Source organism: Gossypium hirsutum, chromosome D01 (assembly GCF_007990345.1).
Source record: "Gossypium hirsutum isolate 1008001.06 chromosome D01, Gossypium_hirsutum_v2.1, whole genome shotgun sequence".
Taxonomy (NCBI): Eukaryota; Viridiplantae; Streptophyta; class Magnoliopsida; order Malvales; family Malvaceae; genus Gossypium; species Gossypium hirsutum.
The window spans coordinates 49,058,855-49,130,943 of NC_053437.1; the positions used below are offsets into that span (position 1 = coordinate 49,058,855).

The 72,089-nt window shown below is 34.4% G+C and overlaps 2 protein-coding genes, 2 long non-coding RNA genes and 1 other non-coding gene across 9 annotated transcripts; 2 read left to right on the forward strand and 3 right to left on the reverse strand.

Annotated features, from left to right (window-relative positions):
- The first annotated feature begins 2,891 nt into the window (after positions 1-2,891).
- LOC107921431 (uncharacterized) lies at positions 2,892-4,871 on the forward strand. 3 transcript variants are annotated; one of them, XM_041087318.1, is made up of 3 exons: positions 2,892-3,551; positions 3,756-3,818; positions 4,028-4,131. In XM_041087318.1, the coding sequence occupies exons 1-2, from the start codon at positions 3,152-3,154 to the stop codon at positions 3,773-3,775; spliced, it is 420 nt and encodes a 139-aa protein (XP_040943252.1). In that variant the 5' UTR covers positions 2,892-3,151; the 3' UTR covers positions 3,776-3,818; positions 4,028-4,131. The 3 variants fall into 3 exon arrangements, 2 of the variants coding, with proteins under 2 accessions (XP_040943252.1, XP_016706769.1); XM_016851280.2 differs by having other exon boundaries at positions 3,745-3,818; positions 4,028-4,123; XR_005909487.1 differs by lacking the exons at positions 2,892-3,551; positions 4,028-4,131 and adding exons at positions 4,272-4,323; positions 4,407-4,871 and having other exon boundaries at positions 3,800-3,818.
- A 19,199-nt stretch (positions 4,872-24,070) lies between these two features.
- LOC107922543 (nuclear transport factor 2B) lies at positions 24,071-26,392 on the reverse strand. Of its 3 annotated transcripts, none has more exons than XM_041087319.1 (3): positions 25,931-26,329; positions 24,580-24,682; positions 24,071-24,317 (listed from the first exon to the last, which is right to left on the reverse strand). In XM_041087319.1, exons 1-2 carry the CDS (start codon positions 26,312-26,314, stop codon positions 24,608-24,610), a joined length of 459 nt encoding a protein of 152 aa, XP_040943253.1. In that variant the 5' UTR covers positions 26,315-26,329; the 3' UTR covers positions 24,071-24,317; positions 24,580-24,607. The 3 variants fall into 3 exon arrangements, with proteins under 3 accessions (XP_040943253.1, XP_016708116.1, XP_016708115.2); XM_016852627.2 differs by lacking the exon at positions 24,071-24,317 and adding an exon at positions 24,379-24,459; XM_016852626.2 differs by lacking the exon at positions 24,071-24,317 and having other exon boundaries at positions 24,379-24,682; positions 25,931-26,392.
- Positions 26,393-51,790: 25,398 nt separating this feature from the next.
- Positions 51,791-53,827, forward strand: LOC107921969 (uncharacterized). Its single transcript, XR_001691164.2, has 3 exons — positions 51,791-51,826; positions 52,265-52,339; positions 53,588-53,827. It is a non-coding gene; the product is annotated as an uncharacterized lncRNA (long non-coding RNA).
- A 3,923-nt stretch (positions 53,828-57,750) lies between these two features.
- On the reverse strand, positions 57,751-61,487 carry LOC107920916 (uncharacterized). Its single transcript, XR_001690820.2, has 3 exons — positions 60,950-61,487; positions 60,406-60,634; positions 57,751-59,622 (listed from the first exon to the last, which is right to left on the reverse strand). It is a non-coding gene; the product is annotated as an uncharacterized lncRNA (long non-coding RNA).
- A 3,209-nt stretch (positions 61,488-64,696) lies between these two features.
- Positions 64,697-64,778, reverse strand: TRNAS-UGA (transfer RNA serine (anticodon UGA)). Its single transcript has one exon. It is a non-coding gene; the product is annotated as a tRNA-Ser (tRNA).
- Positions 64,779-72,089: the final 7,311 nt, after the last annotated feature.

The following is a 72,089-nucleotide window of genomic DNA, read 5'->3' on the forward strand; positions in this document are numbered from 1 at the left end:
TCCCGGTCAAATTAATATCTGATAATGTCTTTTTTACTTATGAAATTTTACATGCATTTAAGAAAAAAAGAAAAGGCAATAAAGGGAGCTTGGGATTAAAATTGGATATGAGCAAGGTATTGAGACTCACCAACCATAATGGAGCTAGAAGAAGACATCATCTTTTATGGTTTGAATAGATGGAAGTTGAGCTACCTCAAGGATCTTCTCTTGGTTGTTAGACCGTCTTTTAGAGACTAGCTCTAATACTAATTGTTAGCTCGATAAATCAAATCGAAATTGCCAATAGGGGGTGAATTGACCTTTAAAAATTTTGGTGGAAGTAAGGAAAGAAAATGAAACAATGAACACAAATATTTAGAGTGGTTCGGCCCCAATTGCCTACTCCACTACATTAGCTTTCCACTACCTTAGCTTTCCACAACTAAGGATTTTCCCAAATTCACTAATTTGTTTAACCTTTGAGGACAAGGTTTAACCTTACAACCCTTTTAAAATTTCTACCCTAAATCTTAAGATAAACTCTCTCAAAGAATTACAAAGAAGCAAACAAAAAGATAATCCTAAGAAGATCAGAATGTTTGCTAGTTAAGTACAAATAAACAAGAATACACTTGAGCAAAAGAAAGACAATAAGAGCTCACAAGTGTGTACAAGAGAATTATGGAAGTATTGAGTACAAAGGTTATTTGATTGATGATTTTTGCTTGAATATGCTTTCTTGTTGTTGTAGGATCTTTAGAAGCTGTTATTTATACTCCCTAATTGATTTCCAATCGTTAAGGTTGTTGTGGTAGTTAATAGAGCCGTTGGGGATGTGAAAACCAAAGCATTTAATACACCTGTAACAATGAGTATTGATACCAAACAAAAAGGTATCGATATGTTTTTTTTATAATAAATGCTAAATTCAGTGACAGTTGGAGTTTAACTATCGATGCCAAAACAATTTTTATCGATACTTTATAAAATGGTATCGATACCAGATCGATACATAATTGGTTTTATGAGAAACAGAATGCCAATTCGGTCTTGTTTCTTTCAAGGGGTATCGATATTTTTAAATTATTGATACTTGGCCAAAAAGGTCAATTCTGACTTGTTTGAAAGATATTTTGACTTGATAAAATGGTAGAAGACCTTTTTACTTAGTCAAAATCATTTTAACTTGATTTTAAAGTTGTTTAAAAATTTTTCTAAGAGTTCAAAATAGATTTTTACAATTTTATCTCTTAGACTTCAATATGAAAAATTATTTTATAATTTTTTATTCAAATTTAACTTTATTAAAAAACATTTTCATTTTTTTATATCAAAATATATTTTCAAATAAAGACATTTTATTTCTAAAGGGAATAATAAAAGAACTTTCAAAAATAAATACAATTCCATTTTTTAGGTTGAAAGAACCATATGAATTGGGCGAAACTAAAAAAAGATTCGATAATCAGTAATAAGATGATTCACAAATCATCCCTTCAAATTCAATCTATGGCGTGGATAAATTATTCATTAACAGAAAAAAAAAAGATTTGACTAAGAGAACAAACACAATAAAAAAAATTCTAATTATAAAAGACAAGAAAAACGAACTTCTAATTCAAGAAATAAATAGTAATTCTAACAAAATAAGTTATCATGATAAAATATTAGAATCAACAAAAATTTTTTTGGCAAATGGTAAAAAGAAAAAATATTTGGTTAAATCGAAAATTCTATTTTTTTATTATAAAATTTTCATTGAAAAGATATACGTAGATATTCTTCTATATATCATTAATATTCCAAGAACCAATACCCAACTTTTTTTTTAAATCAACAAAATAAAAAATGATTGAGAACTTCATTCATAGTAATGAAGCAAATCAAGAAAGAATCAATAAAACAACTAAAAATAAAACTCATTTTTTTCAACTATAAAAACCTCACTTTCTCTGCTTTCTAATATTAGTATTAAAAATAAAAATGAAAAAGCTTTTTGTGACTTATCCTCCCTCTCACAAGCATATGTATTTTACAAATGATCACAAACCCAAATTATTAGTTTTTATAAATTCAAACATATCCTTAAATATCATGGAACATCTCTTTTTCTTAAAAATGAAATAAAAGATTATTTTGAAGAACGGGGAGTATCTCATTCTAGATTAAGACATCATTATGGGTTAAGATAGAAAATGATTTGACATTCTGAAATGAATGAATGAAAAAACTGGTTAAGGAGTTGTTATCAATACGATTTATTTCAGAATAAATGGCTTAAATTAGTACCACGACAATGGCGAAATAGAGCCAATCAACACTATCTCAATTAAAATGTCACCCTATCTCAATTAGAAACATTATTAGTATAGATGCAATTGATGAAAGTAATGAAGTGTACATAATAAAATTAAAATGTATAAAAATATTTTTAATAAATATTTAATTAAGTGGTAAATTAAAGGTTTTTATTAATGCAAGTTGTTCGAGTTCAAATCTCACCATATACATATTTTTGATGAGTTTTTTAAATAAAAATATTAAAATACTGTTGAATAATATAAATTAATTTAATTATGGAAGGATATTTTTGTTATTTTTTAAATGGATAGTAAATTAAGAGATTCTAAATTATTTTTTAACAAATAAATCTTTTAAAGTTTTATTTTGCCTTTGAATGTGCAAACGAAAATTACAGTAATAATAAATCATCAGAGCAATTTGAGAACAATAAAAATGGAAAATGGGACATCTAAAAAGATTTAGAAATTGTAATAGTAAAAATTCGAAATTTTAAAAAAGAACTGTGTTATCTGTTAAGTTTGTTATGATTATCCACTTGGCAATGCCACTATGCTCCACGTCATCCCCCAAACTCATTAAAAGGAAAACAAAGTTGCAAATTCCAATTCGAACTTGGAAATTTCTCTTTACGGGGGGGTTTCTACGAGTTCCATTAATTGGAAATAACAGCAGCACCGTGTCTCCTCCCCCACAAGCTGAACCTTTGCCTTCCAGTTGTTTTTCTTGTCCAGTCAAACAACGGGCTACATCATTCTCCCTCATTTGTTTTACCCTAAATTATTTTTTTTAATAGAACTCTTTTGATTACAGGGTCTAGGAATTTTTCATATTCCAATTTCCAGTTCGATCTTGGCTGAGAAAAAAAATGATGAGAAGCCGATTGGAAAATCAGCGGCATGAGGATCAGTATTCGAGGGCTTTCCACGAGCTGTGGGGACTGGTTATGAGCCTTCTACGATCGCCGCTAGCTCCGGTTCCTTCCGCCAGCCAATCACCAGCGTTGTCCACAAGCCCTCATTCCCCACCAGTACCGACAATGAAGAAGATATCACCGTCCGAATTCGCTTTGCTGATGTTAGGGACATCGGTTTCGTTGATGCTGTGTGGATCAGTTACTTTCTTTATAGGATTCATGTTGATGCCTTGGCTTCTTTGTTTGGTCATGGTTCTTTACATTGCTGGAATTGTTTCTGCGGTTTCCATGTTATGTCGTTCTACTATTTGTTATGCCATGGCCCCTCTGCTGCGGCGGAAGGAAATTCCTGGTAGTTATTATTATTATTTTATTTTAGATGATACTGCATGCACGGGTTGATGTAATGTTGTTGTCTTTGGCATTCAATATTACGTCTTCTTTACGTTTTGATTTCATGATTTGGATATTTCATTTTTTACAAACATTCGTTGTGTTTTGTTATCTGATTCTAGGTTTTGTGATGCTTTAATTCTACTAAATAGGTCTTTTACAGAGCAGGAATTAAATCCCTAGAATTTGCAGAATAGAGCTTCGTAATGAACGACTGGCTTTCAAGGTGAATTTTGATTCTCCTGCGTTTTATATCTGGAATACTCAGAATGCTTTAAATTATTAAACTTTATGCGTTGATCTTCAATGCGTGCTTTTAATGCCATCAATGGTGAAAACTTTTGTTGAGACTGAAAATATGTCTAAGAATTACTTAAACATAATAAATGCATTTGTTTTGGGCACTCACTGAGATTATGGGTATGGCAAGTTCAGCATATGACAAAAATTGCTGGTGTGGAAGTAGACAATAGCTAGTAGTGGATTGTTTATACAGTTGTTGGCTGATCAAACTAGCTGAATTTGATGAATAATATGGCAGCAAACTAGTTGAGTTTACTTTGTTGTACCTGACATCTCTGCTTTTCAGCATTCATTTGTTATGAAGAGACTGAATATTTGTTTGCATGAAACTACCTTTGCCTTTATTTTGCTTAATATTTTGTGATAGGCATTGCAGAGTGGAAGCTGATGCGGGTGATTGGTGCTGCATATACAAGAGAGTTTAGCAGGTTTCTTCAAGTATTAATGCTGATTATATTCTTGGTCTAGTTGAAGCATTTAACTCATCAATGAGTGTTCTTATTTGCCACAGGAAATGGGATGCTTCCCTTCTCAGGTGTTATCCAACATGGTGGCAGTGGCAGATAAAAATGGAAATGAATATGAGAAAGATTCAAGAAATTGAGCTTTCTTAATAAGCCTTTTGATTTTAAAAGATACATGGCTTGTATAATATTAGAGATTATGAAACTCATCCTAAACTTGTCTCCAATCTGAGTTCCAGTTGAAGGGTATTTCTAGGGACATGTTGCTTCAGCGATAAGGTGATGGGATTGGGATGGGAGGACTGAATAAGATATCCAATTTCACTGGAAATTATAGGGGTTATTTGCAACATCAACTTTTCTGCATCCCTTCTATTTTATAATTATTTTTAATTCATAAATATTAGTTCTTATATATTTATGAAAAAAAAGTCATACTTTTTGAATTTAACATAAATATTATTGTAATAAACATATTACTTCAATTAATTAATTTGCAAAATTTATTTTTATATTTAAATGTTTGACTAATAATTATTAAAAAAATATTTCTTATTAAACATTAAACATTAAATAATATATATAAATGTTACATTTAATTTCAAATATCACAGGTAAATTAAATTAAAATTTAAGTATCACAGGTAAATTAAATTAAAATTTAAGTAATTCATCTTTAATTTTAAATAAATTAATTAGATAGTTTCCTAATTCAATAAACCTAATTAGAATAAATAAAAAATGTTAATATTATTTTAAAATTACTCTATCAAATATAATATTTATTATAGTATATGTTAATTCTCATTGAAAAATTTTATTATCAAAATTTATTAATTTTAAATTAAAACTATACTTCTATATAACATTTTTAAATAATTATTTAAAACATTTAGCTTTAATTCTATTTGTAAAACGTTCTAAATCTTGAGTAATTAAATTTGAGACTTACCATATACAACCATATATAATTGCTATATACCATTAATTTATAGAAGCCCAATAATTTATCAATCAATTGTCCAATTAAGACGAAGTCACGTATAAAGTAATTGATAAATCAACCCACAAAGATAAAAATAAAAATAAATAAAAATATTTTTATTTTTATTTTTATTTTTTAAAAATTATATAATTAATAAATTGATCTCATAAAAAATCTGAAATTCTCCTATAACAAAAATTCGAAAATAATCCACCAAATTTTTTTAATAAAATTATTTTATATAAAAATAAATGAATCTTTCTCCACTACTAAAATTCAAAAATTCTTAATCTTTTTATTTTCCTTCAACCCTCCTTACTTTTCTACTCAAATTTCTTTTATTCGCCTTCACACATTCTAGAATTTTACAAGATATGTAATCAACCTTTCAATAGTTTTAAGTGGGTCTCCCTGATTTGGTAGTAACTTTCTTTTCTTTTCAAGCTTTATTGATTAATCTCTAAAAAATTATGATTGTTGCTAACTTCTAGAAATTTAAGATTTTAATTTTTCTTGTAATCAATTAGAATTTTTTTATGGTAGTTTTAGTTTTTTTTTATTAAATGAGTTTGTGATGATTTTATATGAGATTCTAACATCTTGACTAAGTAATAATTTTAGAGGTTAATTAATACAAATCATTGAAGAAATTATGATTAATTGTATTTATGGTCTTGAATTTCTTGAATATTGACTAGAAATTTAATATTTTTATTCAAAAATAATTGTTGCTAGTGTGATTATTGTAAACCTTCGTGAAAACTTTTGTGCTTAAAATTTAAATTCATTTATTCTAAATGTTTAATAGGAATGGAAAATATTTTAATAGAAAACTAATAGTAAAGTAGAGTATTTTCCAAAAGAAAGGCTTAAATTTATTCATTTTAAATGTTTAATAAGAATAAAAAAATATTTTAATAGAAAACTAATAGTAACATAGAGTATTTTCTAAAGGAAAGGCTTAAATTTATTTGTTTTAAATGACGGCTTGTGTTGATTTTGTTAGTTTCTATAGCAAGTGTGGAAATACTATTTTTGCAATGACATTTTTGAAAAAACATTTGAGGAATCGAATTAGAAATTAATGGATGAATTATTGTTTGACTACATATGTTGAGAAAGATATTTTTAACAACATTGATAAGGAGAAAATAATTCAACGGTTTTAACATACCAAAAAGTGTCATTTTACAATTATAAAAATGGTACATATTATTCAAATTTATTTGATGTACATTTTCTTTTAGTTTCCATTTTAATAGTTTTGTAATGGTTTTACATTTAACCAACTACATTGGTTTATCCATGATTAATATTATGCATTAGTTTATATGACTAGGGATGGCAATTGAATGGGGCGGGGGCAGATAATGCTAAATCTACTACTACTCCATAATTGACACACTCTACTCCACTACTTACTGCGCACCACTACGGATATATAATCTTGAAAATCACTCCCAACTTCATGGATGTTGGATGCATATATCACGACCCACTGCATCCCAAACAATTTAATTTTTGCTAGTTATCTTTAATTTTTTTTCAATCCTTTTAAAATCAAGTAAATATTTAAACATATTCCTCCAAAAATATTTTCAAAAATATTTAAGCATAAAATATATTGTTTTTCTATATTACATTATTACCTTTTTAATAGTTTATATATACAAGAATAAAATGATAAATTTATAGCGCGAAGTGGGTCAGAGCAGGACAAGCAATTATCAAAATCATTCCATACTTACTATCCGAAAGAAAAAATTTACGTGCTTCCCTTCGTATCCACTTTTCAAACAAAAAAATTCGTTCCATCTAGAGCAGGTTGGATCGAAATTCATAGGGCAGTTCGAATTTTACTATATCTATATATCGCTTTTATATATATTTTTTAAAAATGACCTTACAATCCAATTTTTTTGCTTTTTTTTTCTTCAGAACCTAATTAGGTTTTTATAGAAATCAAAGTTAACAACTAATTAAGCATAGCAAAAGAAACGACACGAGACTCGGATGAGCAAAAATAATCCAGAAGCTCTACTCTCATATTGTTTTGTTTTGCATTAAAATATACTATAAGTACCAATAAGTGTTATGTGCAATAGTGGTAAGATACATTATATTTTTAAGGAGAGACACAAGTTTGAATTTTGGAGACAACTTTGTTGGGAGGACAAACCCCAAACCCTAAATATAGACTCTAAAATAGACATAAATAATACCAAAATATATAGACCATAGGTATTTCTACTCGTCAAGATTTTGAAATTTAATCTTTTTACTTTTATCTCTATTTTCCTTTATTTTTCAAATTTCAAAATTCATATCCAATTGTTAACACTATTTTCTTTTTGTTAAATTTGTTGTTGTGACATAAGTAACAATCAAGGGCGAATGTAAAGGGGCAAGCAGGATCCTGAACCCCCCCCAAAAAAAGAATAATTACAATTTTTCTCTCATATAAATTACTAATTATAAATTTATATACAGCGAAATTGCACTTTGGCTTCACAAAAATGAAAAACATTTTGTTTAGTCCTTTTCAAAAATGATGTAATCATAAACTAATATATGATAAAATTATATTTTGACTTCTCAAAAATTTATAATTCAATTTCGACCCCTCCTAATTCACCCTGGTAAAAATCTAACTAAAAAAATGACACAGTGAACCTAAATTTAATAAAATAATTTTAATAGTGTTAGCAGTTGTACCTTAAATTTGAAATCTGAAAAGTGAAAGGATTAAATTCCTAAAAATAAAAGTATAAAGATTAAAATTTAAATTTATGAAGAATATAGGAACTTATGGTATATTTTAACATTTTGTTTGTATTTTAACTTTGGTTGGGTCATTGGGTTGAGTTAGATAGAATTGGGATAAAAATAAATAAAACTATTAGGACATCCATTAGCTGGGCTAAGCAATTTGATTTAGCTTATAACAAAGATTCACCAACACAACTTGTTACTACTTCTAACCTTCCTCTATCAGGTAATTGGATTATATTACATATTGATGGTGTTGTTAAGACTATTGCAGGTTTTGCTGCTGCTGGGGGTGTAGCACGAAATCAGAATGGAGATTAGATCTTAGGGTTCAATCATTATTTAGGGGATTGTTCAGTTTTTTATGCAGAGTTTTGGGATGTTCTCGATGGACTGATTCTTCTTAAAAGATTCGTTTAATAAGGTTTTGATTCATATAGATAATCTAAAGGTGGCTAACACTTTCCAAAATAGACAATTGGCAGATCCAACCTCAGCTTTGATGAGAAGGATTTATCAGATATTAGAGACTATGGATCAATGGAACATCAGACACATCCCAAGAGAGAGAAATCAAGTGATAGATTGCATTGTTAAGATGGATTCTGATATGATAACTAAAGTGCAAGTATTTAAAGACGTATCTGAGCATATTGGAGCAAGTTTATGTGTCGGCAGAGTTAATGGTTTTTTTTTAGCATATGATGGTTTAATTTAGTTTTCTTTTGCATTGTTTTTCTTACAAAAAAAAAACTATTGGGTTGAATGTAAAAAAATTAAAACAATAGCTCAAGGAATTACTAAAACTCAGTTTAACCGGTTCAAATGGTTTTTATTTTCGAATTAATGAAAGTTTTAAATGGCTCAATCCAAAAGTGGTTCAACATCAATGCTCAGGCCGATAACCCAACTAGTTTTCAATTCAATTGATCTAATCGAACAATTCGATCTAATTTCAATAATACTACAAATAGTAATTAATTTAAATTTAATTTGAATATTAATTTTTTTATTATTAACTTATATAACTCATAATACCAACGATAAAAAAATTTCTATTATATTATTTTGGAAAATTTTTCTTAGCCTTCCAATTTAAAAAAAATTAGCCATTCATTTAATTTTTTGTAATACCCAATATTGGCGAGTCCTAATTTTGGGCGAGTAGCTCGAAAGAATCTAAGTGGCACGGTCTTATCCACCTAATTAGCACTTCTGGCGTATACGTAGGGCGCATAGCTAATGTTAGAATATGAGGTAAGGATTGCTCTCATAATTATGTGAATATGTACAAAAGAAGGGATTGGTAAGTGTATCAAGGATTCTTAGGTAATGAGGGTATCGCTAAAGGTAACACGCCAAGTTGGTCTAGTTTGTAACATCCCACCTGGTAAATCCCTAGTGCTCGAGTGTTGTTTTAGGAGTAATACACCAATTTGGACACAATTATGTTAGTTTTAAGTTATATTAGTAAGGGTAAATTGGTAATTAGTTAAATAAAAACAAAACAAATGAAAAAATGCTATCATCTTCTTCATATTTTTGTGTTTCAACTAAATTCTCCATGGAAGGGGAAGCTTGAATTTCGGGTATGATTTTGTGATCTGTTTTTAATGATTTTTATGTTTTTAAGATCGTTGCAACTAGGTCCAGCTAGCCCGTACCTTCGTTTTTGGATCTGTTAAAACTTTTGGAAGTTACCATTGATGAATATTGGTTGTTTATGATGATAATTATATATTTGAAGCTTTGATTATGATATTTGGTTATTTTGTAAAGTAATTTTTGTTAGATTTTGATTTAAAGATTAAATTGTCAAAATGTCAAAATTTCAAGGTTTGATGGTGAATTTGATGTGTTATAGGGACCGTTAAAGGGCCTAGAATAATCGACTATAATTTGATTATGAGAAAATTGTCAATTTGATGATTTTTGGGTTAGAGGATTAAATTGCAAAAGTTGTAAAAGTTTAAGGAAAATGTGTAATTAATGAAAAGTTAAGGGTCATATACATTGAATGGAATTTGAAATATGTATGAGATTAATATATTTTATTTAATTATTATATAGATCAAAACTTGGGTCAGAAAGACTAATCGAGGAAAAGGTAAAATAGTAGATTAGTCCTTGTGTGTTGATCGACATTAAATAGTAGGTAAGTTCATGGTATTTCAATACATAAATGAATTGCTACTTGTGTTCTTATATTATGATTCTTTAATTAATATGTTTATAGAAAATTATTGTATGATTGTACATACGTGCCCCTGTTTGTACCTTGGTACCCATGATTGCACATACGTGCCCCTGTTTGCACTTCGGTACACCTGATTGCACATACGTGCCCCTGTTTATACTTTGGTACATTGAATGTACTTTAGTGCCCCTGTTTATACTCCGATAACTCTAAAACAAATATTATATGAACTATATTTATTTTTATTTAGATTACATGTTACACTATGCCCTTACTAAGCTTTGTAAGCTTATCGGTTCTTATGGATTGTTTTGTAGATAAATGTTGCTGATAGTTTGGAAGGATCATTCAACCGACTCACACTATCCATCTATGTTGTTAGTTTTTGTATCTCCTAGGGTAGTGGCATGTATATATAGATAAATATGTTAGTTTGGTACACTTTGATACTTTACCAAATTATGTCACTTGGTTATTTTAATATTCTTATAAATAAGGTTCTTTTTGGTGTAATTAGAGTGGTTTGAAGATGATTATTTGTGGTATGTTTTGGTACATATTTGAACTAGGTTATCAGGTATGAAATGAGGCAATATTGATATGTTTTGATAGTTGATGTGTTGACATAATTGTGGTGTCTTTGAATGGTACGTTGGTTAGTTGATTTAGGGTGTCCAAAAATGGCATGTTTATGTGGTTGAAAATGATGTTTAAGTCCTTTGGATGTATGCTTAAATGGTTATATTTGTTAGGTGTGAATTGATTGTGAAATGGCTTGATTTTAAGTAAATTTTAGGTTCACACGGCCTAGGACACGAGTTGTCACATGACCGTATGAGGCACACAGCCGTGTGTTGTCTGAGAATTTATTAGGGTTCAAGTCAGTAAGTTACACGGGCGTGTGACATGGCCGTGTAACCCTACTCAGTGAGTTACACAGGTGAGGACACGGGCTGGTACACAGTCGTGTGTCCCTTGTTTGAAAGTTACACGGCCTGGGGTGATGTCACATGGCCTAGCCACATGACCATGTGACATTTATTTCCAATTTTTACAATTTTTTCATAATTTTTCGTTTTGTTTCAAATTAGTCCTGAATTGCTTCTAAGTTATTTCTAGGGCCTCGAGGGCTCGATTTAGGGACGAAATGTATGAGAAAGAATGGTTTATAATATATTTAGATTATTAAATGTTATGATGTTTAAATGTTTCCAATTGTACGGTAATGCTCTATAACCCTAATTTGACAATGGAGATGGGTTAGGGGTGCTACATAAAGTGTTGATTATGTTTTAGTAAGATGGTTAGGAATGAATGATAGACTTGACCTGAAAATATTTATTTATACATATAACTGTGGATTATTGTACACGTTTTCTTACAGCTATTAACCACCCATATGAAAAATAAAATAGGATTTTGACGTGTGTCAAGTTCTTATAGGGATAAAAGTTGCATATTAGATAATTAGAAATGGGAAAGAATGAGAGTTTTTCCTCCTTCATCAATAAGAATTTCTTTGGTCTAGATCTGAAGCAATCTGGAGTGCTTCCTTCTTTCACGAAGGTTGAGGTGTTGATTTGGATCTCCACCTATGAGAGCTTCATGCCAATAAGTGGTTGAAGCTGACCATTTGAAGGAAGTATGGATCTGGAGTTTGGAGCTGAAAATGGGGTAAAAACCAAGTGAGTCCCTAAACTGAATCTTACATGCATATTATGCCTTCTAGAAACCTCCATGCTAATTGACCAAATTGTGAAATTTAAACTAGTAAAAATGATGTGATGACTCTGGTGGGGAAAGGAAGATTTATAATCTTGCATGTATGAATTGTATGAAGTTTGATGGTCTAAGTACAAGGCATGAGTCTGAATGATATGGTGTGCATATGAGTCAAAAAACATGAATATTTATGTCACAAGCAAGTCATTGTATTATGAGTTTATGCATGGTAAGTTTGTGTTTGTTTCTAGAGCTGTCAAAAGGGTCCGTTAGGACTAAAAACACAAATATCTAAAAGGACAAGTCCATGGTCATGGCGTTGAAGACCATACCATGTAAGATTGTAATTGGTGGGTTATGGTATCATATGGGAAAATTTAAGGAATGTTATTTCCTAATGTGGTTTTCTATGTCCTAGTGTTACGGGCCGCAGTTCAAAGCTCGTGACCATCGCACCAAATGCATCCAATGGAGGTCTATTACTCAGATGGAGATCATTTGGCCCATAAGAACTGTCCCGATTCAAAGAGCTATTAGAGAAGCCTGTCAAATTGAAGCTTGGTTGGCCGGATAATGAAGACATGGAAACTTAGGCTGATATGGTAACTAATCTTAGAAGATAGAGGGAATCATATCTTGTAAAGATTAGATTAGATTAGATTTGATATAACATATCTTGTAAATCCCTAAAATAAAAGGATATGGCTAATCTCGTTCGTCGATGTAAATGTATCTTGACCGTCGATTTTGGGGGAGCTCAACTATAAATAGAGAGCCTCCCCCTCAGTTGTACTCACTCTTGTTATTGTTTCATTATTCTTTATGAATAAGAGAATTGAGAGCATTTACTCAAACACTTTGCGTGCGCTCTTTTTGTTGTTCTTTCTTGTTCTTCTTTTGGCATAAATCGCTTCCACTCTTCAATTTGGTGCCTTGGAAGAGTTCTTTAAGAATCCTCACTTGAGTAAAGGCTGACTTAGGTGAGTTTGGATGAATGGATCGCCCAAGGCCGCACGGATTGCAAGACGAAAGGTCTAGCCCCGTGACACTAGGACAATGAGGGGCAAACCTCAGTAAGTGTGAGTCTAGGCAAATCCCTATCGCCTAAATCACCAGGAGAAGAAAAGCCTTTATGGTGAACCTATTAAAGGACAGCCTTTGTGGAAAAACTCTAGAAAGGTAAGCCTATATGGTGAACATGTTAAACGACAGCCTTTGCGGTAAAACTCTGGAAAGGTGAGCCTTTGTGGTGAACCTCTTAAATGATGCTTTTGTGGCGAGACTCTGGAAGGAAAGCCTTTGTGGCGAGTACTTAATGAAAAGGATGCCTTTGTGGCAATCTCTGGATAAATAAGCCTTTGAGGCTCTCTCTGAAAATAAATGCCTTCGTGGCGCCATATAATGAATGACCCTTGTGGCAATCATTTGAAAGAAATGCCTCTATGGCAGAATCTGAACGAAAAGAAAGGAACTCATGGAGAACTCTAATAAAGAGAAATATGAAGTCTTCTAAAGGAACGACAAGTATGAAGAACTCTGAAAGAAAAGCCCTGTAAAAAGTGTTATTGCTAACCCTTTATAATAACATGATAAGAACAACGAGTCTAGAATGCGCCAGAGTATATAGTGAACCTAGAACATTTTGTCTGAAAGGCCCTCTACAATGGGAAAGTTTAAAGAATCACGAAAGAATAAGATAAGGAACGCAAGAGTGGTATAGAGGATATGAAAGGCAAGATAGGACTTCAGTGCGAAACATGACTCCTATGGTACAATGAATAGAACCTAAGGGAGGTATCCGCTAGAGTTAAGTTGAAGAATAAAAGATAAGGAGTTAGATAAAACAGTTCTCAAATTAGACTCAGGTAAATGAGGGTTTACTCACTAAGTTTTATTGAATTTACTTCTGTGTTCTTACGTCATAGACAATTTGATCGAGGTTAAGCTAGAAGGGACGACACTAGGGCTACGCCCAAGGAGGGGCGCATTGGGCTGTTATGCATGTAGAGCGAGTGAAGCGGCGTGTTTGAGTATGATAAGAACACAGTAATTAGGCTAAGCAAACTATTAATAAAACTAGCAATGTAGATAAAATATGTTGGCCAAATAAGTGATGCCAGTGATATTGTTTAAGGGCAAGATAAATGTCATATATATATTTGTACTTGTAAGTTCTCATTGGGTGAAAAGTTTTGTTAAATGGTTGTAAGTATACATTTTACACTAAGATGATTTGTTGGTTGGGCAACATTAATTAGTAAGATGTATAATTTTGAAAATTTTGTATGAACAAGTTTAATTAACGACGGTAAGACAGCAAAACACTCAAGATCCAGATCTGACGAATTGGATTGGGTCAAGCGTTACATAGTTACTGTGCAAGTGACATTCTAACAAGATGGTTAGGAATGAACGAAAGGATAAATCAAGGATACGTAAAGATTTTGGATTCTCGTATACGTTTCTCTATAACTGTAAGCCATTAATAAGGGCAGTTTTGAGAGTTAGTGATATGTGTCAAGTTCCACTATGAGAGTATGTGTTTTATTTATATTATGATGTAAGCTTTAAAAGAAAAAAAAAGTTATCTTCTTCCTTCTATTTGAAAACACCATTATTGGATTGCTTTGGAGTTGATCAGAGATCTTTATTATTGAGTTAAAACTAAGGATCGAAGTTCATGTAGAAAGTTGTTTCATATTTTGGGTAAGTATTATGGTCTTACATGTTGACTTCTAAAAGAGTAAGACTGTTTTTATGTGTGTGAACAGTAAGATAAGGAACTAAGGCTTTGCATGGTGGTTATTTGGGTACCGGATATTGATATAAGTCATATGAATGGGTTTTAAGGGTATCCCTATGTCTTATAAGTAGTGATTGTTAGGTTTTCGTGTTGAATGTTTGGGATCTGGAGATTAAGCTGTTGTTCGTGAGTGATAGGTAAGTCCCTAAGTCGACTCTTGTATGTTGCTCATTCTAGACACTTCTGCGAAAGATCATATAAACTGAAATCTGAAACTAAAAAGGGATGGTATGATGAATATGCTGATATATATATGTTGGATAATATTTGCATGTATAGTTTGTATGAATCTGACAAGTAAAAAGTATATGATGAGAAATCTAGAGTTGAAAATATGACTATAAGAGCATGTCTGATATGTCCGTTAAGTTTGATGCAAATGCATGAAAGGTCTGTTATGTGAGTCTATGTCTGTTTACCGCGGTGGAGTCTAATAGGGGTCCATGGGGACTTCAATCACGATCTCTAAAAGGAAAGCCCGTGGCCATGACACCATATCGTGTAAGACCATAATTGGTGGGTTATGACATCGTATAGAAAAAACTAAAGGAAATTTATTACCTAATGGGGTTCTCTATGTGACTCAGGGCGATGAGGGGCAAGCCTCACGAAATGTAAGTCTAGGCGAATCCCTATCGTGAACATGTAAGAAAATGGAAGCCTTTATGGAAATCCATGAAATGGAAGCCTTTGTGGCAATCTATTAAATGGAAGCCTTGTGGCAATCTAAGGAAAGAAAAATCCTTGTGGCAAATGATGAAAGAAATGCCTTCATGGCGCACACAAAAGAACAAACCTTGTGGCAATCTATGAAATGGAAGCCTTGTGGCGATCTAAGGAAAGAAAAATCCTTGTGGCAAATGATGAAAGGAATGTCTTCGTGGAGCACACAAAAGAACAACCCTTGTGGCAACCATTTGAAGGAAACGCCTTTATGGCAGACCCTGAAAGAAAGAAATGGTATTCTTGACGAACTCTGAAGGGATAGTATGTGTGGCGAACACTAAAGGGATAGTATGCATGGCAAACTTTGAATGAATGGTAGGTATAACAAACTCTGAAGGAAAAACCCTTGTGGCGTATAATGTTACACTTTCGATAAGATAATCTAATGAGTTTTTTTTATGGTGAGCTCCATATAAGCTGTTGGGGTAGATCCTACATGGTCTTAAGACAATAACAGAGAAACTGGATTATGCTAAAACATGTGGCGAATTCGAAGTATGGGATAATTAGAATTGAAGAGCAAATCTGAGTAAGGGCCATGTCTAATAAATTGAAGAAGGTTATTTGTCTGTAATTATTAGAAGAAAAATAGTATTCTCTAGAAGAATCAAATCGTATAATTAAATAATGTATTTTCTACCTATGTACTCGATCATTCATAGATTCAAAGAAACGATGGCTTAGAGTATGTATGTAGGAATGATAGTATTTTGTCTATATAGGCCTATGGAATGTGAGTAATGTATCAAGATGCGAAAAGTAAGGCATGATTTCAGAAGTCAAGGGTGACATCTAGGGTATGAAGACTAACACTCTGAGAAGGTATTCGCTAGACACAAGTTGAAGAATAAAGAACAATGATGGTGAATTGAATTACCAGATGCGAAATACAAAAAAATATTCAGGTAAATGGGGGTTTATCTCACTAAGTTCTCATGAGCTTACCTTTGTGTTTAATAATGATACTAATGTTCAAAAATAAATATATATTAATTATTACATATAATCTACGAAGATGCTTCTATTTCAAATCTGCCCAATTCTCAACAAAATTATCTCTTCGCCCAAAGTAGTTCCCTCTCTGAGCGTCACCCTTCTGATAATGCGGTGATTACTCAAGAAATTCTTCATTCCTACATCGCTATAAAGGGAAGAAAGGGTTAATGATAATTAAATTAGATTTAGAAAAAGCCTATGACAAGATGGAGTAGAGCTTTATTCGTAAAGTACTCACCTTCTTTGGTTTGCCATCTCATTGGATTAAACTAATTATGAGTTGTGTTCCAACAATTACAACTTCAGTTTTATTAACCGGATTCAAACTTCTGGCTTTCACTGTGTCTCAAGGAATCAAACAGGGGAATCCCCTCTCCCCATATTTATTCATTCTTTGTATGTAATATCATAGTTTAATGATTTCAAAAGAGGTGGAATAACAAAATTGGTCTCCTATTCAAGTGTCAAGAAGTGGTCATTTGATTTCATATTTGTTTTTTGCGAAAGATGTTTTATTATTTGTAAAAACCAATGCCAAATCGATGGACACTATCAATCGAATCATTATTTGTTTATGAAGAAGTTGAGTCAAACCATCAATTTTTAAAAATCTCGAGTAGTATTCTCCCCGAAGTGCTCTGAAGCCCAAAAGACTTCTATTTCTCTTGGAATTAAGGATAAGGGAAACTTAGGATTTTGGTAAATACCTTGGGTTTCCTATGCATTATAAGAGAGTCTTTGCACGTGACTACGAGTTTATAGTTAAGAAGGTCCGAAACAAGCTCAGTTCCTTGAAAGCCAAACTCATATCTCATGCTGTTAAACTAGTGCTTATTCATCCATTCCAATCTAAAATCCACTCTCAACTGGATTACATTAACAGGAACTTTCTTTTTTTTTTGGAAGGGTGGTGACGAGTCTTCTAATTATGGTCACCCTATTAGATGGAAGTTAGTGTCACAATCTAAAGCCCCTGGCAGCTTGAGTATTCCACGAACCAAGATTAAAAACCAAGCTTTACTAGTTAAACTTAAGTGGCATCTAATCCAAGAGAGAGATGCATTATGAGATAGATATCTTTGAAATATCTTATTGATCCTTGCAACCCTCACTTTCTCAGAATGTATCCCCAATTTCGTCCTCTTTGAAAAACATTAACTAGTTTATCGAGACTGAAATTAGATAGATTGTCAGAGATGAAAATTAGGTCAATTTCTGGAATGATAATTTGATGGGATAGGACCTATTCGTAACCTAATTCATGGACCCTTATCATCCCTTGAGGAATCTTGGTCTATTGCTCAAATTCGTAATAGTTTGATGAATAATAAGTCTTAGCTACTTTCGATTCAACTTTTGCAAGGTACAATTAATGCCCTTCTAAGTATTCTGTTACGAGCTGCATTGTTAGCAGGAAGAATTAATTAAAATAGCTTAAGTAAAACGTAGAGTTTTGGGGATTAGTGGAACGGTGCATTTTGGTGATAACTGAAATGTGCCGTTTCATTGTTTTGTTATTTTCCTTAATATTTGCATGTACTGCATGGGAAGTAGAGGTGCTCATGGGCCGGGCCGGGCTGGTTTCGGGCCAGGCCCATAAAAAAATTTCGGCCTAGGTCCTAGGCCCGGGCCCGGCCCATTTTTTAATAAATACTAAAAATTTATTTTAAAAATTAAAAAAGTATTTTAAAAGTATTTTAAAAATATTTTAAAATTAAAAAATAATAAAAAAGTATTTTAAAAATATTTTAAAATTAAAAAATTTTAAAAAATAAATATATTTATTATATCGGGCCAGGCCGGGCTTGGGCCAAAAAAGTGTTGCCCGAGGCCCGGCCCGTTTTCTAAACGGGCCTCATTTTTTTACCCAAGCCCATATTTTGGGCCTATATTTTTACCCAAACCCTCCCATATTTCGGGCGGGCCATCGGGCCGGGCCGGGCCACCCGGCCCATGAGCACCTCTAATGGGAAGATAGTTATCGAAATTTGAAGAAAAACTTTTAGTATCTTCTCTTCTTCTCCGAAAATATTATTCTTCTTATCCATTTTTTTCTTGTTTAATTTCTATCGTTTACCAAAGGTATCAGAGCTATGTCGATCCCTTTAATGGCGGGCGACGGTGTATCTACCCGTTTACAGAAAGAGGTCGGTGGTATGCAACAAGAAATTTCCAAAATCCAAAAGGAAATTACTCACCTAGAGACTAAGATGGAAAATCAGCTACTGGAGTTTAAAGAGGAGTTTCGAAGAGATTTGTAAACTTTATTGAGTCAGTACTTTGGACCACCCCCGAAGAGTCCACCGGTGATGGGTACAACAAGTAAAGGGAAAGGGGTCTTGGGAGCTCCTCCTAGGTTTTTACCTAAAGATTCTGATCCACCCCATGTTCAGACGGAGTCGTCATTTGCAGAAGGGGGCAGTGTGCACTTGAGAGAACAACCCCATTCAACCACTTGCATCGGGAGCCTCGGGAAAAGGTAACAGGTTAGAATGCCCCAAGTTTGATGGTACTGATTTCAGGGGATGGTGGACCAAACTAGAACAATTCTTTGAGGCTGAAGGTACTCTAGATGCTAACAAGGTCCGTCTTGTAATGTTGAACCTGGAAGGGCGTGCACTTGAATGGCATCATTTTTATTCTCAGAGAAATGAGGGATTGCATATGCTGTCGTGGCTGGCGTATTTGAAGAGCTTGCAAGATCGTTTCGGTTTTGGGCAGTTTGAGAATCCGATGGGGGAGTTGGTCCACCTGAAGCAACAAGGTACGTTGAACAGTATCATGGTCTATTTGTAGGGTTACTGAATCAGTTGCATCTTCCTAAAACCTATGCTCTTAGTATTTTTATTAGCAATTTGAAGCCTGAGATAGGTCATTACTTGGACTTGTTTGAACCTTCTACATTGCTGGAAGAGTTTCAGTTGGCCAGAAAAATAGAAGTGCTTATTTCTCATTCTGGGAAGGGACCAACAGCGATGGGAGTTAGTTCACCCAGAACTCTACCAGCCACATCGATCATTTCGAGAGATTCTTCTTCTCCTACCAGGACTATTTTTGGTGTGCAATCTGTCAATAATATGTCATCCAACAGATCAGGGTCCAAAACTATATCACCAGCGTTGATGGCTAAGAGAAAATAAAAGGGGCTCTGTTTTTTGTGTGCAGCTAAATACCATGCAGGGCATAAGTGTATGAAATCTTAGCTGTACCAATTTTTATTGGAGCCTTTTTCTGATTGTGAAGCTGAGGAATTTTAAGAGTGTTTTGAAAAGTTAGAAGAGAATGTTAATGAAGAAGATGGTTTCAAATCTCCTGTTATTTCATTGCATGCGTTAACAGGACTGCAATGACACAATACTATGAGAGTGGCTGCCCAATTGGGGTCATGCTGGGCTATTATTGTAGTTGATTCTGGAAGCACTCATAACTTTATTGACACGAAATTGGTCAATAGACTATCCATACCAGTGATAAGCCAGGAGCAATTAAAAGTATCGGTAGCCAATGGTAGTTGCTCATTCACTAGAGGACTATGTAAAGGAGTTAGATGGGAGGTGTAGGATGACACGTTCGAAACTGACTTCATGGTTTTGTCATTGAAAGGGTGTGACATGGTACTGGAGGTGCAGTGGCTACTGGTACTAGGGGATATCATATGGAATTTTAATTCCTTAACCATGTAGTTCCATTTAAATGGGCGATCTTGTATTATTCAAAGGATTATTCCTGGGTCACTAGTAGTGGGTAACAATGATCCAAAATGTTTTGCTATGATGGGGCAATCGTTGTGACCCTATACAGTAGTTTTAAGCTCACCCGAGCAAATAAAACTCTTGTTTCAAGGGGTTGAAGATCATGAGGTCCAACTTCAAAGGCTATTGGTGGAATTCGATGACATTTTCCAGGTTCCAAAGAGGTTACCCCCTAGAAGGGTGCATGACCATAAAATCCCCTTAAAGGATGAAGGGGGCGTGATTAAGATTCGACCTTATCGTTATCCAGCTTTTCAAAATACCGAAATGGAAAAGTTAGTTAAGGAGATGCTTCAAACTGGAGTAATTCATGACAGTACAAGCTCTTTTGCTTCTCCGATTGTCATGGTTAAGAAGAAGGATGGGAGTTGGAGGTTATGCGTGGATTATAGGCAACTAAATCAGTATACAATTAAGGACAAGTTCCCTATTCCTATCATTGAGGAGCTATTAGATGAGTTGGCGGAAGCTAAAGTTTTTTCTAAGCTGGATTTGAGGTCGGGATATCACCAAATTCGCATGTGGGAATCTGATGTGCTTAAAACCATATTTCGGACACATGAGGGGCATTATGAGTTTCTCGTGATGCCCTTTGGCCTCACGAATGCCCCTTCTAGTTTCCAAGCTCTCATGAATTTCATTTTTAAGCCATGGTTGAGGAGATTCGTGTTAGTTAGTTTTTTTTGACGACATTCTGGTGTATTCAACTTCCTGGCAGAAGCATTTGCAACACTTGAGGACAGTTCTTCTCATCCTCGAGGAACAACAGTTATATGCTAGGAAGACAAAGTGTTGTTTTAGGTTACCTCAATTTCACTATTTGGGGCATATATTACATGCGGGCACTGTTTCTATGGACCCTACTAAGACCGAATGTGTATCTTCTTGGCCTGTTCCTAAATCATTTAAGGAGTTGCGTAGCTTTCTCGATCTCACGGGCTATTATAGGAGGTTCATTCGGGGTTATGGTGTGCTTGCTCGACCCTTAACCAAATTGTTGAAGAAGAATGGTTGGGGTTGGTCAGAATAGGCCACAGAAGCTTTTCAAGCATTTAAACGAGCCTTAAGTTTTGCACTAATGTTGATGCTTCCAAATTTTCAGTTGGAATTTACAATGGATACGGATGCTAGTGGGTTTGGGGTTGGAGCGGTATTACAGCAGCAAGGTAGACCTCTAGCCTTCTTTAGTAAGGCTCTTGGGGCTCGTCATCAGGCCTTGTCAATCGTTGCAATCGTTGCCAGTTCCGAATCGTGCTCGGTCGGTGATTAGTATGGACTTCATCGAAGGACTTCCCTCTTCAAAAAGAAAGAATTCCATTTTAGTGGTGGTTGATCACCTCACTAAATATGGCCATTTTATAGCATTGTCTCATCCTTACACGGCCAAAGATGTAGCTGGTGAGTATCTTACTCATATATATAAACTCCATGGCATGCCTGAGTCCATTATATCAGACAGAGATAAAATTTTTGTTAGTGGTTTTTGGCAAGAGCTTTTTCGACAATCGGGAACTAGGCTTCTCATGTCAACAGTCTACCACCCCCAAACAGATGGCCAGACGGAGGTACTAAATCGGTGTCTTGAAAATTATCTACGTTGTATGACGGGGGAAACACCGGCTCAATGGTTCTTCTGGCTACCACTCGCTGAATGGTAGTATAACTCGTCGTTCCATTCTTCGATCCAGCTCACCCGTACGAGGCTTCGTATGGCTAACCTCCGCTGACACACATGTCTTATCTAGTAGGTGCCTCTTCTGTAGCTGCGGTGGATCGCAGCCTACAAGCTCGAGAGGCCGCAAGGAAGTTACTTCATTCATGCCTTAAAAAGGCTCAGGCTCGTATGAAACATTTTGCTGACAAGCACCGTTTGGAAAGAAGCTTTCAAATTGGTGACTTAGTCTACTTAAGATTGCAACCTTACAAATAGCAGTCTCTTCGAAGGGTCATTAACCAGAAACTATCTCCCAAGTACTATGGACCTTTTCCTGTTATCGGGAAGGTAGGAACAGTGGCTTATACTCTTCAACTGCCGTAAAATTCACGGATTCACCCTACGTTTCATGTTTCCCAACTGAAGAAACACATTGGTTTGGCCCCTACTCAAGCTCAATTACCCCTGGTAGATGATCAAGGTGCTTTGCCAAAGGAACCAGTCCGCATTTTAGACAGAATGATAGTCAAAAGAGGAAACCATGCAATAACTGAAGTGTTAGTCGAGTGGGTTAATTCTTTTCTAGAGGATGCGACATGGGAGCCACTTACTGCGATTCAGTCCAAATTTCCTCGAATTTTTCCTTGAGGACAAGGATGTGTTTGTGGGAGGGAAATACTGTTACGAGCTGAAATGTTAGCAGGAAGAATTAATTAAAATAGCTTAAGTAAAACGGTGAGTTTTGAGGATTAGTGGAACGGTGCGTTTTGGTGATAACTAAAATGTGCCGCGTCATTGTTTTGTTATTTTCCTTAATATTTGCATGTACTGCATGGGAAGGCAGTTATCGAAATTTGAAAAAAAACTTTCAGTATCTTCTCTTCTTCTCCGAAAATATTCTTCTTCTTCTCCATTTTTTTCTTGCTTAATTTCTGTTGTTTGCCAAATTCTTGTTTCACCTAATGTCTCGACATGGATTTTATCTGTCGGGAACCTTCAAAAATTGGAGTTTTTTCTTTGGCAAGCGTTTATCATTTCATTCTCTCTTGTAGTGACCCTAATCTCGTCTTTTCTCATGGAGTTGTCTCTAGTTTTTGGACGTCATTGTAGAAAGTTCGTCTCCCACCAAAATTGAAAATTTTCCCATGGAAATGTGGGTGGAAAGCTCTCCCCACTAGATCGCTCATTTCTTTTCGGGGTATGAATTATGTTGATCTTTGCCCATTCTATTCTAATAATCAAGAATCTGTTGTCCACCTTTTACGAGATTGTCACATTACCCAAAATTTATGGAGGGAGGTCTATCAATGTAGCCGATTTAATCCCCCTTTGTTTAATAGTTGGGAAGAGTGGTTGCTGAGTAATATTACCTCCAAAAATTGGATCCAACACCCATTGATTCCTTGGTACATTATTTTTACTCTCACTTTGAGAAATTTGACACTGCCACAAGGCTTTAGTTTTCTCCAACAATAGGCCATTACGAGGTTTTGTATAGCGTATTCTGACCAGTGCAGGAGAATTTGTTGCCCTATTTGTACTAGTGAAAAAAATATAACATTCCAAATATCATTCCAGTTGCATGGAAACCTCCTCCATTGAATACTGACAGTTCATATATTGGGAACCGAGAAAGTCTAGTGCCGATGTTATTATCCGTGTTCATCAGGCAGTTGAGTGATTGGCTCTTTTTGTCACATCCCTAGAGCTACTGGCGTTGAGGCTGAGCTGTGAACCTTGAGAGACGATCTAATCTTAGCTCAACAACTCAACTTAAATAATCTTTAAATAAAAGTCGATGCTATGGTCCCGTTTTATGAATTCTAACCCTTTGCAACATGCCTTTCATGAAGGGAACAAGTGTGCCAATGATTGGAACTCACATGGGAAGTAGTTTACATCTTTTCTCTTAATGATTTAATTTGTGTTTGTTGACCCTCCTATTTGATTAGGTCATTTGCTTTTCGACAATGCCCATGGGCAAATTATGTATCCAACCCCAAATAATACTTGTTCCTTTTTTTTCAAAACAAAATCCATGTATCATACAAGATAAAAAAAAACCAATGAAATGCTATAATATAAGAACAAAATTTTATAAACATGATGAACCTAAATAAATTTAATTTTTTGTTTACTAAACAGCTTCTACCGTGCCTGCTTCCGAAATATAAGTTCCGCCACCAATTTCAGTAATTAAATTTAGTGGCTATAAAAGAAAAGAAACTGCTAAGATGGAAATAGAAAAGCAATTCGATACCAACAGCAATATCCAACCTCAATACTGGAAACAAAAGTACCAAACCAAGCCAAGACTCGAGAGCTCTGCCAACCTCTCAAATGGAAACAAAAATCTGTGATTTATTGATGGAAAATCTGTTTCAAAGAGCCATAAGCTTTAACTAAAAACAAGTCTTTAATCAAACATCCAACATTCATCCAATTCAGAAGACTGCGTCCTCAGCCAATCACAACAACGTCTCTGAAATATGGAGACTGGAATGGAAACCATCATACCCACCCACATAATTAAACCAAAAAATATTTCCATTTTTCATTTAAAATGTCTAAAAGATAACCAGATTTATAAATCCTTGAGATTTGTATTCCCATCACCTGATTAATCGTAGTGATTTCTGTCTCTTCACGCGTAGTTTAACCTGAATATGTCATTCAACACATAAAAGCTTCCTTGTGGTGTTGGCATCAAATGAAACATCTGAGACCAAAATCAAACCCAAAATCACTCAGTTAATAAAGCTTGATGTCAAAATATCACAACCAGTTCGTTGCAAATAAGCTCCTATACTTTTGTTACACCTAAATTAGCTTTAACTTTCCAACTTTTAGGTAAAAATCAATCTCTCATTTGAATATAGGCAAAAATCAAGGGTAAGAACTAGCATGGGTATAAATACAAGTATTCAGGGCCTTCTTAAAAAAGTACTTTTTTCATAGTTTAGCCATTAGATAAAAACAGGCCCTTATTGCACAAAATTATACAGAACGTTGAGCCATAAATACGTATCAAACTATATAAGTTTGCTCTACGAGAAAGCAAGGCATATAAGTCATAAGGAAAATCATCAATGTCTACAGTTGAGGAGAGATATCACTGGTTTTTCTTTTATGTCATGCTCACGATAGAGTTGCCAAGAAACAACACTGAGAAGATGTTTGATAATCTTTCACAGTATGCACTGTGAGCACCCACCATCTATTTCTTATGCGAAAAATGTAATAGGCAAGCATAAAAGATTAAAATACACAACCGAAGGCTTGCCTATGATAAAAAAAAACTTCAGGAACGAAAGAACTCTTGATTGCTACAATTATTTATAACACGTAAACATACAGACAGGAATCATAGACAATCTTACAACACTAATTTTAAAATTTTAATTAGATCCTTATTTTATCCAGATAAATAAATAAGAATATGGGGTAACGGTGATGTTTGTAATCTCAAAAAATCATCACAGACGACCATCTAAGTCAACTCCATATGCAGAGCCACATAGGGCACAACAAATAAGAAATAGCAGGTGTTCCATCGGCAAGATGGTGGATCCAAAATATCTATATCTTTGAAAATTCATGAAATCGACATTGTTAATTATATCGAGTATATCATACATGTTTCCCTTACTAATTCAATTATCAAAAGGAATGGAAAACAAGCGATCACTGAAATATAATTATAAACAGCAGAGTTTTATATGCATTAAACAGCCAATTCAATTCTTAGAATCCTGAAGAATAAATAAAAAAAATTCAAGAGGGAGTTACAGCAGATCAAAAACTCACTTAAAAGATCCATCACTAACAAATCGAATCGCGAAATTAATATCATCAATAACACCGATGAGATCAACAGTGTCACACAGATTAGCCTTAGATCGATCGCTCAAGTACATATAAAAAACCCTAAAAAACAAAACAAAATAAAAGATGCGAAGAGAGCTACCTGGCTAAACTTGAGAGCATGTTGTTCGCCGGCGAGTTGTAGTGTTCCAGAGACGAAGACGAGGACGCCGCCGGCGCCAGATGGCTGGCAATCAACGGTGGAAATATTGTGCTTGCACTGCTGGAAAGGAAGGCTGGTTAGCTTAGCGACAATGCTCTGAGATCCTTGGATCTTTTGACCTTCAAAGGTCAACATGGAACCTTCCTGGTAGAGATTGGCTAAACCGGCCCGGTTCGCATCGAATGTCGAGTAGTAGTGATCGACAAAAGCCTTGGCTACAGCGTCTGGATCCATCGATTTTTCCTTTTGTTTATCAGAGTTTGAGCCGTCAAAGAGAAGGGCAGTGACACAGTAATTAAGAGAAGCGAGACCAGCCGAGCCCATCCAAAATTGTGTATTTATAGGAGGATTCATCTAGCGGCTGAATTTGAATCATAAAAATCTAAAGGACAAGGGGATGCCAGCGTGTTCTTTCTTTCTTTTGGATCGTTTATACATCCGCTTTACTGTCTATCAGTTAGCGGATCGTTCTTTGCGTCAATCTAACGTAGCCCAATCGTTTTTCTTTTACCTAATTTTATTTGAAGGAAATTTTGAAATTACCTTTTTATTGGGGCAAATTACATATAAAAGTCTATTTTTTTAAAAATTATCGAAATGGGCCCGGTAAATAATTATTTATCGGAATGACCCTATTTCCTCGAAAGCGCATCCACATCATCGCGTCCACGTCAGCGCGATGTTAGGGGACGTGGCAGGGAAACGCGTCCCTGAGGAAACGTTTTGCCTACGTGAACAGAAATCGCTCCTTCAATGGCGCACTTTATGTCCATGTAGGCAAAACGCTTCCTTAGGGACGCGTTTTGCCCGTGTCTCCTACGATTAGGGTTTTGGGTTATTGGTTTAGGGGTAAGATTAGGGTTTTGGTGTTTTTAAGTTTAGGGTTTTAGAGAAAAATTAAATAAATAAGGGATTAGGGTTTAGGGTTTGTCAATTAAGTTAATTATAATTTTTTTCAAAATTGGATTGGGTTTCGTATTTATTGTTTTTTAAGAAAAAATCAATTAAATTAAGGTTTAGGGTTACTTGAGTAATTTAATTAAATTTTTTTAAAAAATTAGATTAGGGTTTAGAGTTAAGGGTTTTTAAGGAAAAATCAAATAAATTAGGGTTCAGGATTACTTGAGTAAATTAATTATAAATTTTTATAAAATTAGATTAGGGTTTAGTGTTTAGGGTTTTTAAGTAAAAACTTAAATAAATTAGGGTTTGGAGTTTAAGGTTACTTAATTAAATTATTTGTTAATTTAAAGAAGCTCCCACGTGGACGGACTTTTGCTACAGTAGCTCCTGAAAAAATAATTTCGAGTAGACGTTTCTGAGCAAATAGTGTCAAAAACGTTTTAAGCAGGATGCTTTGTCAGCAGAAGTACTGAAAGAAGCTCTCACATGGACGCGCTTTTGCTACAGTAGCTCCTGAAAAAGTAATTTCGAGTAGACGTTTTTGAGCAAGTAGTGTCAAAAACGCTTTAAGCAGGATGCTTTATCAGTAGAAGTACTGAAAGAAGCTCCCACGTGGATGCACTTTTGCTATAGTAGCTCTTGAAAAAATAATTTTGAGTAGATGTTTCTGAGCAAATAGTGTCAAAAACGCTTTAAGCAGGATGCTTTGTCAGCTGAAGTACTGAAAGAAGCTCCCACGTGAACGCGCTTTTGCTACAGTAGCACATGTTTGGCCTAAGGCTATAAATGATGCAAAATTTTTTCTCAGATTGCATAAGTTACAACAAAAAAAATGAGAGAGGCTAAGAAGGATAGAAATTGAAGATGAGTGAACGTATTACTGCTGTTATTTACTATGATGGTGAGGTTTGCCACACCGAGAACGGTGTTGTTTTTTTATCGGAGAATACAGTGCGACTAGTTTTTAACCAGAACATAGATTTGACAGAACTTCGTAAAAGAATTAGGCATAAAATAGTCGAAATGACGCCAATGAAAGTTCTGTCTATTACGTATCGATTTTGTTCTTCTGTTGATCCGGTGATATATGACTCGTTCGACATAAAATGTGCTTGTAGCTTAGAGGCAATGGTGCAGGCTCATCTCGCTAGTGGAGCACCCTATATTGAATTATATGTACAATTTATATCGCCAAATGATGCACTTGCGACTGGTGTTCGAGAGGTATACGCGACCCCTGCCTGACACTCGGTTAGTGGGTTACAAAACACGGAATAGCTCATGTTTGGTAGTGGTGTGGAATACACAACCCCTACACGACACTCTATCGCTGGATGGGACATGCAGCTCGGTGGGTCGATGTTTGATGCTGGAAATACGTACTAGGGAACGGCATCAACTTCTAGTGGTTGGCAATCTACATCCAATTGGGGATGTTATGAAACACCCAAAAGAAGGGATGATGTACTCCCTACGACGTCTACCGGTGAGGGGACCTCGTACGTTGCAGATGATGGTAGGTTAGAAGATGACTCCGATACAGATCCACCTCGAGAGCCTGGGCCCGATGGTGCAGAAATTGCATTATTCTCTGAACCGGAGCCTATTCCAACCGAACCTGAAGATGTTGTAAGGGGTTCAGATGAAGAAGAAGATCCACGATTCAGGGCATACTCACCTTCAGCTCATATGTATAATGTCGATCTGTCTGCAGATGATGCGTTAGAGTTTCCAAATCTACCACACTGGTTGCGTGATCGTACAAGTTTGGTATTGGATTTGGGTGAATTTGAAGTTGGTAATCAGTTTTCCAACAAGGATAGTTTTATTGGTGCTTTGAAACAACATAGCATCAATAACGGCGTTAACTACCACGTCGTTAAGTCCAAAATTGATAGTTTGAGGTGAAGTGTGCAGTGTAAGACGGTACATGTTCATGGAAAATTTACGCCTCGTTGAGGAAAAGGATAGGGTTATGGGAGATTAAAAAGTACAAAGGTCCACATACATGTGCTGTAGGTACATTATGTAGGGTTTCTGAATAATATTGTTATTATGTAATGTTGCATGGTTTAATGTACTCCGTTTATATGTATTTCACAAGATCAACCTAAATTGGATTCAGCTATGTTAGCTAGCTTGATACTACCCATGGTGAAGGTAGATCCAGGACTTCAGTGCCGGTCTTAATTGCCAATATTCGTAGCCAAATGAGGTACACGCCCTCTTACCGCATGGCTTGGATAGCTAAGAAGAAAGCGTTGGAGAAGATGCATAGTAGGTGGGACGCTTAATATAATGAAATATAGCAGTGGTGTCAAGTGCTAAAGAGATACGTCCCAGGTTGCATAACAGACCTTCAAATGGAACATGCGTACTACAACGACCGACTGTGAGATGTTTAACGCACTTCGTTATCCATGCGCTCATGTAATTGCAGCTTGTCAGAATCTCCGTCTGGATCCGATGAGCTATGTCGACGAAGTGTACAAATTAGAAAACATGTACAACGTCTGGAGACATGTATTCCCACCGGTCCCAGATGAACGTAAGTGGCCATTTGTATCGCTTGCTCCATTTAAGCTGTTACCGGATAGAGAATTGCGTCTCAAACCAAAGGGTCGACCTTGCTCAACTAGAATACGTAACAATATGGATATCCGAGAAACAGCCAGTCAACAGAAGTTGTGCGGATGGTGTAGGAACCCAGAACATACAAGCCGATCATGCCCAAATCACAATAGTTGAACGTTATTGTAAAAAACTTTGTATTATTTATATTTTTTTAAATCAAAAATTGGTACAAATATTCAGAATATTGACTTATTTAAAAGAAAATCTATTTTATTAAAAATATTAAAGTAAATTACAATTACTTTATTCAAAACAACGTTTTATTTTATTAAAAGAAATAATATAGAAATATTCAACATTGCCTTATTTAAAAGAATTTCTATTATATTAGAAATGTATAAGTAAATTTCTATTTTAGTACATGAAATAATATAGAAGAATTTCTATTTTATTACGTCAAATAATATCAAAATATTCAAAATGTTTGTACAAATAAAAATCAATCTCCGTGCCCGCCGGATTCAGTGCCACATGACGGTCGTCGACGGTTACGCATTGGATTCCTCCTTTGTCCAGCTTTCGGCGGGGGTTGTGGTTGCTCCAGCGGGGATTTTGGTTCCTCCGGTAAGGGATCTAGTTGTCGGTGTTGGGACGATGAGCCACCTTGATAGAATAGTGACTGTGGAGGTGTTTGCATCACCAATGGCGAAGCTGTTTGAAACCCATACGGTGATGGGGTTTGGTAAAAAGAAGAGCTCTCTAACGGCCCCTCTTACGATCCCTCATGCAACGCTGGCCTATACATCGGCGGTCCACTCGGCGTAATCGAAAATGGAAATGAACCAAGCCATTGACTCCAACCTACCATAGGACTAGAAAAAGGAAACATATAAAGGTTAGGATACATAAAAGGGCTAGGATACGCACCTAGCATCATCTGAAAAGGCTGTACCGTGGGTATCGTCGGTTGAACTGCTGGGTCGGGTGACTGTGTTGGTGCTGTTGCTGGGCCTGGTGATTGTATCGGCGATGATGATAGGCCGGGTGAATGTTTGGGACTCGTTGTTGGGCTTGCGTCGTTGTCCCTTCTTCTTGGATTTAAAGGGCGACGCCATTCCCTTTGGACACACAATTGCCGCTGCCTCTCCTTTGACGATAGTAAATACGGTTTGCCATAGATCCTAAACCATGGCATGTATTCCAGCACGCATGCTAACTCTAGAACGATGATCGATTCCCGAGTTGGTATATAATCATACCGATCTCTCACATTTGGATGTAGTGTGACCAGAATCTCGACCAATCCGTATGCAATTACCGTAGGTCGATTTTGTGATGATCATCCAATACCTCAGGTGCCACGGGAATCGATTGTCGAAATCCAAATTACCGTAATACTCTATTCGACTGGTGCATCTCTACAGTCGTAAAGTTGACCAACGAGACTTTCACATGCCAAGCGTTTGGATTTTGGAAGTACTCATCCGGAATTACTGCCCGAATTACCGGATCCTCGTATGGTATCTATTGAAACTATATGACCATGATGGAAATATTAGTTATATACTAAATACTAAATACCAATCGACTATCTCATGATGGAAATATCTATTTTATTTAATACTTACTTGTGCTTTCGACTGTTGGTCTAATAGAAGCCGTATATCTTCAAGAGAGGTAGGTAATCGAGCATAACTTACCGGATGGTTCCACCTAATTAAATAAATTTTTAGCATTCTATTATATTTTAAATCTACGTAATAATTGTAAAATCTAATATAAAATTTACCTCGTTATGAGTGGGAATGTATACGGGTGGTCCACTTGAGGACGTAAAAATAGAAAGTGAAACCGTGCCCATGGCTGCAGTAGTGACAGGCAACCTCCGATTTTTACTTTATTCGGTTGCGTTGTCCTGCACATCTCCCGGTACAATGTTGCCAACACGGCAGACCCCCAACTAAATTCACCAGCTACTCGAAAATCAACGAGTTTCAGAAGCCATCTTAGATGTACGAGGTTTCGTGACAAGTCCGGCATCAGATAACCTCTAATTATCTGAAGAATGTATGCCCGAGCATATTGGATTCTTTCTAGTTTGGTTGAATCATCATCCGAATCTGGGAATGTGTCTCGTAACCAGCCCATCTCGATCCAACCTCCGTTAATATTCTCCGGAATAGTGCCTAAAAGCTCGTAGCATACCGCTTCCCAATCACCAGATTGAACAGACCCGATGACTGCGTACCCGTCCACCGGCAATCTCAATTGCAAATTGACATCTTCCAAAGTGATAGTGCACTCTCCACATGGAAGATGGAATGTATGCGTTTCGGGTCTCCACCTCTCAATCAACGCACTGATAAGTTTCGGGTCCAACTTGCATCCTCGGTCTACCATCGCCACGTGCCAAAAACCCGCCTACCGCAGGTAATTCTCTACCAACGGTGATGAAGGACCATGCATATTACGGATATAACATTGCAATATCCGATCTACAGACTTTTATAACAAATAATAAAATAATAATTATTGAAAATTGCATAAATAAAAAAAAATCTTAAATAATATTTAAAAATTAAATTTAACACTTACCATTTTCATTTGTTCGACGGATATGTGCTTGTCATCAAGACGAATCAATTCTCCGGCCATTGCTAAATTGGTACAAATTTTTACGATTTAAAAAAAATTCAAAAAAATAAAATTTAAATCTTTTTTAAAAATAATTAAAAAATTAAAGCTCTTTTAAATAGAAATTTGAGAGGAATTTGAGAGAATATTAGAGAGAAATTGAGAGAAATGATTTAGTTGTGAAAAAAATGAAAGGGGGTTTATATTTTCTTTTACTGTTGGGGGGGTCACCAACGGTCAAAAAAGTAGCCGTTGCTACTGTTCACACGCGGACAAAACGCGTCCCCAAGGGAGTGCTTACGTGGCAGGAAAACACGTCTTTGAGGGAGCGATTTCTGTCCACGTAGGCAAAACGCTTCCTCAGGGACGCGTTTTCCTGCCACGTCCCTTGACATCGCGCTGATGTGGACACGCTTTTGGGGAATTGGGCCATTGTGGTAAATAATTATTTACCGGACCCATTTTGATAAATTTAAAAAAAAGGGCTTTTATATGTAATTTGCCCTTTTTATTGAAAGAAGTATTATTTTTGGAGTAAGAAAAATATATGTTTTTATCTCTAAAATTTTTGAAGTACCTACTAGATTTTGGAGTATTACTTTCGGCTCTCCTAAAATACGGTGTTGGGAACTTTTAAATATAATAAGAGAAACAAAATTACCTTTCAAATAATATTTATTACTCATTAAAAATTATTGGTTTTTAGCAAATTCATTACTAAGTTGATGATTAAATTGAGAGTGACACTAGTTCAGTAAAACACTTAAATATAATAATAGATATTATTGTTTAAACCCTAACTGAGTTAATGTCAAGAGTCAACCAGTCACTATCTTGATAATGAAAATTACAAAAATATCCTTCTATGTATAAATCAAGTAGAGTAAATTGCACCATATTTTCCCAAACTTAATTCTTACATTAAATTTGTCTCAAAACTTTAAATTACAACATCAAACTTTTGAGATTATATCAATTGTATGATTCAATTATTAAAATCATTAATATTATTATTAAATGTGACGCATTAAATTTATCTTGACATAATTTAAAATTAACAAAAAAACCATAAAATGAAAAAAAAGTTAAAAAGTAAAAAAGAAACGCAAAACCAGACAACTTTTGCCCCATAAATGTATAAATTAAAACTTAAAAAATAAAAAAGTTAAAGATAAAGATAAAAAAGATATATAAGAGAGTTTCTTTTAAGCTTCTACAAAAGCTTTAAATCTCTAAATCAATTGCAGTGCCAAATCGTGGTAAATTTAAAATGATGCAAAATCGTTTTTGTGGTGTACATGTTACACTCTACACTTGATTTGGTTGTTAAATTTGAATGTCAGACATCATATTCATTATTAGAGTAATTCAAACTAATTTTATACTAAGAAATAATTAAAACATCATTTAAAACAAATCATTTTCAAATAATTAAAATTTATATTTAAAACTTTTAAAACAATTTAGAAAAAAATTAAAATGGTTCCTAGGTTTTTAGAGGTGTTCAAGATTAAATACGCGTCTCTTCGGGGGTCGAAAAACCTCAAATAAAAGAGGGACCTTCTTCTGACCTTGTTGTATCGATACAACCATGGACTTGTACCGATACAAGTCCCTGGTACTATTCACTTTTGCTTACTAAATTACTTGTATCGATACAACTAACCACTTGTACCGAAACAACTTTGCTTGAACCCAAAAATAACCTCAAAGCACCCCTATTTTGACCCAAAGTAATACCTTAATTAAACCAAAACTTGTATTACTCAAAAATGATGTTTAAAACACCATTCCCACTCACATTAACATATTCAAACACTATAGACACAGTCATGATCAAGAAGAATCAAACTTAGCCAACAAGCAAGATTATTTGGCAAGCAAGAAACTAGTTATTCATATACATACCTTCATATTTCTAGTTCTGATTTTAACCATGACTAGATTATTCTATAACATATTCAATATGATTAACATAACACACAATTAAGCTTAGAATACAAAATCTTTCATGTTATTCATTTGAAATCGGCAAAATGGACTCCAACAACTACTTATACTCTAGGTACATGCCAAGACACTTCTAGTGTTTACTATGAGCAAATCAATTTTAATGGAGCTGAGTTATAACCTTCGGATGCCTTTGAACTATACGAACATGATCCAACATTGTTGACACCTACGTACAGAACAAACATGTCTGCATGCTGAGCATTAGATGTAAAATGGTGCTAGTATAATTTGAATTCAATACATTATATATAAAATATATAAACTTGTTATTAGTATACTATATAATATCATCTAATCAAGTCCACAGTGGAAAATTAATATCTCATAAAATTATTTGCTTAAACTTTCTCAAGAATATCATAATTTCAAGCCATTTATCATTTGTTAGCAATGCACCTTCAGATCTTTGCATCTCATTTTCATACAGCAAATAAAATTAGTTTATTTATACAATAGAACATGGCCCCTAAGGCTTTTAACTAGTAGTAAATATGGTCTTTCACATGTTTTTCATATGTTTTTATTCTTGTTTTCAATCATATTAATACACCTATAGGGTTGACATTCTAATTTCATGTATCAAATATTTCGGTTCTTTTTATAACATCATTTATATCTCAACTCTCATTAATTAATTATCAATTAATGAGTTCAACCAGGAGTCATTTATATATTTCAATTACAAATCATTTTTGTATTTTCAACCATATTATAACAACCTAATTTTTAGTGGTATCGAAAAATGCAATTTCGGGACCCCATTTTCATTAACCAAGTTCATAAATATAAAATAGGAATATTTATAGAGTTAATATAAGAATGTAATAAAGAATGGTCAAGAAATTTAGCTAGTAAAATAGTTCATTAAAGTTTAGGGATTAAATTATAAAAGTCCAATTGCTATTGAGTTTTAATTAAGAAAATGCTTGAAGACCTAGATTGCAATTATCCCAAAGACTGAAATGGTAATTAAACCATTGTTTTCTTAAAGTTAGTGGATGATGATAAAATTCCCATTAAGCTTAGTTGATAGCTAGTTTATGATGATTAAAACATGATTAAGTTAATTAAACTAGATTAATTAATGAAAAATTAAAGTATAAATAAGTAAGTTAGTGGGATTTTCATCATCTTCTCTATTCTTGAAACCGTCCATACTTAGGAAACTTAGAGAAGAAAGCTTTGAACCCCTCCGACATTCAGCCTTCAATTAGGTAAGAAACCAAGCCTTTTTCTTGTAAATTTTATAGATTGATTATAGGTTCCCTAATGAAAGAATGTGAAATTGTATTCTGACCCGAAGCTAGGAATCGAAAAACATGTTATCCCGAGTTTAGGGACTAAACTGAATAAAATGTAAAATATGTGTGTAATAAAAAAATAAATTAATTAGGATCATGCATCTTACAACATTGTTGTTGTGAACCAATTAATGGCTATTATGTGTTAATATATGATATTCATTTGGTATGTATATATAGATTTGTATAAAACAATAGTTGGATAAAAGTGGAGCTAGTAGAGGAAAGGTAAAAATTGTAGAATAGTCCCTGAGGAATCTACTTGTTTTGTGTCTTAAAAGGTAAGTTCGTTCCTTGTTTAATAAGTATGCTTCCTTGTGGAATAGTTCCTTCTTGCTTACATTAAGATTTTGGTGGAAATTGACATATTTGGCTAGAAAATATAATTGAACTAATATGAATTTAGATAAGTGTTTTACGCTATATCTGTTGATTGTAATTAGAAGAATGACAAAAGATATTAAATGCATCATTAAATGTATGTGTGATTCATTTTCAGATTCAACTGAAGGAATTCAGAAATTGATATGTGATAGTCACTATTTATGTGTATAAAAATATGAATTATTGATGCTCATGTGAACTTAGTAAAATGCTAGGATACAATTGGTATTCTAATAGAGTCATATGTGTGATTGTTTAAGGGTTAGTTGATGATGTAGAGTTTATGATATGTTATTTCGAGATCCAACATTTGCTGCGAATTAACGAGTATTCATTGTCTCTACGGAGACTTGGGTATAGTGGAGGGATGTATTTGAATATGCATATACATTTGATGCCTATAGACTTTGCACTTTGGTGCCTTGGTGTGGTGTAGTTTATGCTCAGATGAGCTATCTTGGTGTGGTGCAGTTCACCTATCGCAGTTGAAACTGTTAAATTAAAGTTTGGTCTTGATTAAAGATAAGACATTAATTAAAAATATTATTTTGAATTAAATTCCACGGTAAGCAAGGGTATCAAGTTAAGAAGTTTTAAGTTCATAAGGGCTTTACTATGAATTATTGAATCTTGTGAATTGATTGGTAGACAAGTTGAATTTCAATTATAGTCCCATTACATTAGAACTAGATGGTATAATTGGGGAACAACATGATTATAGCTTAAATAATTTTATATTGAATGTTAGAATTGGTGAACAAAGGTGAGAGGAGTATAAGTAGGAGAACTGAAGATTTTATTCTTCATTATCTTGTTATGGTATTCGTCTTCTTCATTTTTTCTTTTCTTTTTCTAGAATAGTAAGGAAGTAAGGAGTAGTTTGCATGAAGGAAAAATACATGGGTTAGCTTGAGAAATTAAGAATTTGGCGAGCTGGTAACCTTTCTAACCTTTCTATACCTTTTGGCTGAAGGGAAGAGATAAGAAACTTGTAAGTTGCGGTAGAGTTCATGGCATTGAACATAAGATCTTAGATAGCTTACAAAAATATTCTGCATGTTAATGAATTTCGATTGTCTCACTTATGAATGCTATTATTTTGATTGAGAAATGATTATTTTGTTTAGCTAACTAAGGAGGAGGTTAGAGTGACAAAGGAAAGGCAAAGCAAGTGTAGGGTTCTAGGATCCGAGTGTTTTGTGAGTGAGTTTTTGAACTCCAATTTTTATGTACATTTCGTATGCTGCAAGGTTATGTTTTGTTGGAAAATTCTATTGCATAATCTGGAGATGATAAACTTAGTAGCAACTATGTGAAAGTGTTGTCAATGATGTTCTGTTTGATTGTGAATATGTGGTCTAAATTTAAGACTACTTACGTATATAATTGTTGTTTGCATAAGCTGTTGAAGTATTAATTGGTAGTGAACTATTGTTTGTTTGTAAGTCTATGGTTATTGAACGAATGTGGTTAAATGGTATATGAATTGCTCTTTTGTTGGTAAGCTGTAAAACTCAAAGTTGAAGGCATGTTAATGTAGAAATGCGTATGCCTTCTTGATATTAATTGAATGAAGTATCAATTTTGTGGCGGGATGTTAATTGAAAGAACTATCGGTGTTGTGGTGGTACATTAAATTAAAAGAAGTATCGGTGTTGTTGCAGGATGTTAAATGAATGAAGTATCAATGTTGTGGCGAGATGCTCATTGGAAGAAGTATCGGTGTTGTGGTGGGATGTTACATGAATGAAGTATCGATGTTGTAGCGGGATGTTAATTGAAAGAAGTATCGGTGTTGTGGCGACCTGTTAATTGAAAGAGAAGTTTTGGTGCTGTGGCTAGATGTTATTTGAAAATGATCGGCGTTGTGGCAAGATTTTTGTCCAAGTCGCAAGTTATGGCAGTTTTTTGGGACTTGTCCTTATGTATACAGGCTTGTGGTAGTCTGCAAGGCTTGTCTTCAAGCGTACAAGCATGTGTCAGCACCAGAACAAATCTATATGATAATCAACCAAGCATGATCCACTGGGATCATCCGTGAAACATGAATCTGCGTGTAAAAATTCACTAAGTATGTATTCGCAAGTGGGTTTCTCTAAATGAGAATTCGGGGTTGTGAGTTCGCCAAAACCACCACTGAAACAAGAGTTCGCATGGATTACCATCCGGGTATGAGTTCGCTGGATCGACATTAAGTATGAGTCTGTAAAGACTATATTACAAGCTAAGACAGTCTGTAGGATTTGTTCTCAAGATCCTAGGATAAGTCAGTCCTCTAGGACTCCGCTATATGGAAATTAATAGAAATAAGTCTGCCAAGCAAGTTTACACAAACAATTTCACATAGTGTGAGTCTGCGAGAATTATCTTTAAGAATAGATTTGTATATATGAGGACATGTATGAATCTGCAAACCTGAGTCTGCAAGTATGTGTCTACAAATAGGAATCCACAGGCATTTGTCTGGTGTGTATTAGCCAAGTATGATTTCGCCAAGATTTTTCACCTGTATAAGTTGCATTGGGTAAATACACCTATACTTACTATAACATATATGTTCGCGGAGAGTGAAGGCGAATTGTCTATTTGAGCAAAGTGTATTGTATGCTTGTTGCTTATATTCTTACGTGATCTGTTTAACGTATTAGTTGTCTTTATGCATGACTTATATTCCACATAAGCTGTATTTGTGGATGGGTAAACATCATGCAATCTCACTAAGTTCATCTTGAACTTAAAATGTTCATTGATTTATTTCTTTCATGTATCAAAAGTCATTTTGAACTACGGGAAAGGGACTAAGCTAAAACCTTCTGTTTTAGTTGTAAGCCTCTTAATTGTATATTTGTAACATGTACATATCAGGGCAATCCACAGGCTAGTAAACTAAGAATATGGTTTTACTATATTTAGCCAAAATTCTTTTAAAAACAAGAAAATATGTATGGTTGGATTAAATATACATTTTGTAAACTTCTAAGCATGTGTCAAAAATAAAATAATTTCCCAACTTATGTTATTGCACATTCTAGTAAGTTGAGTATTTCAAAATCGTTTAAGTATTCAGTAATAACATCTTGTTCGGGTCTGGTGATAGGACCGAGCAAGGGGTGTTACATCACCCGCATGTTCGAGTTTGTTATTTAAATTGTAATGGTATGAATTAGTAGTTTGATGATAGTATATGAAATTTTGATAAACTTATATGAATTGGTACAAATTGATGATGTTTTTGGAACAGGTTATAATGTCTAATACATATGGATACCTATGTTTCTTATGCTCACCTGTTGCGACATTATGTGTCATGTTCTAGCTAGATGTATGCCTAATCTTTTCGTAGTGACATGCTCACCTATGTGCAAGGTAAGTATTGTAAATTCCAGTATAACTTACTAAGCATTAAATGCTTACCTGTTGTTGTTTTCTTTAAATGTAGATCCTTAATATGTGGAACTCACAAAGTTGAATTAGTGTGAATATCACGCTATCATCAAAACGATAGAAATATGTTCATTTTGGTACCTACTATTTAGGTGACATGCGAATCTTTCCTCTGTTTATTTTTGTAAGCTCGTATGTTTTACATTCTATGTATGATTTAATTTTGCTACTATGTTATAACTTAGCACATTATATGTGGTATATACGTGTGTGTTGGAGGTTAGGTTAGGAGTTAATGAAGAGTCACTCCAGTGGCTAATGCAGCTCGCCAGGTTCGGGTTGAACCAATTCGGCCGGGTTTGGGTTGTTACATTAGTTGGTATTAAAGCTAGCTAGGTTCGCCAGGCTGATTATCCGATATGTAAGTTCAATGAAATGGTGAGACAAGTTTGCCTGACTTGGCGTAGTAAGGTCGCTAGTGCTGATAAAGTAAGTCTATCGTATTACGAGTAAGTTTGAAGTACTATGTATGTGTGACTTTTTGATTGGGGTAGGACTGGGAACAACATCGCCTTGGTCCGATTGTATTTTTTGTAGGATTACGCCTCAAATTATCCCTCCGCTGTTCGCCATTTCAGTAATTAGTAGTTTTGGCGAACTGTGTTCACAAGTATGTCTATAAGTATGGATACCCAATTACATGTGTTTGATGCCTTACCTAAGCTAGTGTCTCGTGTACGTTTAGAGTAAGCAAGAAAGCCTCCCTGTAGAGTGAATGCGAACCATGTGAATGAAGCTGCCAATCCCTTTAAAGGTGACAGGACTTCGGCTACGCATGAGCGAACTTACAGGGCAAATGTTCTGGAAAATGGCATGGAGCCATTAGTGCAAGCTATGAATGGGGCTTTTCAGCGAGTTGCTAGTGCCAAAACTGCACCCACGAACCGTGGATTGCCACTGGAATGTCCACGAGCTTAGTGGTGTACAGATTCTAATCTTACAAAGGTAGAATATTGTCTTGAGGGTGTTGTGAAAATCCTTGAACATATAACGTGTTTTGATGAAGAGAAGTTGGGATGCACTGTGTCCTTACTCACCGGTGAAACCCATCGTTGGTGTAACACTATAAAGCAAGGAACTGCTACGAACAGATTAACATAGGAGTTATTTTTGGGAACTTTTAAGAAGGTGAGCTGTATGTAACTGAGTACGAGGCAGAATTTGAATGACTAAGCCAGTACGTAGCCGAGATGGTCTCACAGAAGAAGGATCGTTGTCATAGATTTTTCTTTAGGCTGCATCGTGATATTCAGCTTTACTTAGTGTCTCATGATACCACGAACTTCGATGAACTTGTTGACAAAGCTGAAGCCATCGAGAAGTTAAAGGCTTCACTAACTGAGGTTGGACCAACAAAACAAGTGTCTGGGCGAGTGTCCAAAAAGGATCATAACTCAGAAAATTCCAGCAGAAATGTTAAGAGAAGTTCTAGATCGGACCATTCACGACAATGGAACATACCCATGATGGAAAGAAGGGTTCACACAAGTCTGCAAGTATGCTGCTTTGCCAGCATTGTGAGTGAAGACATCCCGGTGAATGTCGTAAAGTGATTGAGGGATGTTTTAAGTGTGGATCCAAGGATACTTAATAAAGGATTTTCTAGAACAATAAGAGAGACCACAAGCTTAGATTGTGACCTCGACTCAAGTGCGAGCTGGTGCTCGTGGACGAGGAAAAGGCAGGGGTACTGAAACAAGACAAGCTGGGCAACGAACTTTGGCTCACATTGTTGTAACCCAAGATGAGACATGAGGCCTCACACGAGTCTATGATGTGAGGGAACCACATGAGCAAGGTGCCACCGATGTTATTACAGGTACCTTTTCTCTACAAACTATTCCATTATTTTCCTTGATTGACTCTAGTTCCACGCACTCGTATGCTTTAAGAGAGCTAGCTTGTGAGTTGGGAATCCCTTTAGAAACCATAGATAATGGTGTGACTATCACTAGTTCGTTTGGGGACAATGTGTTGGTCAATAGAGTGTATCGTAGGTGTCCACTAATGATTCAAGGACAAGTATTCTATGCAATCTTAGTGAAGTTTCCATTCTATGGGTTTGACGTAATCTTGGAATGGACTGGTTAATTGAACATGAAGCCAAGATTAACTTTGAACTGAAGAGAGTCACCTTGCGAAGCAATAAAGGCAGGGAAATTGTTGTAGTTGGTGAGGGAGCTCAATTTATGTTTAAAATGGTCTCGGGGTTGAAGGAAAAAAAGATGCTAAGAATGGGTTGCGAAACCTATCTCGCTTTTATGATGGGTTTGCAGGACATGGAGAAAAGGGTTCGCGAGATACGAACTGTGAAAGACTTTCCTGATGTGTTTCTTAATGAGTTACCTAGGTTACTTGATGAATCGAGTGTTCCATGAATACCTGGATCATTATGTGGTGGTATTCATAAATGGCATTCTGGTGTATTCATGAACTGGGGAAGAGCATGATATTTATCTATGAGCTGTGTTACAAGTTTTGTTAGAGAATCGATTATTCACAAAGTTAGCAAGTGCGAGTTTTGGCTTAAGGAAGTCACATTTTTGGGGCACGTAGTTTTAGCTGAAGGGGTTTGTGTGGACCAAATGAAAATTAAAGCCATTGTGGAGTGGAGATTACCAATAAGTGTTATTGAAGTACGAAGCTTCTTAGGGCTCACAAGGTTCTATCGCGAGTTTGTTGAAGGGTTCACCACTATAGCGGTGACCTTAACAAAGTTGCTTCAGAAGAAAAAAGAGTTCGTATGGATAGAAGAAAGGCAGCAGAGCTTCAACAAACTTAAGACGATACTGACCAAAACACTTATGTTGATTCAACTAGAACTAGGGAATGAATTTTTGGTCTATAGTGATGCGTCACACACAAGGCTAGGATGCGTGCTGATGCAAGAAGGGAATGTGGTAGCTTATGCTTTTAGGCAACTAAAGGTCCATGATCATAACTACCTAAGCCACGATTTGGAGTTAGCAGCGGTGGTGTTTGCACTAAATATTTGGCGATACTACTTGTATGGCTAGAAGTGTACCATCTATATAGACCACAAGAGTCTCAAGTATTTGCTCATGTAGAAGGAATTAAACATATGACAAAGAAGGTGGGTTAAGTTGTTGAAGGACTACGAGTTTAAGATAGAGTATTACCCTGGCAAGGCAAACATGGTAGCTGATCTACTAAGCAGGAAGTCAATTTACGAGCTGCGAGCTCTATTCGCTCAGTTAAGTGTGACAAGTGATGGGGGATTGCTCATGGAATTGCAAGTGAAACTAACTTTTTTATAGCAAATTAGGAAGAAACAAGCCTCTGATGAAGGGTTGGCGAAGAGGGTTCGCCAAGTGGAACAAGGAGTACGAGAAGACTTTGCACTAAATGAAGAAGGGGTACTCTATTTTCGTGGAAGATTTTTTGTGCCCAATAAAGAGGAGCTCCAACGTGTTATTCTTAATGAGGCACAAATAGTCTTTATGCAATACACCTAGGAAGTAACAAGATATACCATGACATTCGCGAACTCTATTGGTGGCTTGGTTTGAAGTGAGTTGTTACAAACTTTGTGGTGAAGTGCCTAACTTGCCATAAGGTTAAAGCAGAGCATTAGTATCCTTCAGGACTGCTCTAGCCACTTAAGATTCTAAAGTGGAAGTAGGAAAGGATCACTATGCATTTTGTGTCAGGTTTTCCACTAACTAAGGCTTCATTTGGATTCATTTACACCACAGTACATTGGAATTTTTTTCCTTGATTTTCAATCTTACTGCACCACAGTGAATTCAAGGGCTTTTTGGATTAAATGAAGTCCAGCACAGCGAGAGGTTTCTGCTGCACTAGATGGCCTTATCCTCACTGGTGCTAAAAGCTCTAGTCAGCTCTAGCTAGGGCAATTGATATTTTTAGTAGACAAAAATACCCATATTTTAATTTATTATTTTACTATCTTAGCCTTAGATGTTAAACTAATTTCTTTCCCAAGCTTAATTATCATTTTATCTAATAAATAATTTAAATTAATTATATAATTCATTAAAATATTGGAAGATACATTTTAATATTTTATTAAATGAATTTATAAATTCACATATTTTAATAATTTTAAAAAAGTAAAATAATTTAAAAAACTTTTATTATATATCAATTCTAATCTAGTGTCCTTAATAGTCATTTTTTATTCTCACCTCACCGACAGCTACGTTTGAATCCAAACACACACTCCACCATTGTTTCTAATCTCATTGCTACAGTATCCAATCTCACTGCTACAGTAACTAATCTCACCACCACCATTGTTTTTAACCTCACCGGAGGTAAACACACCGCCCATCCAAACTAAGCCTAAGACTAAGAAGGAAGTTATTTGGGTAATTTTAGATTGCCTCATAAAGAGTTCACATTTCTTAGTTGTTTGCACAAGTTTTACACTACAGAAGCTCGCGAAAATTTACATTGTTGAGATAGTGAGACTTTACTGCGTGCAAACTTCCATTACTTTCGATCGAAATCCTCGATTCACTTCGAAATTTTAGAAAAGGTTACAAGAAGCTTTGGGTTTGAAGCTTAAGTTTAGTATGACGTATCATCCTCAAACAGATGGCCAGTCTGAAAGAGTGATACATGTGCCAGAAGATATGTTGCGAAGCTGTGTATTAGAGTTCGCAGGAAGCTGGGAACATTATTTACCTTTGGTAGAGTTAGCATATAACAATAGTTACCAAGTAAGTATTCAAATGGCACCCTTTGAAGCTTTGTATGGAAGGAGGTGTCGAACACCTCTATGTTCGGCTGAGTTAGATGAGAAGTGAATAGTTAGACCTAAGTTGGTTTGCAAGACTAAGGGTAAGGTGAAGATGATATGCAAGAGGCTAAAGATTGCTTCAGACAGACAAAATTCTTATACTGACTTGAAACGGTGAGATGTTGAGTACCAAATGGGCGAGCATATGTTTCTTAATTTATCGCTATAGAAGAAAGCCCTAATGTTTAGGCACAAAGGAAAGTTAAGCCTGAGATTTATTGGTCCTTATGAAGTGGTGGAAAGAATCGGTCCTGTAGCATATTGACTCAAGTTACCCCATGAACTTGATCGAATTCATGATGTGTTTCATGTATCTATGCTGAGGAAATATCATACAGACTCATCTCATGTAGTGCTAGTTGATGATATTGAAGTATGATTTGATTTGTCATAGGAGGAAGAACCAATGAAGATTATGGCTCGCGAGGTGAAAGTCTTGCGAAATAAAATGATTCCTTTGGTCAAAGTGTTGTGGCAGAACCATAAGACTAGCAAAGCTACTTGGGAAACAGAAGAAGCAATGAAGCAACAGCTGTTTGAAAGAGAACATTTCAAGAACGAAATGTCTTAAGTGGGGGAAAGTTGTAACATCCCGAGATAGGGGCTAGAAGTTTTACCCTTGGAAGTGAGGGTTCACAAATGTTTTGACAAACTAGGGGTTCAACAAAAGAATATCAATAAGGAGTTCACCAGAGATACGATGAAGTAGTGTGCGCAAAAAGATACGATAAGGGGGCGTGCCAAATTCATTGCAAGTTGTGTTCGCCAGTTGGTTTGGCGAGCTGGGGTTCACCAATTGGTTTGGTGAACTGGGGTTCACTAGTCAAAGTAGAGTAAGACTTAAATTAGGAAATTAAGATATTGTGTATCTAGGATATTTTTCATTCACGCAACCTTCTTCTAAACTGACTAGGGTTTCCTAAGTCAAGTAAGGTATCTTAAGAATACTAAGACACCTAGTGCCTATAAATACAACCCTTATTCCATGAACATTCTATCATCGATTATTCTATTGTCAAGTCTTTGTTTAGAACCAAGTTTGTAGAAACCAAGGTAAGTCTCTGTCATGTTAGGATTGATTGTCCAGGAAGCTAAGTTCGCTCGTAGATTTGTGCATGTATCTTGCGAACTAACCGGACCATATACTAGGAAGGATAAAGGCAAAGCAAAACTCATTTAAAATTCTCAACTTTTTGGTGAGTGTTTAGGGTTCGTTACTGTGTGGGAATTGCTATATTTTCCAAGAACTTTGGGTTTTTAAACTATGTCCCAAGAGTAAGCTTTTCTATAAAACTTTGTTTTCAAGTTATGTTTTATGTGTGCTCCTATGTGAGCCTATGTTTTAAGACATGTTTTTAAACTACAATTTTATAAATTGTGTTTACGAGCTTTTGTGTGAGCTCTATATGAAAAAGTGCTTTTATGGAAGCTTATATATTGGATATAATGGCATGCCATAGAATTTTGAGTACTCGTCTGCAAGTTTGTGATTTGGGCGTTAAGGCCTTGGGACATGTGGAAGGATAAGGGAATGTCGAGCTATGCTCCATTCACAAGGACTTGTTGGCGTATAGAAGAGTGTTTAGCTTCTCGCTACACTTATAGGACATGTTAAGGACTCTCTGTGTCACAAGTGAGGCATTATAAGGAGATCCGTTTATCCAACAAGAGAAAACTGCAAGTGATTATGAACAAGTTTTTTTTATTAAAATGTTATTAACAACACAAGTATAAAAATAAGAATAAGAACAAGAACAAGAAAAAGTACATGTTTATGTTTATGTTTTAATTTTTCCTTTCAAAAACAAGCCAAGTTTTTAAGTATGATTTCCAGCAAAGTACATATGAATCTGTTTTCAATGTTATATGTTTTTCTGACAAACAGGTAACTGCGAATTGGGTCTTGCACCCTTACGACGAGCCCAGCTCGCAAAAAAAATTTTGAACTAAGCTTTTGTTTTGAAAACCATATTTCTTCAGGCATGCTTTGATGATTCCTATATATTCAATGAGTTCTCAATGAACTCACCCGCTCTTCTCTTACTTCGCAGGTAAGTAGTTTGTGAATGGCAGTGGCGAGGTAGATGATCTGGGCGAGGCTAATTCTTGAATAGATATCTGCGAACCTAGAAAAAAGGCAATAGGGTTGTTTGTTTGATTTTAGTTTTATTATAGTTGCTACTGTTATTAAAAAAATTCTTTAAAGTTTAATTTTACTTTTGCAAAAACTTAAATTACACCCTTATTGTTAAATTCTTCTTTTAGTTACGAATAAATTATAATGTTCAATATTCTTCCTTGCATGCGTGCGATGTTGTATTCTTTTAATTTTTCCAAAGTATGTCTTAGTACTAAATGCAATTCAATTGGATTGCGAAGTATCGTTTTATGCAACCCCTGAACGTTTGCGACCCCTAAAACACATGCAAACCCTTTGAAGTGGTAATCTTACTATTTTACAAACCCTATAAAAAGTATGAGATCCCTTGCGTGAACATCTCCTTTTGTTGTGATGCCTGTTTTGTATGCGAACCCATGATGTTTGTTTATGCTCGAACTTAGGTAGTATGTGAACCTTTGTATTTTGTGAACATGTGTTATTATGCGAACTCATGTTTTATGTTGTTATGCGAACCTATGTTGTCATGCAAACCTTAATAATAAATTTTATTTACTTGTATTTATGTTTGAGTATGCATACCCTAAAATTCCATGTTTATTTCTTTCATGCGAACCCTTAAGTTTCACTGTTTAGGTGACATGTGAATCCTTCCTCTGTTTATTTTTGTAAGCTTGCATGTTTTACATTCTATGTATGATTTAATTATGTTCTTGTGTTATAAATTAGCACATTATATATTATATAGGTTAGGTTGGGAGTTAATAGAGAGTCACTCTGGTGGCTAATGTAGTTCGCTAGATTCAGGTCGAACCAATTTGGCCGGGTTTGGGGTGTTACAGAACATGAAAATATCGAAATTTAAAAACAACGAGGTCCCTTTTGTTCTCAGCCTGAAGGTTCAATGCCAAATTTCAATATTCTTTTGTAGCACCACCTGAAGCAAGACATGATCATTATGAAACACCATCAGTTGAACAATATGAAGCACCTCCTGAAGATCAATATCAAACACCACCTAATGATCAATATGAAGCTCTATCTGCTATTTGAAATTTTGAATCCCTAATTCAATTTGAAGTTCCTTTATATGCAACAACTAACACATGGTTGCCTAAACTGCATGTATGTCTTTCGGCATCGTAAACCAATTTTCTTTACTAAATCACCATTTTTTTCATTTATGTTTAATCTTTTCTTTAATCATGTAGATAAGAAAATTTGCTTCAAGATGTCAAAATGTCATTCTAATGCATTACAACACTTAAAACGACATAACTACACATCTTAATGAAGTCACTACCATTGATTCTAGAACAGCGGAAGAAAGGGTCATAAAAAGAAATAAAATTGATTGAATATTATAGTTTTTCTTTTGTTTTTAAAATTCTATAAGAAGTATTGGATATTGTTTTGTTCATTGGTACTAATTTCAAGGGTTTTATCCTTAATTTACTTGGTATGTTTACACGAGGTCATCTTTTTGTTTGTTATTAGGTACATAGGTCATTACCATTACATTAAAATGAGTTTCATAATGGTGGGTTACCAATTCCATTTTTTGGGATATGGCAAAAGCTACAAACTTAAAATATTATTGTCTACAACTTTTCCTTTTTTTTTGTAGCTAAGAGCTAAACATTTCCTGTTCCTAGAGTTGTGTGACTCGAATCCTTGTTAAAATAAAATACAGCGGCAAAACTAGGGGATATGTGTAGGGCTTAAGGCCGGGGGCCGAAACTCCTTTAAATAGAATCCGTATAGAACTACACTTCTATTTGACATTGATTAGAATAAGGTTTTTCAACTATTAAATAGATGTAGTCGAAACTCTTTTTGTATTAGTCAATTTTCAACATTAGTGAATTTTCATCTTCTCTACCCGTGGTTTTTCCCCGAAAGGGTTTCCACGTAAAATATGTGTGTTTTATTTTTCTTTCTTATTGCTTTGCTATCGTTTTATATTTCTATTATCGACATTCAGTTTAACAAACTGGTATCAACGCTTTTTGGGTTGCTTATCTTGATCACGGTAATAATGACAAGTATGATATTCTACTGTTGAATCACAACACCAGATTCGTGTTGTGGCAGGTAAAGTTGCAGACAGTTCTTACGCAGATGAATTTGGAGGATGCGCTACTAGGGTTAGATAAGATACCTTCGACATTGACGAATGAAGAGAAGAAGCATAAAGATCGAAAAGATTTAGCACTATTACAACTACATCTATCGAATAAAATTCTACAAGACGTGTTGAATGAGAAAAACGCCGCCGTATTATGAGCAAAGTTGCATCAGCTATGCATGTCAAAAACCCTAACTAGCAAGTTGCATATGAACCAGCATCTTTATGCTCATCGTTTGGAGGAAGGTGCGTTTGTGCACGAACCCTTAACTGTGTTTAAAGAAATTCTCTTAGACTTAGAGGCCATGGAGATTCATTATGATAAAGAAGATTTAAGGTTAATTCTACTTGGTTCATTGCCCTCGTCTTATTTAACCTTTAGAGATACGATTTTGTATAGTCGTGAATCTCTCATAATTGATGAAGCCTAAGATTCTTTATCCTTGTATGACAAAATGAAGCATCTTGTGCTTGGATTCAACTCTCAGGGAAGGGTCTCATTGTTCATGGGAGACAAGAAAAAAATACTGATGATAATCATGGGAGGACACAGGAACGAAATCCTCGTAGTAAATTTAAAGGTAGATCGAGATCTTCAAACATAAGTAAAACTTGTAACTTCTATAGGAAGAGAGGGCACATTATGTTTGAGTGCTATAAGTTGCAGAATAAAATCAGAAGGGAGGCGATGAGTCAAAAGGGAAAACAACAAAAACAATCTGGTGAAGTTGATGTTATAGAATACTACAATGATGGTGAACTCCTTGTTGCTTTTGTCGACAACTCTAAAGTAAACAAGGAGTGGATCCTTGATTCTAGTTACACCTTTCATTTGAGTCCCAATCGAGATTGGTTTACAACATATGAAACAGGGTTTGAAAGATTTGTTTTGATGGAAAATAATGCTTCATGTAGAATCGCATGTATTGACACGATCAAAAGTAAGATGTTCAATAGATTCGTCAGAACACTTAGTGGCGTATGACATGCACCAGAATTGAAGAGAAATTTAATTTTGTTGAGTGCTCTTGATTTAAAAGAGTACAAGTACATGGCTAAAAGTGGGGTTCTAAAGATTAGCAAAGGTTCCTTTATTGTGATGAAAGGGTAGAAAAAGACTGCCAAGTTATATGTTTTGTAAGTCTCAACTTTTACTAGACTTTGGCATATGCATCTAAGACATTAGCAAACTAAATTTCTGTGAGAACTGCATTTTTAAGAAGCAAAAGAGAGTTCAATTCACCAGATGAATCAATAACACGAAGGGAATGTTGATGGGTGACGCTAATTATATGCTGATGATCATTGATGATTTTTCCAAAAATGTCTGGGCATTCTTCTTTAAGCATAAAAGTGATATGTTTTCCACATTTAAGGCTTGGAAAACTATGATGAAAAGTAGACAGGAAAATAAATAAACACCTCTGCATAGATAATGGTTTGGAATTTTGTTTTTATGAGTTTAATGAATTGTACAAATCAAAAGGGATCATGAGACACTTGACAGTTTGTTATACTCTATAGCAAAATGACTTTGCAGAACAAATGAATAAAACAATCATGGAAAATGTTTGATGTATGTTGTCGAATGCTTGTTTACCAAAGTCGTTTTGGGCTAAAGCGACCTCTACTACATGTTTTCTGATTAACTGATCACTGTCTGTTGCCATTGTGAAAAAGTCTCCACAAGAGGTATGGTCTGGTAATCCTACTGATTATTTTGATTTGAATATTTTTAGGTGTCATGCATATGCTCATGTTGATAATGGGAAATTAGAACCTAGATCTATTAAATGTATTTTTCTTTGTTATAAGGTGGTGTTAAAGGGTATACGTTGTGGTGTCCTGAAACGAGGAAATTTGTAATTAGTAGAGATGTTTTTTTTGATGAAATTGCTATGTTGTCTAACTTACCTCTTAAAGAATCTTCCAATAAAGGCCAATAAAGTTCAAAGCAGGTGAAGCTTCTGATTGATCTAGGATCTACAATAGAGTTTACTTCTTAAGTTAGTACAGAAACTCAGAGTAGAGTTGCTTCTTTACCATAATATTCTATTGCCAAGAACAGACCTAGAAGAGAAATTAAACCTCAAAAGAGGTTTACTGAGGCTGATCTAGTTGATTATGCTTTAAATGTGGCTGAAGATATAGATGCAAATAAAGAGCCATCTACTTATTCTAAGGCAAATAGTTGTGAAGATTCAGGAAAGTAGAAGATTTTTTTGCAAGAATAGATGGAGCCACTCCATAAGAATATAACATGGGACCTAGTGAAGTTTCCTAATGGTAAAAAGGTTGTTCATTGTAAATGGGTGTTCAAGAAGAAAGAAGAGACTCCAGGAGTTGAAGAACTCATATATAAAGCAAGGTTGATTGCAAAAGGTTCTAGTCAGATTCCAGGTGTAGACTTCACAGATGTGTTTTCTCCAACTGTGAAGCAGGTTCGATTTGAGCCTTTCTTAGTATTGTTGCCATTTATGATTTGGAGCTTGAGCAGTTAGATGTAAAAACGATGTTCTTGCATGGAGAACTTGAGGAAGATATTTACATGCAACAACCAGAGGTTTTTATAGTCTCAAAAATGATGACTATGTTTTCTTGCTAAAAAAGTTCATTTATGGCTTGAAACAATCATCAAGGAAATGATAGAAGAAGTTTGATTTATTTATGACTACTTATGATTTCAAAAGAAGAAGATTTAATAATTGTGTTTATTTTAAGAAAAATAGTGATGATTCATTTGTATATCTACTCCTTTATGTTGATGACATGTTGATAGCAGCCAAAAATAAATGAGAGATAAGAAAGGTCAAATCCTAACTTAGTGAAGAATTTGAGATGAAAGATTTGGGAGAAGCAAAGAAGATACTTCGGATGGAGATTCTCAGAGATAGAATGTAACAGCCCAATTTTCAGTAGTGTCAGAATAGTGATTTGAGATCACTAAAATCGATGAAAAAGTTAGAAAAATTTATTAATTAATAATTATAAGTTAAGTGTGATTTTAGAAATATTTTTGAATTAGTGAATTTTGTGATTTAAAAGAAATTATTAGGTAAATTGAGTCGAAAACGAGGTATCGAGACCTTGATATTATAAACTGAGCCGTAAATATTTTTATAAATATTTACGGAGTGTCAATAGGATAATATTAAAGTTTCGTTAAGAAATTTTAACGCTTTGATAGTTAATTATGAAAAAGAATTAAATTGCAATAGGGATAAAAGTTTAATTGTAGATTAAAGAAAAGTTAAAAGGACCAAATAGGCAATTATGCCTTTTTCTAAAGTTGAGGCAGCATAACGAAAGAAGTATCTGAGATATTTTAGTTAATATATATATTATATTTGTTTACTTAATAAATAAGTATTATATTAATTATATTATTATAATATTATATTATTATATATATAACACAAAAGAAAGAATAGAAAGGAGAGAACAGAAAAGAAACAGAGAGCAAAACGGGCAGAGAAGGAAGAAAGGAAAGAAAGAAAGAAAGAAAAAAGAAAAAGGGAAATTTAAGGTTTTAAGGTTCCAAGCTCAATTGGTAAGTTAAATTAAGTCATTTTCTTATTATTTTTGATGTTTTTGGTATCTTAGAACAAAGTATTATTGGATTTATGTTGGAATTCGGGTAGTTATTATATTTTCAGACATGAGTTATGTTGAATTAATTGATGAACTAGAGGTTAAAATGATTGAATTTTAAGTTAGAAGTTAGTAAAAGATTGATTTGTAAAATAAAATATAAGTTTTGAATTGATAGGGATTAAATTGAAAGAATCCTGAAATTAGGGATTTATGGGGAAATTGAAGAATTAAACTGAGTTTATAGTAAGAATTAAGAGAGGATATAGAGTTAGATTGGGAAAATAAAATTATTATTGATAATGGATTAAATTAGAATTTGGGTAAAGTTTAGGTATAAAAAGAAATATTTTAATAAAATTGTGTATTAATGATTTTTAATTGTTTAATTACGTAGCTAATGTCGTGTACGAGTCATTGTCCGAGAAAGGAAAGGAGAAAGTGGACAAGGAGTGACTCGAGAGAAATTCCGGTTAGTATTACCATAATTCGAATTTAATTATTAATTGCTAAAATTTAAATTAATATGCATGATAAGAAAATTGAGGTGAGTATCATGATTGAATCGAATGAAATATATATATACGTATTGATATTGAATTTATTGATAGTAATTGTTGAATTTTGAATAATATGTTTAGTAAATAAAAATAAGGAGAATATCGATATTTAATTGAATGAATTAAAAATATGAATTGAATAAAAGTGAATTAAATTATGAATAAGTGTGAATACGTGAATTGAGTATTGACTGAAAAGTGGTTTGATTCGAATCGAGGTATGATTTGTGAAATATGTATTGGTACTGAATTGTATATTGATTTGAAAGTGGGAAGTGAATTTGAAATAGAAAAATGTATTGAATCAAATGGTGATTAAATTGTATAATGATTTGAATTGAAAGTATGAGAAAGTGATTGAATTGAAATGTGATTCGGAAACCCTATTAACTAGTCGGGCGGAGTCGGATATAGTTGGTATGCCATAGGATTGGAAGTGTTCAGGGATACTTCGACCTTGAGTCGATGAGACACTGGGTGTCATACTGTTACTTCGGATAGATTCGATGAGGTACTGGGTACCAACTTACTTCGGCTTTGCCGATGAGACACTGGGTGTCAACTATTGCTTCGAACTATCCGATGAGGCACTGGGTGCCATTCTGGTGTGTTTGGTTGGATCCGTGTATCCGCCAAAGTTCGAGTCTTGTTAATAGAGGTAAATAATTGAAATGAGAAAATTTGAATAAGTGTGACTGATTGGGGTATGGAAAGAAATGAGAAAGTGAAATTGTGAATTGATATGTGAATTGGAAATCGAGATATGAGATTTAAAGATATGAACCCAAATTTCATAATATGATAAAGAGTAAATTTTGTTATATGATATTAGTGAGTACAAATTGCAATAAAATTGATATTGAATATAAATTAAATGAAATGAATTGTATATGAATTGAAATGAACTATTGGAATGAGATGTAAAGAAAAATCCCATGGAATTGAGATAGTGAAATAAGGTATGAATACAATTAAATATAAGATTTGAATTATTGCTTATTGTTATTAATTATCAAGTTGATTTAATGTATGAGATAATTAATGAATAATTGTAGACATAAATAAAAAATATATAATTTATCGATTAATGTTATTAATTTGAATTATGGTAATACCACTGAGTATACCCATACTCAGCGTACGGTTGTTTCCGTGCGCAGGTTAGTAAAAAAACCAGTGTTCGATCCAGCATCCAAAGTAATCCCGACCTCAGAGACATTTTAGTGATGTACCTTTTTGTTGATAATGTGGCATGTACCTAAGTAATGTACATACCTAAGTAATGTATATACCTAAGTGATGTATAGGGATTTAGTTATTTCGTATGTTTGTAATTATGATTTTGCTATAGAAAGATGTGTAAGTATTTGATGATGAATGGTTGTTTAAAAGGGTCAAGGATGAAGATGTTTGTTGTTATAAAGGTCTAGGTGATAAATTATGTATGGAAATCATGAAAGGATAAAATTTTGCAAAGAAGCAGAATTCAGACAGCAGCAGTGACGTGAATGTGAAAAATCACCATAAATATTATAAATGGAATTAGAGAGTGAATGATATATAGAATTAAAGCTTATCAAGTCTATTTTTATAGGGAAGAAACGGTGTAGGAAAAATAATTTTGTATTTTGATATATTAGAGTTTTAGTGAGACGGGGTCAAAACTGTTTTGGAGTCCCCTGTTCTGAGTTGAGAAAATCATTAAAACTGGTAAAAATATAGTTATGAGTTGTTGTTTATATGTATAGAATCCTTATTGAGTCTATTTTCTGTAGAAATAAGTAATAACTTCATATAAAAATCCTACAATGAGAAATTTTATTTTTAGTGACAAGAGGTCAAGGCAGTCAATTGGTGAAACATGTCATACTTTAACTAATAAACTGTACTAATTGGACAAACAAAAAATTTTTAAAATTTTATGGTAGAAATATATATGAGTCTAGTTTCAGGAAAAATTTACGGAATTAAATTTCGAGTCCCGTAGCTCGAGTTATAATCAATTTAGTAACTGCTGCGCGATTGGGCAGATTACTGTAAACAGTGAAATCAATTTTCAAACCAAATTTTTATGCTCCGAATTGGTAAAATAAGCTAAGTAATGCCTCGTGCTCGACTCCGGCAACGGTTTCGGGTAAGGGGTGTTACATAGAAACATATGTAAATTGTACCTAAGTCGGAAATGATACATTGAGAAAGTTATTTGGAGATTCAATATGTAGTGCGCCAAGCCTGTTAATACTCCATTAGCAGCCCACTTCAGACTCTCATCGGCTTTGTGTTCGCAATCAAATGATAAGATTGACTACATGTTATGCTTTCTATATTCTAGTGCAATGGGATCTCTCATGTATGCTATGGTTTTCTCATGTCCAGATTTATCATATGCAATTATTGCAATTAGTAGGTACATGGCAAATCCCGGTAAAGAGCATTGGAAAGTAGTTTAGTGGATTTTCAGATACTTACGAGGTACTACTTATGTTTGTTTACAGTTAGGAAGAACTAAAGATGGATTATTGGGTATGTTGATTCTGATTTTGCTGGAGACCTTGATAAAAGAAGATCTCTCACAAGGTATGTCATTACTATTGAGGGTTGCACAATTAGTTGGAAAACCACTTTGTAAACTATAGTTGCTTTCCCACTACTGAAGCTGAGTACATGGCGATTACTGAGGCTTGTAAAAAAGGTATTTGGTTAAAGGGACTCTTTGGTGAACTCAGTAAATACCTTCAGATCAGTACAGTGTTTTGGGATAGTTAGAGTGCCATCTTACTTATGAAGGATCAAATGTTTCGTGAGAGAACAAAACACATTCATGTTCAGTATCATTTTGTGCGTGATATTATTGCTCGTGGTGATATTGTTGTGAACAAAGTTAGTACTCATGATAATCCTGCAGATATAATGACTTAGTCACTTCCTATAACCAAGTTTGAGCATTGATTGGTCTTGGTTGGTGTTTATTGTTAAAGAATACCCCTTTAGAGGTTTCGAGGAAGAGTTGGAGAAATTGTTCATTTAGAGTTCGTGGTGAAGAACTTGTTCATTGAGAATTCATGTTAAGGTGAGTTTGTTAGAGTTGTGTGACTCGAATCCATATGGAACTAAACTTCTTTTATTTGATAATATTTTTCAACCTTTAAATAAATGTAATCAAAACTCCTCTTATATCATTCGATTTTCAACATTAGTGAATTTTCTTCTCCTCTACCCGTAGTTTTTTCCTGAAAGGGTTTTCATGTAAAATTTGTGTGTTTTATTTTTCTTTCTTATTGCTTTATAATTTTTCTATATTGACATTATTGACATTCATTTTATCACCTGTAATGCTTTTTCATATTGAATTAATGACAAAATCATTACCTTCGACATTTATAATCTTTTTTGCTTCATTTTTTTTTGAATTTATAAACTTCAGTTAGGGGTGCAAAACAAACTAACACTAATAAGAAAATTCAAATTTATATTGATCATTGTTGTCAAAACAAAAAAAAAGTTAATTTATCATAACATTGACCAAAATATCATCGTTAAATTTATCACTAATTTATCATTTCCACCCAGAATATAATTTTTTTCAAAATCATTGAACCCCAAACCCGTTGTTATTATAAACTCAAACTTTAAACCCAAATCTAACCCCTAAATCCACATACAAAACAAACTAACATTATCATCTCATTTCATCAATACCTAAACAAAAAATGTAGCAACCACCAAACCAATACCTTACCTTATTTATTCTTTCCTCCTTTCCCTCTCTATTTCTTTACTTTCCTTAACAACCGAAGTATGACAACTCATGCACAAGGACTCGTCAAATTACCAAACTAGGTGAAGAAGCAACAACATAGTCGACCACAGTAGCATGATGTCCTTAACGCTTCAAATAATCCACAGTAGCATACTGGAATGGCTTAAGCTTCTTCCATTGTAGCTTTCTTCCCTTCCGATCTTACACCTTCTCCTCTACCTTGTAACACCCCTCACTCGTCTTGATGGCTGGTACGAATGAGAGATTCCACAGAAGCATGTACGAGCAAGAAGTCTTAATTTTATTGAAGATTTAAAACTTTAAAGCATTTTTATAAAATAATTAAAATATGTTTTTGACAAACTAAAAGTTTTAAAAACAATTTAAGATAATTTAGAATTGATTTGGAGTTTATCGGAGGTGGTCGAAGCCTAAAACAAGCCCCAAAAGGTTAACAAAGCTTAAAGCAATGTAAGGCTGAAATAGGGTATGAAGTTGCAACATCGAGAGATACGACGTTGCGACATCACTTGTTGTCTAGTGATGTCGAGATGTTGTAACCTCGAAGTTGCAACATCACTAAACATCCCAAAAACACTTAAAAACATCCTTAAGCACCATCAAACAATATCTCATGGTTTTAAATCATTTAAAACATTTCCAAATCATATTTAAGCATAATTCCAAGTCATGGTTCAAACCAGTTTATAACTCAAAGATTTCCTTAATCATTTAACAAGTTACAATACCACTTGACATCACCAAATCCAAATACTTACAAACTTTTATAATAATCTAAGCCTCTATGTACATGCCAATAACCTATATAATTAACATATAATAATTAAAGAAGAAAACTTAAAGAATTGATGGGTGATGTGATGCTCCCAAAGAAAGCTTCAAGCTTCTTATACAAGGTCATTTATCTGTGCGTTTTAAACAACTAAAACACGAGCTTTAAAAGGTCAATAGGTAGCTAAGGATAAATGTAACACCCCCACCCAACGCCTAGCCAGATGATCGACCAACGGGGAGGTTACACAAATCTAAATTATGACTTGAAGCATTAACACGTGCATACAAACAACTTATATAATATCACATATTATTCAACATTCGATAAAGGCTAGCCAAAATAAACTACATATACTAGAGTGAGATACGCTCATAAAAAAAATCCATATTTTCCACCATCCAAGACATTAAAATTAATACATCATTTGCACAATTCAAAATCATAAGAAGTATGACCATAAGAACTCAAGTTTAAAGGTTTCCCCAATATGTACATGCTACAAGCGAAAGGAAATAGGCTCACAATAGGTCTAAAGATTTTGGCTTGGTCCCTCTCCCACTTCCCGCAAATAAATTTCTTCTTGAAAAAAATATAAAGGAATGAGGTAAGTTTGTGTTGAACTTAGTGAGTCTGACATTGTATCCTACTCCATTTATGATTATATATATATATATATTCTTTTCTCTTTTTTTTTTCTTTTTAATAACATAATAATCTGTCGTAAAAGAACAGGAGATGAACAGCTTGATAGTGAGTATAAACTTAAATTGTCCAACATATCTATAACTTTAGTTGATTTGAGACTTCACTTTACATTGGCTAACTTTTACGCTTGTCACAATTCCCACTTAGACAAAGCTTGCACATCACATAGCGCACACATCTACTACCGCACTTACATTGGCACGGGGCGTGCTTTTGCACATCTTACTCATATAGACAGATTTGTATGATGAGCAACTTGAACATGAGTTGCAGCTCACATATAAGAGCGATTAACATAATATTCAACTCACCAGAAACAAGTCACTGAGGGTAGCCTTGCGTATGAATATATTTTGAATAGTCTGAGATAATCGTGCAGATAGACATATAGCATAAAGACTTGGTAGATTATCTTGCAGGCTCACATTTAGTGGATATATACCTGTAGACTCATACTTGGTGGACACATACCTACAGACTCATGCTTGGGGGAATGTCCCTGCAGACTCATACTTGGAGGAATGTCCCTATGGACTGTCTTATTTTGTAACTTGAGGACAAGTCCTTACGAATTGTCTTAACTTGTAACTTGAGCATGCTTGGCCATTCTCTGTACTATCCATTTGAACCTCTGCAAAGCTAAATGACTTATACATATACAATCTCAATTCATCCTAATTGAACCTCTGTAAAGCCAAACAAAATGTGGCACAAAGTGCACAACATGACATCTCCTTAGTCTTTCATCTCCAATCATCAGATACCTCCCATGCTCCAGATACAAATCATTATCATCAAAATAACTCTTATCAGCAATCAACAAGTTCACATGTTCAGCTAATCATACAACTCAGTGACACACAACAGAGTATACCAAACATTTTACCACAAACACTAGTATACATTACAATCAGTGGAAGGTTCAACAAAATAACTTGATCAATAACACTTTACCTGGCATATAGTTCATCAATACCACAAACCTGTTCTCATAACCAGACATGTGTTTGCAACACTTAACATGCATCAATATTTCTGTAGAAAATCTCATAATAGAGCAACATCTCATCATCAGCAGAACATGAAACCAAATATCTCCTAACTGGCCATACAAGGACTTTCAAATTTACTATATTGCCCAAATTAAACCAAAATCATTATAATTTTACACAAAATAATTCCATATGATAGCTAAGCCTACGATTCAAATAATCCAAATTTAATTCGACAATTCAGGTGTGACAATAAACCTACTTATCCTATTCCTTATTAACGTTAAGCCCCTCTAAGCATGTCATAAACGATTCATTTAAGCCAAATTCTAGAGCTACTAATCAATTCTGTAACATCCAAAATCCAACCTAGACATTATGGCAGAATCTTGGAAATTACGTTAACGACGTGTGAAATTATTTATTTATTTTGAAAAAAAAGAGGTTTGAGTTTGAAATCGTAAAAATTTCTAAGATTGACTATTTATCTCTTCGAAAAATATTTAGTAAAATATATTTATTTTTTAAAAATGAAAAGCGTCATTTAATTGTAATGTTGTTTGAAAACATCTAAATATGAAGGATATTATATTATAATTATAAAAATGATTTCTTACAAAGAAGGCCGCAACGGTTTTCATAAATCTATTTAGGAAATTTACTAATTATTATTTTGTTTAAAATTTAAGAAAAACGTAATTAATTTAGAAAAATGACATTATTAAAAATACTTAAAATCTCATAATTTTGCATGCATGTATGATAGTTTAAAGTCATAAAAATATAAATCATAACCAAAATAAAGTTAAAGTCCAAAGTCAAAAATCCCACAAAAACACAACCCAAAATCCAAATAGTTAAAAGTCCAATAAATATCAATGATGTAAAATTTTCCGAGAGGCTCCACCAAGAGCTGATCCAAGTCATATGTTTGAGTGTTACCTGAAAGGTTGAAACACTAATGGGGTGAGCTTTTTTTTAGCCAGTGTGATATTAACTCAAACTCATTCACAACATAAAACATATACAATACAAAGTCATAAAATCACATATCTCAATATTTCATAAGCATATCATGCATGATGATGTCAATGCATAATTCGTAAAACAATGCAAATTTTAGGAAGAATGATCCTACCCATATCCGCTATATACTATAATCGAGTTTACCCAGAACTCGTTCAACCAATAAATCAAATTGTGAACAGTGTCATAGTAACGCAGATAAACTACCATATAAACAAAATCGTGGACAAGCCACCAAAGTTGTAGATAAATTGCCATATAATTAGAATCATGAATTGTGCCACATCAATGCAGATAAACTACCATATACTTCGACCTTTCACCTATCCCACCCTATGCATGTGATATGGCCAAAACACTTGAAATCATATAGGCATGTTTAGCATGCAAATCACATGCGTACTCAAGGTACCAAATTTTCACATCTTATTTTCATACGAATATCACATATGTCATATAATCACATAACATGAGAATGAAATATGCATATTTTTCATATTATTGGCAAACATCAATATCACACAACATACTTTTCATAAGTATACGGTTTAAGAAAAACACTTACTTGATAGAAATTTATAAGGATGACTTATCTCACTTTATGGATACATATAGTATCCCCATCAAACAACATCATTTTAATAACAACATTTTTATCAATATAATAGTATTCTTAATTAATTTAGTGTTAAAACTTACACCTGATCGTAGATCCGAAGTGTAATTAATCTCCCAGAACACCCACTCAAGGATTTACAATTAGATTACCTAATCAAAAAAAAAAAAGGGCGATCTTGCTATCATCTTTAAGGTTAATACAATAAATTGATTATCAATTATTATTAACACTTATCTTTAAAATATCTCTCGAATTAGCGATTTAATCCCAACGGTTAACAGTCTCTCGGGTTGATGTCGAGCGACCCCTCTACACAAAATATATATGAAATATTAATCATTGAGAAAATAAATCACTAAGATCCCCCCTTAAGTAATCGGCCAAGGGAAAATAATAGAGAGGAGACACTATTTCTACACTCCCTTAATACGTACTCTAACACGAATGAAACGGATGATCAACAAACCGATTTGATCATGAATCAAAGGAGAAGAAACGATCTAAGAAGTGGATTTATTCGAAAATAAATCCAAGTAAAGGAAGATTTCAAATTAGGGTTTAAATAAAATAAAATAAAAATAATGAGCATTTGAAATAAATAAGAAAATAGGAAGAGATCTCCACCATTGGCGGTGGTGCTACGGTGGTGACGGCGACAACGATCCTGTGATAAAGGTGCAGTTCTGGTGGAGGGGAAAGAAAGGAGGTGGGTTCGATCACTTTTTTTAAGGAAGAAAGAAGTGAATAGAAAAATAAGAAAAAATGATAAAATGCACGGTGATGTGCGGTGGGTGTCACGGTGATGTGCGGTGCTTGGAGAGGGAAGATACAGTAAGGGAGTGACTCGACAGTGAGGTGGTGGTGGTGCAAGGCTAGCTACGGTGGAGGAGAAGAGAAAAGAAAATAAAAAGAAAAATGAAGGGTAACCAAAAAGAGAGAAAAAAATAAAAAAGGCAGAGGTTGGGGAGGAGCTAATGGTGGGACAGTAATGAGAGGGAGGGTATGCCAAATTGGGTGAAAAGGATGATGGTCAACCATGGCTAGGTTCATTGAACCTCACACAAGGCATTTGTGAAGAGAAAAGGCAAGAGAGGGAGACAAGGAAGTGAAAAAGAGGATTATGATTGGTTAAACATGGAATGTTGATTAACAAAACATGGAAAAGTCATCTATGGGTAGACGGCAAGTGTTTTTTTAGCACTTGGGAAATTCACCAAAAAATTAATTAAAAAGTCGTTGAATTAGTGACTTAAACCTAGGACCTCTAGGATAACTTTGGAGCACTTAACCAGTAGGCCATTCACTTGTTTTTAAGTTAGCACATAGTAAATAAAATATATGGGCTGTGACAAATTCATTTAAATTATTCGAATTATGGAGCCCAACTTATATTTTAATGATTCATTAGGCAATAGCTTATGAAAAGTTCTTGCGGAGATTACTCTCCCTCATTTTAAAACTTTATTTCTAAACTTTTCAAAGCATGCATATACATATATTTATCATTTATGGCACTTATTTTCTATTGGATCCATCCATTCCATTATCATTTCCTTAACTAGGGCATACACTTTTAGAGTACCTTATCAATTTAAATTCTCATTTGCTTAGCTATACATTTACCTTATTTTCATCCATTATAGTAATAAAACATTTACTTCATGACCCTTAGTTTTGCTTTTATCCACCTATAGTCACGTTTAAAATTAATTATCAACATTTAATCCATTATCGCCTATAGTAAACTCTAATAAAATCGACTTGCATATATGAGACTCCTTCACCACACCAATTAGCACTAAAGTGCTAAACTGTAAAATAGTATAAAACATCCCTCCACCATACCAAAGAGCTCATAAGACCATAAACTACACTACACCATAATGCAAATAAGTGCAAGACCTAAAAGTGATAAAAAGCGCACATAAGTGTGAAACCCATGACAAAACTCTAACACACTGTAACCCTTAATTAGCATGTCAATTGTATGCTAACATTTTACTAAGTTTAGTAAGGCACATTATGATCTTTACACATATCATATATCCATATAAATCATCAATGCGCCTATTTATTTTTCATAATCATTTTTACAATGGGTCATTATGACATAATATGTCTATATTTAGCAAAATTTAATCTTTCAAAACAGAATTGCCTATTTGACTAGTGGTCAGTAAATTATTTATTTGTCAATCCAAAAAATTCAAAATCAAAATCTGTTTGATGTTTTAGAAACTATACTCTTAAACCTTTCAACCACAAAATTTCCAAAATTTATGCTTTTATACATGCTAGCAAATTTTAAAGGTTAGGGCAAAGTTGCAGGCCTACTACCAAACAACTGTGACCTCTCTTCATTCAAAAATATTTTAATTTTAAAATATAATTTATAAAAATTCACCATTTATTTTATTAAAAACTATACTTAATAAGAGTTTTAGAAATACAAGGCTTGTGTTCTAATTCATTTTATACAATTCTTAACAAATTTTTAAAGTCGAAACAAAGGATGCTACCAACAATTTCGACCTTCCCTCACATAAATAGAGTTATCTTTTATTGTATAATTTGGATGCAAGTTCTGTTTGTTCCAATGAAAACTAGACTCTATAAGATTTAAAACCATATGTGGCTTAACTTCTAATTAAATTTCTTCATTTTTGGTGAATTTTCAAAGTCACACTACTATTGTTGTCCAAAATTATTTTAGTACAAATGTTGATAACCAAGTTATTCAAGTCACATATTAAACACATTCACCCAATAATAACACATTTCATATTTATTCATATAATAAATCACATGTTTATTACACTATTTTCATATTAATAACTTAAATTCATTATTATCCTAAACATTTTAGCATAAGAAAAGTAAGAATATCTAACGATACTTACCTCTTGGATGCCTAAATACTAAAAATCAAATTTCCAAATACTGTTTGCATTTTTCTCAATTCCCACACACAAAATATATCAAAATATTAATAGCAAAATTTTCCAAGCTTTCTCATAACCATTAAATTCGAATATCGAGCTAGGAGAGTTAGAAAAACACCATTCTTACCTTGATGAAACTTTCTATCTCTATCTTTATTTTCTCGTACTAAAACTTCGTTAACCCTAGGCTACCACTAAATAAACTGATGGAGGAATTTAGCTTAGGAGGTTGTTTCCATGAAAATTTTGACAAAATCTCAAGGTGGAAGGTGACATTTTTTAGAGAGCATGGAGAAAAAAGCAAGAAAATGAAAAAGAAGGGAACTAGCCATGGGAGGCCACTGCCTACTGGAGAAGAGAAAAATGAAGGCTGATGAGGTTCTTTTCCCTCATAAAAAGACCAACAAATGGACCCGAGGCCCATGTTCAACTATTCAAGTCCAATTTTTGTGATCCAATTCTTTAATAGGAGGTTCCAACAATCCAAAATATTTTCAAATATCAAATATCACACTTAAATATTATGTACATCATAAAAGTCTCGAGAATTGATCAAATTACCCTTTTATAGTAAAATTACTATTTTATCCCTTTTTGTCTATTTTCACGATTTCTTCTCAAAATTACCCAATTCAAATTCATAATTCATAATTCATAATAATTCTTCAATATAACTCCATAAGCAGCGAGAATTACAATTTTCCACTTTCTTCACTAACAATGGGAAAATAACAATTTAGTCCCTCTACTTCTAGTTCTTCCCAATTTAGTCCTAAAAGTGATTTTCATGTCAAATAGGCAATAAAAACTCTTATTTCCATTTTTAAATTTTCTGTTTTAGTCCTTCAACATTTCAATATTTGTGATTTAGTCCTTTCATCACATTTTCACCTATAAAATTCTTTTCATTAAATCCCATAAAATTCTTTTATTTGAAAAATTTTCCAATTTTCTCAATAATTCACTATATTCGCTATCGAAATAGTGCCACGTGTCAAACTGGAAATTTGAGATTTTACTAGTATGAGTCCTTTTATAAACATTAAACAATTTAAAATAATATTAAATGATTTAACTTTTTTGGGGAAATCTATTTAATGACATGTAAAAATATATAAACATGTGGCTACACAATCCACTTTTTGTGACATCCCAATCAGCATTTCGTTTGATGTTTAACCGAGGAATAACCAAAGCAATCAAAATTCTTAAGACAATACTTAAATTGACAAAAAAAATTAAAGTGACTAAAATAAGAGCACAACACTTTTAAAATGACTATCTAAATAATTTATTGTTGTTGCTATCCTTGTGAGAGCTATAATTGCCACTGCAGGGTCCATGCCCGATCCTCATTTATAGCGAGTGGGGGACTCTTTTATGAGTTAGGCGTATGTTCGGGAAAATAACCAAAACAAAATGTACAAAACGTCGACAGCAGGGTTCGAACCTGCGCGGGCGTAGCCCAACAGATTTCAAGTCTGTCTCCTTAACCACTCGGACATATCGACGGTTTTGTTGGAAGGACCTGAAAATATTTTATTAATTTTTATCAACAAAGTCCAACTTTATATGCAGGTCGTTGATATATTTTCTACAAACCTACTAATATTAATTCCAGCACAATAGAAAAGGAAATACCCAAAAATAAGAAAAAGTAAGATAAGCATGACATGGATTTTTTTTTGGTATATCAAAGTTTTCATAAGACGCGATTTAATTATAATTAAAATAAATTTAAAGGAGGATCCACACATAATACATTTATATATTATGAGACTCGAAAATGGATTTTAAAGTTTTTAAAATCTCAATCTTACGATTGAGATAACGTCTTATTGACAATTAAATACATATGTATATAACATTTTAAATGTGGTTATGATATTTAATAAATACAATATAAATATATAGATTCTGTATTGGTATTCTTTTATAAAATTTTTGTAAATTGAAATTGTATTGTTATTTTTATCTAATGTATATATTTACAGTCTCGGGGTACACCCAAGACCCAAGACTAGAAGGGGACAAAAGAAATTTTTCAACTTTTGACGTGGAAAAAAATCTTTAACCTTTTAAGTCTTCTCATTGACGCTTAATTACAGGCATAAAAAAAAAGAAAAACAAAAAGGCTCCACTTTTTTATTTTATTACTAGTATATGTTTTTATTATATTATATTACATTTTATAATTTCTTTTTAAAAGAGTCCCAATTTATTGTTTCACTTAAGGTCCCAAAAATGTCAAAAATGAGCCTGCATATTTATATAAAAGTATAAATTTAGAGAAATTTTTGAATCGATAAATTTTTTATATTCATTATATTACTAAATTGATATTAAAAATAATTTATTAACATATTATTAATTATAATATGATAATAAAAAAGAAATATTAATTAACACAATAATATATTAATGTAAAATTAATTAACTTAGTTGTATCTTTTAAAATTTTTTAAGACTGTTTGTGGAAAAAAAAAGTGCACAACCAGTGTACCAAATACTAACCCTAATTATAATTGTCGAAACCATTCTTTTGAAAAACAAACGTTTTAGGTTGTCGACTTTAAAAAATGAAAATTGGGAGTCGCTACCAATCTTTTATTGAGGTGTGATTGGATCACCTAAAAAAACGGCTTTGGTCTACGAATTTTAGAAAAACGGATCCGGGAATCGGTTACGTACGAGGAAGGATTAGCACCCTCATAACGCCCAAAATTGGTACCTAGTTAATTAATTAGTGTCTTAATGTCGAAAATTTGAAAAATATAATCCTTAGCAAAAACTTAAAAACGTTACTTATTAAGACCCTTATCATTTCGGAGAAAGAAAATGTCACACCCAATGCGTTAGGGCACAATATTCCAATTTCCTCAAAAATGAATTAGTCTAAAACTCGTGTAATAAAAATTTAAAAGAATATTCATTTGTTTAAGATTTAAGAAATCGCGGCCCAATACGTTAGGGCACAATTCCTCAAAATCCCAAACTTGAAATATTTCTTTAATTATTATTTTTTCAAAAAATCTTTGTCTCGAGAAATCAATACGTCACATCCAATATGTTAGGATACAACATATTTAACTCCTCAACAACAAGCTTTTTATTTTATATATTTTTTATTAATGAGCAACCCTCGATCGTTGGATTTAACGAAGAAAATCGGAACCCAATACGTTAGGGCTCAATTTCCTTGAAAATCCTAAATACGAGTGTTATCTCAATTTTGAAAATTTTAAAATCGAAAAAAAAATAATGTGATGCTACATTAAATATAAAATGTAATAATAAATACAACAATGGCATAAAAATAAACAAAATTAATGTACATAAACAACGACATGTAAAATATCAAATGAATATAAATGAAAACATACATCAATAAGCAAATGAAGGAAATAAACAAAAAAAAAGAGAAAAAGGTACAAAATATATATACATTTGAAACTATGAAGAATAAAAGACATAAAGATAATTTACTCATAAAATTTTGGGTTATAAAACTTATATATATAATACATAATGCATTTATGAAAACAAGGAAAATATAAATATATACATATAAAATATATTCATGCATTTACAAAAAAATGAAATATATAAGTATAATATAAAAACGTAGAAAATATATATGTATATATATTAACATGCATATGCGCACATATATGTATGTATAATAATATATAATATAATAATAAAAATAATAATAACAAAATTACTAAAATAGACTAAAAACCTAAAATGAAAGATTAAGGATTAAATTGAAAATCAACAGAATAAAAAAAATGAAAGACCCAATTAAAAGGCGTGAATAACTCATAGGGCTCGAATGAGAAAATATCTCCATCCTTTGAAACGCGTCACTTTATTAGGGCTAAATAAAATAAATAAATAAAATTCGCAGTGGTATCACCTTCTCCCTTTTTTAAAATCGTAAATAAGTAAAAAATAATCGAAAAAGAAAAAAACAGTAAGCCACCTTTAAAAAACTGCCAATCGTTCTCCTTTTTTTATTTTTATTTTTTATAATGAAGGGAGAGGCCTCTATTTATAGCTGAGCCTTCCCAAATCCAACAGTACAGATCAATTACATCAACGGCTAAGATTAAAGGGTATCTACAAATTAAATCTCTAAGATTACAAAATCATATCTTCTAAGATTGTATATATCATATCTAAGATTGCATATATCATATCTAAGATTGCATATCATATATAAGGTTGCATATATCATGTCTAAGATTGCATATCACATATAAGATTGTATATCCTCGAAAATCATGTTTCCATATGTGAGCCCGGACTAAAATTGGGTATTACAGCTACCCCTCTTTGCTCGTTGTCGTTTAACAGGAACGGAGCAAAGACTTTAGAAATGGTCAATTTTTGCCCGGTCACGCTGGATCTTGGTGCTCTTCTTCTTCAAGCAGCCACATCCATCCTACTGCATCTTCAGAGGTATAGGAATTGGTGTTTCGATCCACTCTACCGCAACATCGGAGAGATAGGATTGGTGACTCGTAACTTTTAATCTGCTTAACTGTAATTTCAGAGAGATAAAATCCATCACTCTAATCCACTCCACTACAACTTAGGGAGACAGGATTTGTTTATTTAGTCTGCCTCACTGCAACGTCAGGAGGATAAGACTTGTTTACTTAGTCTGCTCCACTGCAACTTCAAGGAGATAAGACTAAACGCGATCTGCTCTTTGCAACTTCAGAGAGATAAGATCCAAGGTTTTGATCTGCTCCACTGCAACTTCAGGGAGACAGGATTATCGGCTCTAATCTGCTCCACTGCAACTTCAGGGAGATAAGATTTGCCATCTTCAATCTACCTCACTGTAACTTCAGGAGGATAAGACTTGCTTGCTGAGTCTGCTCCACTGCAACTTTAGGGAGATAAGACTAGATGCGATCTGCTCTTTGCAACTTCAGAGAGATAAGATCCAAGGTTTTAATCCGCTCCACTGTAACTTCAAGGAGATAGGATTATCGGCTTTAATCTGCTCCATTGCAACTTCCGAGAGATAAGATTTGCCATCATCAATCTGCCCCACTACAACTTCAGGAGGATAAAACTTGTTGGCTTAAATATGCTTCCCACTATCTTGGAAAGATAAGATTTGCCGTCTTCGATCTACTCCTCTACTGCTTAGGGAGATAAGATCTACAATCTTCAACCTACTCCGCTGCTGCTCAGGGAGACAAGGCTTGGTGGCTTAAATCTGCTTCCCACTATCTTGAAAAGATAAGATTTGTCGTCTTTGATCTGCTCCACTACTGCTTAGGGAGATAAGATCTACAATCTTCAACCTACTCCGCTGCTACTCAGGGAGACAAGGCTTGGTGGCTTAAATCTGCTTCCCACTATCTTGAAAAGATAAGATTTGCCGTCTTTGATCTGCTCCACTAATGCTTAGGGAGATAAGATCTACAATCTTTAACCTACTCCGTTGCTGCTCAGGGAGACAAGGCTTGGTGGCTTAAATCTACTTCCCACTATCTTGGAAAGATAAGATTTGCCATCTTTGATCTGCTTCACTACTGCTTAGGGAGATAAGATCTACAATCTTCAACCTACTCCGCTACTACTGCTTAGGAAGATAAGATCTACAATTTTCAACCTACTCTGCTGCAGCTCAAGGAGACAAGGCTTGGTGGCTTAAATCTACTTCCCACTATCTTGGAAAGATAAGATTTGCGGTCTTTGATCTGCTCCACTACTGCTTAGGGAGATAAGATCTACAATCTTCAACCTACTCCGCTGCTACTCAGGGAGACAAGGCTTGGTGGCTTAAATCTGCTTCCCACTATCTTAGAAAGATAAGATTTGACATCTTCGATCTGCTTCACTACTGCTTAGGGAGATAAGATCTACAATCTTCAACCTTCTCCGCTGCCTTTCAGGGAGACAAGGCTTGGCGGCTTAAATCTACTTCCCACTATCTTTGAAAGATAAGATTTGCCATCTCTGATCTGCTCCACTACTGCTTAGGGAGATAAGATTTACAATCTTAAACCTACTCCACTACTTTTTAGGGAGACAAGGCTTAGTGGCTTCAATCTGCTTCCCACTATCTTGGAATGATAAGATTTGCCGTCTTTAATCTGCTCCACTACTGCTTAGGGAGATAAGATCTACAATCTTCAACCTACTCCGCTGCTGTTCAGGGAGACAAGGCTTGGTGGCTTAAATTTGCTTCCCACTATCTTGGAAAGATAAGATTTGCCGTCTTCGATCTGTTCTACTACTGTTTAGGGACATAAGATCTACAATCTTCAACCTTCTCCGTTGCTTTTCAGGGAGACAAGGCTTGGCGACTTAAATCTACTTCCCACTATCTCGGAAAGATAAGATTTACCGTCTTTGATCTGCTCTACTACTGCTTAGGGAGATAAGATCTAAAATCTTCAACCTTCTCCGCTGCTTTTTAGGGAGTCAAGGCTTGGCGGCTTAAATCTACTTCCCACTATCTTGGAAAGATAAGATTTGCCGTCTTTGATCTGCTCCACTACTGCTTAGGGAGATAAGATTTACAATCTCTAACCTACTGCACTTCTTTTTAGGGAGACAAGGCTTAGTGGCTTAAATCTGCTTCCCACTATCTTGAAAAGATAAGATTTGCCGTCTTTGATCTGCTCCACTACTGCTTAGGGAGATAAGATCTACAATCTTCAACCTGCTCCGTTGCTGCTCAGGGAGACAAGGCTTGGTGGCTTAAATCTGCTTCCCACTATCTTGAAAAGATAAGATTTACCCTCTTTGCTCTGCTCTACTACTGCTTAAGGAGATAAGATCTACAATCTTCAACCTACTCCGCTGCTCCTCAGAGAGACAAGACTTGGTGGCTTAAATCTGCTTCCCACTATCTTGGAAAGATAAGATTTGCCATCTTTGATCTGCTTCACTACTGCTTAGGGAGATAAGATCTACAATCTTCAACCTACTCCGCTACTACTGCTTAGGGAGATAAAATCTACAATTTTCAACCTACTCCGCTACTGCTCATGGTGACAAGGCTTGGTGGCTTAAATCTGTTTCCCACTATCTTGAAAAGATAAGATTTTTCGTCTTTGATCTGCTCCACTACTGCTTAGGGAGATAAGATCTACAGTCTTCAACCTACTCTGTTGCTGCTCAAGGAGACAAGGCTTGGTGGCTTAAATCTGCTTCCCACTATCTTGGAAAGATAAGATTTGCGGTCTTTGATCTGCTCCACTACTACTTAGGGAGATAAGATCTACAATCTTCAACCTACTCCGCTGCTGCTCAGGGAGACAAGGCTTGGTGGCTTAAATCTGCTTCCCAATATCTTGGAAAGATAAGATTTGCCGTCTTTGATCTGCTCCACTACTACTTAGGGAGATAAGATCTACAATCTTCAACCTACTCCGCTGTTACTCATGGAGACAAGGCTTGGTGGCTTAAATCTGCTTCTCACTATCTTGAAAAGATAAGATTTGCCGTCTTTGATCTGCTCCACTAATGCTTATGGAGATTAGATATACAATCTTTAACCTACTCCGTTGCTGCTCAGGGAGACAAGGCTTGGTGGCTTAAATCTGCTTCCCACTATCTTAGAAAGATAAGATTTGACATCTTCGATCTGCTTCACTACTGCTTAGGGAGATAAGATATACAATCTTTAACCTACTCCGTTGCTGCTCAGGGATACAAGGCTTGGTGGCTTAAATCTGCTTCCCACTATCTTGGAAAGATAAGATTTGCCATCTTTGATCTGCTTCACTACTGCTTAGGGAGATAAGATCTACAATCTTCAACCTACTCCGCTACTACTGCTTAGGGAGATAAGATCTACAATTTTCAACCTACTCTGCTGCAGCTCAAGGAGACAAGGCTTGGTGGCTTAAATCTACTTCCACTATCTTGGAAAGATAAGATTTGCCGTCTTTGATCTGCTCCACTACTGCTTAGGGAGATAAATCTACAATCTTCAACCTACTCCCTGCTGCTCAGGGAGACAAGGCTTGGTGGCTTAAATCTGCTTCCCACTATCTTAGAAAGATAAGATTTGACATCTTCGATCTGCTTCACTACTGCTTAGGGAGATAAGATCTACAATCTTTAACCTTCTCCGCTGCCTTTCAGGGAGACAAGGCTTGGCGGCTTAAATCTACTTCCCGCTATCTTTTAAAGATAAGATTTGCCGTCTCTGATCTGCTCCACTACTGCTTAGGGAGATAAGATTTACAATCTTTAACCTACTCCACTACTTTTTAGGGAGACAAGGCTTAGTGGCTTAAATCTGCTTCCCACTATCTTGGAATGATAAGATTTGCCGTCTTTAATCTGCTCCACTACTGCTTAGAGAGATAAGATCTACAATCTTCAACCTACTCCGCTGCTGCTCAGGGAGACCAGGCTTGGTGGCTTATATCTGCTTCCCACTATCTTGGAAAGATAAGATTTGCCGTCTTTGATCTGCTTCACTACTGTTTAGGGACATAAGATCTACAATCTTCAACCTTCTCCATTGCTTTTCAGGGAGACAAGGCTTGGCGACTTAAATCTACTTCCCACTATCTCGGAAAGATAAGATTTACCGTCTTTGATCTGCTACACTACTGCTTAGGGAGATAAGATCTAAAATCTTCAACCTTCTCCGCTGCTTTTCAGGGAGTCAAGGCTAGGCAGCTTAAATCTACTTCCCACTATCTTGGAAAGATAAGATTTGTCGTCTTTGATCTGCTCCACTACTGCTTAGGGAGATAAGATTTACAATCTTTAACCTACTGCACTTCTTTTTAGGGAGACAAGGCTTAGTGGCTTAAATCTGCTTCCCACTATCT

What these genes read in the sequence shown, in the direction of transcription:
- LOC107921431 (XM_016851280.2), top strand. Translation starts at nt 3,152, where the DNA reads ATGATGAGAAGCCGATTGGAAAATCAGCGGCATGAGGATCAGTATTCG. An exon ending in GCGGCGGAAGGAAATTCCTG is followed by an intron (nt 3,552 to 3,744) that starts GTAGTTATTATT and finishes TCTACTAAATAG; the next exon opens with GTCTTTTACAGAGCAGGAAT.
- LOC107922543 (XM_016852626.2), bottom strand. Translation starts at nt 26,344, where the DNA reads ATGAATCCTCCTATAAATACACAATTTTGGATGGGCTCGGCTGGTCTC. An exon ending in ATGCTCTCAAGTTTAGCCAG is followed by an intron (nt 24,683 to 25,930) that starts GTAGCTCTCTTC and finishes TTTTGGTCTCAG; the next exon opens with ATGTTTCATTTGATGCCAAC.